Genomic DNA, 60,948 nt, shown 5'->3' with positions numbered 1-60,948 from the left:
GGTTAAGAATGGAAACTACGAACTGTAGCTGTTAGTCAAACACTTGTAAGTCTTTTTTTTAGAAAAATCTACCTTTGAAGCAATGAAAGGGAAATAAAATGAATTCTCCCAGTGGACGTATTGAGGTTTAGCCACTGAACACTGAGGCCGGAATTTTCCAGCACTTCACACCGATGGATCTTCCAGTCTCGCTGATATGAATGGAGATTTCACCGGCCCCACCGTGGGAGGGGAGGGGGGTCCTGTCATGGAGGTGCTGGAAAATTCTGGCCTGAGAGTGCATTATCTGGAGGAAATAAAGGAGTTTAAAATGGAATAATCAGCAAAAAGAGTGGAAAGTGTTTGATAATAGGTCTAGGACCACATTGACATGAAGTATGAACAAAGTGGGTAGAGTTGATATGGCTCTAGAGAATTTCTGGTTTAATGGGAAATGAGTCAGAGGGTAAGCCATCAACTCCAGGAAGGAGTAATTTGAAAATGAAGCAAAAGGCCACGAACACAGATTTTCTAGGAGGCTATTTGATGGTAGCTTGTTATGAATTGTATAACTATGCAAAGACTGGAAATATCCAACGTAAATGATAATTTACAAGTGTTTAAGAACAGGGGTGTAATATCCTTCATGGGCAATAACTCACCAGTGCAACAGCCAAGCTGGGAACAACAGCAATGGAACGATATATGGGCTGAGTTCTGAATGTGCCCTTTCTGTTGTCAAGCAAACTTTGATGGCACTGTCGTGACAGATTAGAAAAATGGCCAGCATTATTTTCTCAGTATTTTGTTTCTACCTTATCCCCTCAAAGAATCTCTCTTCCATGTGCTCGTCATTAGCTACAAAAATAGACAGCCCATTCTGACCCAGGACCTCTGCCCATTTCACTGTCTGTCTCATGTGCACTAGAGTAGGCTGATCTTGCTGTTTATTTTCTCTATCTTTCCTCTCTCTGTGAAAACTCCTCTATTTCTCTTTAACACCTCAACTGAAGCCATGGGTGGATGTTGCAACCTAAAACTATACAGGACAGAATGTTGGTGGCTTTATTTGACACTGCTCTTACAATGCAAGTTTAAAATGGTATGACGTCAATTCATTCAAAATACCCCACAAACATATCCCCTAATTTCCCAGCATTGTATATTCCCATCTACCTTTCATTAATGTCACCATTTTCAAATCGGTAGCACCTTTGATTGTCCGAATCTACATTATTCAGTGATTCATACCTAACCATGTAAATAATTAACAATGACTTCCTTGAGGGGACAAGGTGGCACAATAAGTTGAAACTTCTGTTGTTTCTGCTTTGGAATGATGTCAAATCCACTGAAGACTGAGGCATGTTTCTTTCCCTTGTGGCTATAAGATTTCTAGTTGAAAATGAGCTGGCATTCCAATTCTAATTTCAGGGTTATCTGAAGTGGAAAATAGAAATGTCACGAGTGTAGTTGGAAGTACTTTTTCTGGAATTTTGTTTAAGCCACTGTGGAAAGGAAATGTGTTTTGCATTTGGCCTATGGCTTAAGAACCAGCTTCTGTTTTGCACCAGATCCCTAAAATAAAGAAGTGTTTTGTTCTGCAACAACGACATTTCTCATTTTGACAAAGGCAAAAATATCCTCTGGGCCTCTTTTCCTCCATTGGCAGAAGTTTGGAGCCAATCCCACCAATACTGTCAAAGTTATGGTGGGAGAGGGAAAAACCATGAGCAACTTCACCCCAAGGTCACTTTTAAAAAAAGGCTTAATTTGATGAAGAGCACTTCAAAAGGTTGTTTTGTGCCATGATTTTCTGAAACAGAATGCAACTATCTACAGATCATACGGCTGACAGAAGTTTACAGGCTAAAGCTCTGCCTAGGCTGGCATTTGAAATGCATTGATAAAAACAAAAAAACTGCGGATGCTGGAAATCCAAAACACAAACAGAATTACCTGGAAAAACTCAGTAGGTCTGGCAGCATCGGCGGAGAGGGACACAGTTGACGTTTTGAGTCCTTATGACCCTTCAACAGAACTGAGTAAAATTAGAAGAGGGGTGAAATATAAGCTAGTTTAAGGTGGGGTGGGGGTGGGGGGAGAGAGGTTTGGGGGGGTGGGGTGGTTGTAGGGACAAGCAAGCAGTGATAGGAGCAGATAATCAAAAGATGTCACAGACAAAAGAACAAAGAGGTGTTGAAGGTGGTGATATTATTTAAACAAATGTGCTAATTAAGAATTGATGGCAGGACACTCAAGGTACAGCTTTAGTGGGGGTGGGGTGAAATAAGACTAACAAGGAGTAAAAGGTATAGATTTAAAAATAATGGAAATAGGTGGGAAAAGAAAAATCTACATAAATTATTGGAAAAAACAAAAGGGAGGGGGAAGAAATGGAAAGGGGGTGGGGATGGAGGAGGGAGTTCAAGATCTAAAGTTGTTGAATTCAATATTCAGTCTGGAAGGCTGTAAAGTGCCTAGTCGGAAGATGAGGTGCTGTTCCTCCAGTTTGCATTGAGCTTCACTGGAACAATGCAGCAAACCAAGGACAGACCAGGACAAGGACATTTGAATTGCATTCTTTGTTTTGGTGACTGCATTTTTCAAAGCCCATCCTTACAACCAAGGGGAGTAAATGAACAGTGCTTCTGCCAGTCAACAGCTGTCATTCAGTTGTATAATTGATCTTGGAAGTATTACCTAGTCACTGAAAAATGATTTTGCTGACTGTAATCTGCTTTGAATGATTACTGGGGAACAGAAGACTTGATGAATAAAGGAGCTGATCTTTATATATCTTCCAACTCATTGTACAGTTCACCAACACAAGTACTTGAATTAGGGTGATTTGTTTTTACTGCTGTTACAAATTCAAATTAGAAGTCTTGATTATATATATGGATACAACAATTAGTCATATGTCATAGCATTGGATCGTTTGGGCTCTTAAGATACAAGCCGCATATTCACAACACATTTGTTAGATAGTTTAAGTGTAACACCACAAATAATCTCTCTGGAATGTCTGTTGCATTTCAAACATCACACTTCAAAGTATCAATGTGGTACTAAAATTGTTATCCTGTTTTTGTTTCTAACCTGAAGCCAGAGATTTCCAAACCCCTTCAAATTGGCAAATTGCCCTCACCAAGTAACATTTCAATCCTAATATAAAATACTGCAGAGGCTGGTAATCGGAAATAAAAGCAGAAAATGCTGGAAATACCCAGCAGGTCTGGTAGCAGCTATGGAGTTGGAACTGAGTTAATGTTTCAGGCCAAGACTTGCTGGGTATTTTCAGCATTTGCTTCAAGGGAGCATGTAGACATGCTGAACTTGGATTTCCAGAAGGCATTTGATAAGGTGCCACATCAAAGATTATTACAGAAAATAAAAGTGCATGATGTAGGGGTAACATATTAGCTCAGATAGAAGATTGGCTGGCTGACAGAAAGCAGAGAGTATGCATAAATGGGTCTTTTTCGGATTTGCAGGATGTGACGAGTGGAGGGGTCTGCAGGGGTCTGTACTGGGACCTCAACTTTTTATAATTTACATCAATGTCTTAGATGAGAGGAGTGAAGACATGGTAGCTAAATTTGCAGATGACCCAAAGATAGGTAGGAAAGCATGTTGCAAAGAGGACATGAGGAGGTTACAGATGGATATAGATTGGTTGAGTGAGTGGACAAAGATCTGGCAAATGGAGTTTATTGTGGGAAAATGTAAAGTTGTTTGGCAGGAAGAACAAAAAAGCAGAGTATTACTTAAATGGAGCACAGCTGCATAATTCTGAGGTGCCAAGGGATCTAGGTGTTCTAGTACATGAGTCACAAAAAGTTAGTATGCAGGTATAGCAACTAATTAAGAAGGCTAATAGAATGCTATCCTTTATTATGAGAGGGATTGAACATAAAAAGTAAGGATGTTATGCTTCAGTTACACAGGGCATTGGTGAGACCGCACCTTGAATACTGTGTGCAGTTTTGGTCTCCTTATTTAAGGAAGGATGTAAATGCATTAGAGGCGGTTCACTATCTCATTCAAAGGAGGTTCACTAGATTGATACCTGGAGTGAGTGGGTTGTTTAATGAGAAAGGTTTGGACAGACTGGGCTTGTTTCCACTGGAGTTTAGAAGAGTGAGGGGTGATTTGATTGATGCAGGATCCTGATCGGCTTTGACAAGGTGGACCTCAGTCTTTGTTTAGTTAATTATATTGAGCAATTACATTTAGTGACTTTAAAAGGGCAGACAAGTTTAGCAACAGCAGAATAATACATTATGCATTATATGGTTTAAAGCTCCCATCATTTTAAAGTAGCATATGATCGGTCATGAGCAACCCAAGGCATTCCTTGAGTTTTGACTGAATGCAGATGAAGAAAAGATCTAAATCAATTGATTGATAAATTTCTACTTAATATTGAAGACCAACTTTTCTGAGTTATGGATGCATTACCTAAAATTATAATAGAAACAGTTTCAATAGTAATTTTCAAAAGGGAATTGCATATAGTAAAAAAGCAGAGAAGTGGAACTGATTATTAGCTCTTTCAAAATCTTACCAAAAACAACTGGTCACAGGTCCTTCTTCTATGCCCTACAATTCTACTATTTTTGACAATTCATTACAAACCAAATATCCAGTGAATGAATGTGCCTGATTACATGTAGGGCATCCTTCATGTGAATATCACACCCTCAAGAGCCATCTAACCCACTGTAAATTTGGGGATCTGATATAGGTGTTTATTTTAGTTTCCTCACTTTCATAAACTACTATTCCACCTCTGGGAGAGAAGAGAAAATTCTTTCATTGGCATATAACATAAACTTGTGTTAAACTCAATGGCTCACAATACTCTTGCGCACTTCAAATTGCACGTTTGCTTTTGAAAAGCTGCAAGTGTTAATGATGAGGAGTCAATCAGGTCAGATCTGCTGGGCCCAGGGCCGGGATTTTCCAGCCGTCTTGTGGTGGGATCCACCGCGGGGAGCATGGCGACACAGCCAAAAGCCCATTGACTTTCAGCAGTACTGGACGTTCCTGGTGACAGGCGGGGCTAGAAGATCCCGCCCCATATTCCCTGCCACAAAAGTGCTTAGAAATACTGGAAATCTGAAGTAAGTACAGAAAATGCTATAATTATGCAGCAAGTCAGTCAACTGCTGAAAGAGACAAGTTAACTTAACTTTTCTGGGACCCAGCGATTACATTTTTTGCTTTTATTTCTGACCTGATCTGTCAATCCTCTGGGTGAACCATGTGATGTAATTTTTGGGATGTTACCTAGCTGTGTCAGAAGGTGCAGTGCAAGGATCAGGCCAATTATATGCAAACATTCACAATATCAGAGAATACAGTAACAAGAGGCTCTTACAATACTCCATATTACATATAGACAGTTACGTTTCCAGCCAAGTCCGTGGTGTTTTGCAGTCAGCCTACACAATAATTTTAGTGATGGCTCTTAAACACCACATCCAGTCACTGGGAATTTGGCTGTAGGTTAGTTTGTTCCCATCCAACCGGAGAATCCTCAACTGAGAATAATCCATCGGGCTTCCTTTGCGACAGAAACTGGTCATGTTAAACTCTGCATGAAAGAACATAGGAGAGATTACTATGAACAGCAAAGAACCGATTTGTCAAACCTGATTCTTACAGAAATCCATAAGGATGATGTTACCAATAGATGAGAGAGAAACTGAACTTGTTTATCCTCTTCCTGTCTGCCCATAAGCAGAGGTGTCTTTGAATTATTTTTAAAGTAAGCTTTGTCCCACTGTGTAGGACAAGTATTCAAGAGAAAATATTGTGTGCTTGTGATAAAGGGACAGCAATAATCGTGGGTGATTTTAATCTACACATAAACTGGAAAAATCAGATTGGCAGTAAAAGCCTGGATGAGGAATTCTTAGAATGCTTTTGAGGTAGTTTCTTAAAGCAACATGTTCTGGAACCAACCAGAGAGCAGGTTATATTAGGCTTGGTATTGTGTAACGTGACAGGATTAATTAATGATCTCAGACTAGGTAGCAGCGACCACAATATGATTGAATTTTACATCTATTTGAAAGGGAGAAGAGTGGGTCTAAGACTAGTATCTTAAACTTAAATAAGGGCAACTTAGTGGGGATGAAAGCTGAGCTAGCTGAAGTGAACTGGGAAACTAGGCCAGAGGATAGATTAATAGAAAAGCAGTGGCAAACATTTAAGGTGATATTTCAGAGTATTCGGCATAAGTACATTCCTATTTTAAAGAAAAAGTCTAAGGGGAGGACCCACCATCCGTGGTTAACTAAAGAAGCTAAGGAAAGCACCAAACTTAAGGAAAAGGCATACAACATCGCAAAGATGAGTAGCAGGACAAATGACTGGACAGGATATAAAGAACTGCAGAAAGTGACTAAAAGGTTAATCGGAGGCAGCATTTTCCCATCAGTGAGCAGGGGGGAGGGCCCGCTCGCCGACATCTAACATGATGGGCGATGATGTCGGGCGAGTGTCCTGACGTTACCACACGTCATTCAGATATACAGTTCGGAGGGCGTGCAGCTGACCTGTTAAAAAGGCCGGTTAAAATTAATTCAAGTGATTAACTGAGCTGCTGGTCCAACCTTAAGGTTTGCAGGTATTTAAAAAGGAAAATAGCAAGTAACATGAGTGTTGGTCCTCTAGAGAGTGACAGTGGGGAGTTAATATTAGATAAAAAGGAAATGGTGGAAGAAATGAACAAATACTTTACTTCTGCGTTTACTATAGATGATTACAAAAAACATTCCAGTAATAGCTGCAAATCAGCAGGTGAAAGGGAGAGAGGAACTTGGTGAAATTGAAACCACTAGGGAAATAGTACTGAGCAACTTGATGGAGCTGTGGGCTGGCAAGTCTCCGGGTCCCAATGGACTACACCCTAGGGTCTTAACAGAGGTGACTAATGAGGCAGCTGGTGGTAATTTTCCAAAATTGGCTAGATTCTGGAAAGGTTCCATAATTAGCACAAATAACCCCTCTATTCAAGAAGGGAGGGAGGCAGAAAACAGGAAACTATAGGCCAGTTAGCTTGACGTCTGTCGTGGGGAAGGTGTTAGAATCGATCATTAAGGAGGTTATAGCTGGGCACTTAGAGCTCAAGGCAATTGGAAAGAGTCAGCACGGTTTTGTGAAAAGAAAATCATGTTTAACCAATTTATTGGAGTTTTTTGAAAGAGTAACATGCGTAGTGGATAAAGTGGAGGCTGTAGACGTTCTGTAATTGGATTTCCAGAAGGCATTTGATAAGGTGACACACCAAAGAAAATAGAAAGTGCATTGTATAGGGGTAACATATTAGCATGGATAGAAGATTGGCTGGCTGGCAGAAAGCAGAGAGTGTGTATAAATGGGTCTTTTTCGAATTGGCAGGATGTGATGAGTAGAGTCCCATAGGGGTCTTTGCTGGGGCTTCAACCTTTTATGATTTACATCAATGATTTAGAAGAGGGGAGTGAAGATATGGTAGCTAAACAAAGATAGGTAGGAAGGTATGTTTGAAGAGGACATGAGGAGGATGCAGATGGATATAAATAGGTTGGGTGAATGGGCAAAGATCTGGCAAATGGACTGTAAAGTGGGAAAACGTGAAGCTGTTCACTTTGGCAGGAAGTAAAAAAGCAGAATATTACTTAAATGGGGAACGGCTACATAATTCTGAGGTGCAGAGGGATCTAGGTGTTCTAGTACATGGGGAGAATTTTCACGTCGGTGTGTGGGGGTGGAGCCCACACGCCGAGGCTTAAAACGATGCACGGTGATGTTGGGAATGCAGACCAACATCAATGCGCGTCACTCAGATCTTCCGTTCGGTGAGCAGTGCCGGAGGCAGCTGTGTGCCCGCCGAACTGTCAAAGGCCAGTTACGGCCACTAATAAATCAATTAAACTAACTCTCAATGCTGCCCGTCCATCCTTAAGGTTGGCGGGCAGGTGAAAAGCCCAGGCGGCTTTTGCATTTTTCATGAAACCTCCTCATTAAGCTTTTAGTAAATTAATAAATTTTGCTCATTTCATAAACATGTCCCAACACTGTCACATGTGTAAATGATTTTTAATTTTCCTTATTGAAAATTCTCAATATGAAGTAAATTCCCTGAGGCACGGACGATGCCTGAGGGAGATTTCTGTGCTCTTTCATGCGTTAATTGGCCCGCCCATGTAAAATAGGGGTGCGCAGCCGATCACAGAAGAAGATTCTTCCCCATGAGTCACAAAAAGTTAGTGTGCAGGTAGAGCAAATAATAAAGACGTCTAATGGAATGCTATCCTTTATTACGAGAGGAATTGAACATGAAAGTGTGAGTGTTATGCTTCAGTTATACAGGGCATTGGTGAGACCGCATCTCGAATACTGTGGGCAGTTTTGGTCTCCTTATTTACGGAAGGATGTAAATGTATTGGAGACAGTTCAGAGGAGGTTTACTAGATTGATACCTGGAATGAGTGGTTGTCTTATGAGGAAAGTTTGGACAGTCTGGGCTTGTTCCCACTGGAGTTTTGAAGGGTAAGGGATGATTTGATTGAAGTATACAAGACCCTGAACGGCCTTGACAAGGTGGATGTGGAAAGGATGTTTCCTCTTGTGGGTGAGTCCAGAACTAGGGGGCATGGTTTAAAATAAGGGGCCGTCCTCTTAGGACAGAGTTGAGGAGAAATTATTTCTCTCAGAGGGTTGTGTGACTTTGGAACGCTCTGCCTCAGAAGGTGGTGAAGCCGGGGCCATTGAATATTTTTAAGGCAGAGGTAGATAGATTCTTGTTAGGCAAAAGAATCAAAGGTTATCAGGGTTAGATGGGAATGTGGAAATCGAAACACAAGAAGATCAGTCATGATCTTATTGAATGGTGGACCAGGCTCGAGGGGCTGAATGGTCTACTCCTGTCCCTATTTCTTATGTTCTTATGTGGCATGCTTCCCCCAAACCCTCAGTTTGTGTGATCCAGTTTAATAATAACTCTCAACAAACCTGTGATGTGATTAACTCAGAAGGTTAGCTTATTCACATTTAAACCTGGGGGTTAGTGTTTTCAACCTCACATACACACACACACACACACACACACACATACAGTCATGAAGAGATATTAATGTCTCTAAATGTTATTGGAAATTATTTTTTAAAGTAGCGTTCTAGTGGGGTCCATGCCTATGTGGTGTCAGTGTGTGTCTTAATTGGATTAAAGCCAGCTAATCTGGGTGCTTTGATGTATAGTAGTTTTGAGATGTTAATTAGATAAATATAAGGAGGGTAGAAGGTAAAGTGTAAATTTGCATTTGTTAAAAGAAACCATTCAAGACTATGGGTGAAATCTTACACCTAGCTAGAAGATACCAAGCAAAGTGTTTTTTTTTTCAGTTTACTAATAAAATTGGTGTGATGGAAGGGTGTCATTGTTAGAAGAGGTAAAGTTAAAAGCCCAGTGATCCAATGGAAAATTTACATTCAAAGAGAAAGATATACATAAAGGAGAAAGGAGATTGTGTGTAAGGCAGAGGCGTTTTAACCAGAGCTGAAAGGAACTCACTTTGAATGCAACTGTCCAGGGTGGGGAAAGGGGTCTCTTTAAATCTATGAGATTTATTGTTGCCTTAACGGGGGTATAATTGAGAGTCAGATTAATTAGGGGATTTTTGTAGTTATTATAGTAGTAATTTTTTAGTCATATGTATGTGCTTGCAATCTTTCTTGTATTAATACATGTTTAATTTAGTTTTATAAAAAAACATCTTGGGACTCGGTGGTCTTATTACTGAATTCAAAGGCTGGATCTCAAAACATACAAATTGAAAAAATGGGTTATGACAGTTGTTTCAAGTTTCCCTCCAGGATTTGAGCAACTCAGTCCTTCCCATCAGCTGTGTCATAATACACTCAAACACACACACAGATAGTAAGGGAACATAGAAAAGAGGAAGATTTACAATTGTGTGTAACAATAATAAAAACCACAGAAATGCATATTAGTTCATGTGATTTCCAGGGTCCAAGAGGTCAAAGTCCAGAGGTCATTTCCCTTGTGGTGGAGTTCAGTCCAGGTGAGTTTCTGGTTGGAGACAGTAATATGAGGGTCCTTGGAATTAATAACAATGCATCATAAAGGAGTTTCTGTGCTTAGACTGCTTGGCAGGCGATAATCAGAGACTTTTAAAATCAAACAGGCTTGAAGGAGTTGGGAGATGATGGCCAGCTGCTTGGTCAACCGGAAGCTGTTGGAATTCTTTCCAGTTGGTGTTAAAGCAGCAGTCTGAGCTGTGAGGCTAGAAATGTAATATCAAAATGATCCAAAAGGTTAGAAGCATAGGGTCATGAGATGTGGCCCATTAATGAGTTAATTGCAGCCTCGCAAGCAGTTTCTGTGCTTCTGGCCAAAATCTATTGTTTTCCTTAGGAATGAAATGGTGGCAGTTAACACTTTTCCAGTAGAATGAGTTTCTCTGTTTTTGTTATCACCCTGGCTGGGGGAGTCAGTTCATCTGTTGGTCATCTAGTCATTAGTAGGCAGATTCAGTTAAGAGTGAAGGAAGCGAGAGGAATATTGTGATGGGAGGACCCTGTTTGCCCTGATTTTTATCAGCAAATATTGTCCTGACTGTCTGTCAGCCTGTAAATGGCATTGATCCAGTTCTGCAACTTCTGCAGCTGGGACCTGCTGTTCTTGTGAGAGTTTCTATTCATTGTATGCAATGGATAGCATTAGTGCCGGGGGGGCACTGGGGATCGGAAAGATATCTAAACTGAGATAAAATCAACCCTTTCAGAACCAAGTAAAAGATTCCATGGCACTATTCAAAGGAGAGCCTGGTGCCCCAACTAATATTTATCCCTCACCAAAGCTAAAAAACATCTAAGTTATAACGACATTGCCGCTTGTGGGGTATTGCTGTCCACGTGTTGGCTGTTTCCTACTTCACAACAGTGACTACACCTCAAATATACTTCATTGGCTGTAAAGCTCTCTGTGATTTCCTGAGGTTGTAAAAGGTGTTATATAAATGCAAGTTATTTCTCCTTGCCCATTAGCAGCTGAACTTTGACAGCAACAGTATTGAGGGACCAGAGGAGACAGGATGTGACGGGAGAGAGATGAGTGGCGCAGGTAGTGAGAAAGGGCCTAGGCTGGAATCATTTTGTCAGTGAATTCTAACCAAGTGTTTACCTCCCAAAATGCTGTCAGCATAAAAACTGGCAATCAACGCCTCTGCAGCATGAGTCAGTTCAGGAGAGAGGGACAGATACTTTGTCGAAAGATAAAATTGAACACCCTTTTGTAAAGTTTCTGAGAAAGGGATCTTCAGGCATAATTCTCAGCAAACAAACAAATTCTCTGCATATAGAAATAAATCATTACGATTTGATAGCCATTATGGAGACTGGCTGCAGGAGGACATGGATTGGGACCTGGATATTGAAAAGTACAGAATATTTAAGAAGGACAGGAAGTGATAAAGGTGAAGGGGTGGCTCTGTTAGTTAATGGTGGTATTAGCACAATAGAGAGGGATGACCTAAGTTCAGGAAACCAGGGTGTGGAAATGATTTAGGCAGAGATGAGAAATGGTAAAGGCAAAAAGTCACTTGTGGGAGTTGTGTACAGACCCCCTAATAGTAACCATGTGATAGGGTTGAGCATAAAGGAAGAAATAACTGGAGCTTGTCAGGAAGTCATGGTGATAATCATGGGAGATTTTAATATACATATAGACTGGAAAAGTCAGATGGCAAAGGTAGTCTGGATGAGGAGTACACTGAATGTTTTTGGGATAGTTTCTTAGAACAGCATGTTCTGGAGGTACCCAGAGAGCAGGCTATACTGGACCTGGTATTGTGCAATGAGATGGGAGTAATTAATGATCTCATAGTGAAGATGCCCCTAGGAAGCAGTGACCATAATATGATTAAATTTTACATTCAGTTTGAGGGAGAGAAGAGTGGGTATGAGACTAAGTTTTTAAACTTAAATAAGGGTAATTATGAGGGCATGAAAGCTAAGCTGGCTAAAGTGAATTGGAAAACTAGGTTAAGGGATGGGTCAATAGAGATGCATTGGCTAACATTTAAGGGGATATTTCAGAATACACAGAATACATACATTCCAACAAATAGGAAAATGTCCAAGGGACAGACACACCATTCGTGGTTAACTAGAAAGGTTAAAGGTAGTATCAATCTTAAAGATAAAGGGGAGAGTTTTCTCCTGTCGGGGATGCTGGGCATGAGCGGATGTGCAGCCAATCACCACCCACGATCAGCTGGGCGCTGCCATTTTACCTGGGAGGGCCAATTAAGGCCCGCCCAGTGTGACGCACACCCGGAAGTGCTGAGCCCTCCCTGTGCGTTGGGGGGAGGAGGCTGAGTGGGGGCCTACATGCAGAAAAGTGCAGAAATCTCCCTGAGGCACAGAGCTGCCTCGGTGGGGGAGGGGTGGTGGGTGGTGGGGGGGGGGGGGGGTTAATTTTATTATTAAAAATTTAAATACAGAAAGAAAAAAAATTTTAAGACATGTATCCTTATGTGACAGTGTCACATGAACTGGGACATCCCTATGAATTTTATTAAAAATTTTGATTGAAGTTTAAAAACCTTCATGAAACCTCAGCCTGCCTGTGGCCCTGCCACCATTTTAAGTGGGCGGTCCAATTAAGGCCCGCTCAGCGGCCTGCCCAATGGGGAGCGCTGTGAGCTTCCTGTGCAGGGATGGGGGAGGGAATCCCCGTCTATCAAAGTGCACTTTTTTGGACATGTGCGCACTGCTCCCTGAGACGAAGTGCTGCCTCAGGGAGATTAGTGACAGGTTAAAAAACTCTAAAAATAGAAAAATAAAAACATTATCAACATGTTCCCCTCAAGTAACAATGTCACAATGAGATGGGACATGTTAATAAGAAGCACTGAAACTTTATTACGGTTTTTAAACACGGACATGAAACCTCATCCCACCCGAGGATGAGGTTTGATGTATCATCAGAAGCCGCTGGGGCTCCTGGCCTGCCCGCCAGCCTTCAGCTTGGACGGGCAGGTCTTTAATGATCTTAATTATCCTGATTCCGCTGATTTTGCTGTCCGCCCGCCTTCCTGAAGATTTAACTGGACCAGGATGACCTCAGGGGTTCCTCCCAACATCATCCCGTGTCATTTTCCCCTCAGTGAGCGGGCCCCGCCCCCAAATCACCGACGGGAAAATTCTGGTCACGATAAACGTGAAGGCCGCCAACATTAAGGTTGGACAGGCAGCTTTGTCAATTATTTAAATTGTTATTTAAATGGCCTTAATCGGCCTTTGACAATTCGGTGGGCGAGCGGCTGACTCCAGTGTGCGCCTGCCAAACTGAAGACCTGAATGACACGCGGTGATGTGGGGACACATGCCCAGCGTCACCGTGTGTAAATTTATGAGCCGGTGGGTGGGGCCAGCCCCCGGACACCAACCCGAAAATTTTGGCCAAAGAATATAATTGTACAAAGACAGGTGGCAGGTCAATAGATTGGACAGAATATCAGGAACAGCAAAGAATGACTAAAAGACTAATAAGGAGGGAAAAATTAGAGTGAAAGAAAAAGCTAGCCAGAAATATAAAAACAGATATTAAGGGTTTCTATAAACATTTTAGAAAGAAGAGTTAACAAAGTGAGCGTTGGTCCTAAAGAAAGTGGGTCTGGAGAATTGACAATGGAAAACAAGGAGATGGCAGATGAATTGAACAGGTATTTTGCATCAGTTTTCACTACTGGGGATATAAGTAACATCCCAGAAGCAGCTATAAACCAGGAAATGGAAGTGGGGAAGGAAGTCAGGAATCTTACAGTCACCAGGGAAGTGGTACCGAGTAAATTGTTGGAGCTGTGGCTGACAAGAGTTGGGGTCCTGATGGACTTCATCCTAGGGTCCTAAAGGAAGTGTCTAGTGAGATAGTTGATGCATTGGCTTTAATTTTCCAAACTTCCTTAGATTCAGGGGAAGGTCCCATGAGATTGGGAATTAGCAAATGTAACTCCATTATTCAAAAAGGGAGGGAGACAGAAAGCGGGAAACCACAGGCAAGTTAGCTTAACGTTTGTCATAGGGAAAATGTTAGAAGTTGCTATTAAAGAAGTTACAGCAGGGCACTTGGATAAGCCCAAGGTCATCAAACAGAGTCAACATAGTTTTGTGAAAGGGAAATCATGGGCTGCATTTTCCAGTCGGCGAGCAGGGCTGGAGCTTACATCCCGAAGTCACCCCGCGTCATTTAGGTTTTCAGTTCGGTGGGCACACAGCTGAATCGGCTGCGCATCCGCCGAACTGTCAAAGGCCTATTAAGGCCAGTTAACGAGCAATTAAAACAATTAATTGAGTTGCCCATCCAACCTTAAGGTTGGCAGCCTTCAGATAAAACATGAAACCTCATCCACGGGTGGGATGAGATTTCATGAGGGTTTTAAAATTTGTATAAAATATTTAGATAAAAGAAATCGACATGTCCCAGCTCTTGTGACAGTGTCACATGAGGGGAGATGTCAGGAATATTTTTTTCTGCCTTTGATGAACTTTTGAATCTTGAGCTGATCTCCCTGAGGCAGCGCTTTGCCATGTGTGAAAGAGCGCACTCCCAACTCAGGGAACCCCACCCCCTCCCACCGCCCGCACAGGGGGTGCACAGCGCTCACGCTGGGTGGGCCTTAATTAGCCTGCCCATGTAAAACAGCGGTGCGCCCCCAACCGGGGGCACCGATTGGGAAACCTCCCACTTGCACCCGCTCTCGTACAACCCCCGCCCCCCCCACCCCCTGACAGGGGGAGAATCCTGCCACATGTTTAACGAACTTATTGGAGTTCTTTGAGGAAGTAACATGTGCTGTGGGTAACATGTGCTGTACTTACATTTCCAGAAGGCATTTGATAAAGTGCCATGTCAAAGGCCATTGCAGAATATAAAAGCTTATAGTATAACATGAAACATATTCACATGGATAGAAGATTGGCTGGCTAACAGGAAGCCAAGAGTGGGCATAAATGGGTAATTTTCAAGTTGGCAAGATGTAACGGGTGGTGTGCCATGGGGATTAGTGCTGGGTCCTCAACTGTTTACAATTTATATAAATGGATGAAGAGATTGAAGGGATGGTTGCCAAATTTGCTCATGACACAAAAATAAGTAGGAAAGTAAGTTGTGAAGAGGTCATGAGGAGGCTATGAAAAGATATAGATAGGTTAAGGGAGTGGGCAAAGATCTAGCAAATGGAGTATAATGTGGGAAAATGTGAAATTGTCCATTTTGGTAGGAAGAATAAAAGAGAAGCATATTATCTAAATGGTGAGAGATTGCAGAACTCTGAGACGCAGAGAGATCTGGGGTCCTAGTGTATGAATCTCAAAAGGCTAGCATGCAGGTACAGCTGGTAATTAGGAAAGATGATAGAATGGTATCCTTTATTGCGAGGGGGATTGAATGCAAAAATAGGGAGGTTATGCTTCAATTGTATAGGGCACTAGTGAGACCACATCAGGAGTATTGTTACAGTATTGGTTACCTTATTTAAGGAAGGATGTAAATGTGTTGGAAGCAGTTCAGAGAAGGTTTACTAGATTAATACCTGGAATGGGCAGGTTGTCTTGTAAGGAAAGGCTGGAGAGGCTAGGGTTGTATCTGCTGGAGTTTAGAAGAGCAGGAGGTGATTTGATTGAAACATATAAGATTCTGAGGGGTCTTGACAGGGTGGATGTGGTTAGGATGTTTCCATTTGTGGTAGAATCTAGAACTAGGGGTCACTGTTTACAAACACGTGGTCATCCATTTAAAACAGAGATGAGCTGAAATTTTCTCACTCAGAGGGTTGTGAGTCTTTGGAATTCACTTCCTGAAAAGATGGGAAAGCAGAGTCTTTGAATATTTTTAAGGCAGAGGTGGATAGATTCTTGGTAAGCAAGTGGGTGATAGGTTACCGGCAGTACGTGGGATATAGATTTCAGGTTACTATCAGATCAGCCACAATCTTATTAAATAGCAGAGCAGACTCGAGGGGCTGAATGGCCTACTCCTGCTCCTTGTTCATATGTTCATAAAAGCATATCTTGGCAATTTGTGGGCATCATTGCTTGAGCATAGATCAATTTACTTCAAGGAAGCATCTGTATACTCTGCAATGCGAGGTTTATCAGTGACATCATGAAGAGTCTAACAATCCTGGAGAGTCTGCACATTGTTAGCTTTAGTTCTGGATTTTGTCTTTAACATTTTATTATGTTTACACTTAGTGCTTTTATAGAATTGAATCTAAATAGTTTACTCTTGTGAAACATTTGCTTTAAATGACTGGAGGATCAACATGTAATTCCATCCTTGTTCTTGACCCTTATCCAAGGAGCTTTGGTAATGAGGGCTTCAGTGTATTTGTTTTATGCCAACTACCTTGTGTCAAGTTATAACATCAAAATCAGGCAGCATTTGCTTAGTTGTATTAAACTCTTAGAAAGAAAAAACCTTCCATTTGTGAGGTAATAAATCTAAGATAGTCACTACTCAATCCAGTAAAGAATTCAAAAGAAACAACTTTACCATTCTTGGTTAGTATGCAGAACCTGTCACCATGGAGTAGATAAGGTGAATAACATAGATGCCCTTCAGACAAAGCTAGAAAAGAAATGAGGGAGAAAGGAATAAATGGTATTTGTTGATGGGTTGAGTTAAATTAGGTTGGGAGGAAACTTGTGTAGAACATAGACCAGTTGGGCTGGATGGTCTGTATCTGTGCTATGAGCACTCTCACCTCTGAGTCACAAGGTTGTGGGTTCAAGTCCCACTCTCTGCCATAATCTAGGCTAGTACTTCAGTGTAGTGCTGAAAGAGTGCTGTATTGTCAGAGGTGCCATCTTTTGGATGAAATATTAACCAAGGCCCTGTCTGTTTTTTAAGGTTTATTTGAAGGATTTCAGGGTACTATTTTGAAAGAGAGCAAGAGTGTTAGCCCTCGTATGCTGGACAATATTTATCTCTCAATCAACATCACAAAAATGGATTATCTGGTCATTATCAGTTTGCTGTGTGCAAATTGGCTGTGTTTCCTAAATTACATAAGTGACAACACTTCAAAAGCATTTAATTAACTGTAAAGTACTTTGAGACATCCTGAGAGCATGAAAGGTGCTATATAAATGCAAGACTTTTTCAATGTAGGAAAAAATGGCAAGTAATTTGCACATGGCAAGGTCCCATAAACAGAAATGAAATAAATGCCCAGATGACCTGTTTTAGTGATGTTTAGGGATAACTGTGGACCTGAACACTCCTGCTCTTCCCTCTATCACACCACAGGATTTTTCCTACACACATCTGTTTCTACATAAACTGTAAAATATTTCTATTGTTTTGTTTACAAGAAAGTTATCACCTGCGATAAATTAAATCCCTACAGTACACCAGTGACTAGAGTTCAAAGGTACTTTGTTGGCTGTAAAGCACTTTGAGACAACACAAGGTCACCAGGTGCTATAGAAATGCAAGTCCATCTTTCTTTGGTTGTGATGGAAATAACTGCAGTAATGCAGGAATAATCCAATCTCAGGAGTATGGCAATAAAATGGAATGGGCCTTTTAGCAGATAGACGAGAGCCTTAGGTGTATGGTAGTATCCCTCTATGCATAGAAAAAAAAACAAATAGAATACAATTAATGAGAGAAACATAATGCAGTTCTTGCTACATTCATATTGAGCTGTGGATCTCTCAGACTGCTGGATGCAATATGGGTTTCAGTCAGGTATTACCTCTGTCTCAAAATACAAATTTTCCCACCCAGGAGAGTGAATATATGCATGATAGGGACTAAAATGTAAATATTTAGAGAGAGAGAGACCACTGGTAAGTCATTTTACAGTGGGCAGAATTTTCTGCCTGTCAGCCTGACCCAATCTCCAGCGGGTGGGGAGACGATCCCCGCTGGAGAAGCGGGCCCCACCGCCATTTTAAGTGGGTGGGCCAATTAAGGCCCACCCAATGTGATGTCCGGCGGGAAGTGCTATGCGGGTGGGAGGGGGTGTTCCCCAAAAGCGAGAGTGTGCTCTTTAGCACATGCACACGATAGAGCGCACATTCTCCTGAGGCTAAGTGCAGTCTCAGGGAGATCGCTGACAGTTTTAAAAATATTAAAAATAGAAAAAAAAAATCCTTAACATGTCCCCCTCATGTGACAATGTCACATGAGATGGGACATGTTCACAATTTACATAATAAGTTTATTAAATATTTTTAAACCCTACATGAAACCTCATCCCGCCGCTGGATGAGGTTTGATGTGATTTATATTACCCGCCGGGGCTCCTGGCCTTCCCGCCAACCTCCTTTAATTGTATAATTGATCCTGTCAACGGCCTCAATTGGCCATTGACAGGTCGGCGGGCCCGCAGCTGATTTGGCTGTGCCCCCACCTTCCTGAAAATTTAAATGGGGTGCAGTGACTTCGGGGGTTCCCCCCAACATCATCCCATGAGCGGGCCCTGCCCCCTGCTCACTGACGGCAAAATTCAGCCCCGTGTCTTGGACAACAGGTTCAATGGATCTTGAAAAAGAAAGTCGAGGGATGACCTAATAGAGGTGTTTAAAATTATGAATGGTTTTGATAGAGTGAACGCAGGGAAAATATTTCCCCTTGAGGGGAAGAGCATAACTAGAGGCCATCAATATTACATAGTCACCAAGAAATCCATTAGGGAACTCTGAAGTAAATTCTTTAACCAAAGCGTGGTGAGATTGTGGCACTCGCTACCACAGGGAGTGGTTGAAGAGAATAGTATAGAATAATCTAAGGGGAAATTAGGAAAACACACCAGGGAGAAGGGAAATGAGAGTTAGCACAATAAAGTAGGATGAAGAAAATGGAAGGAAGCCTGAGTGGAGCATGAACACCGACATGGACCGGTTGGGCCAAATGGCTGGTTTCTGCATCGTAATATGTAATGTGATCCTATAAAACCCTATATAATGGATTATGTGATCCCATATAAACTTGTGGGCATTGTTAAAATTTGGTATGATTTTACAATAGAGTTAAATGCCTCAAGTTCAAACCCAAATTGAAAGAATGTCCCAGACTGCTTATCTACAGAACGAGGAAGAAAACCCACCCAGTCTGTATTCAATAAAGATAATAAAAGACCATTGTGCAGTTTAACAAGTCAAACATAGCTTTGACTTGTGGAAACCTGTCAGAGAATTGGAAAGTTGGAATTATAGAGTTCCACTCTGCAGTTACTGGAATATTAATCCTACAGAACTGAAATATGCATTAAGACTTCAATTTTATTTTATATGCCTGGTTTTTTTCTGTACTATTTTCCCACGAATGGATATATTTTAAATATTTTATTTACCTTGTTTCTTCTCCTTGCTTTAGATATGGGAGCACATTTAGAGAAAAAACGTGTTTCATTACCTAAAAAAGACAATTTCAAAGACCTGGCTTAGTGACTTGGTCACAGCTGCAATAACTTCAGTTCAATACCCGAACCCTTTGTTTCAGCATTAACTCAGGAAAAAGAAATTTAAAGGGTGGTGGAAGCAAATTACTTTCAAAAGGGAATTGGATAAATACTTGATGTGGAGACAATTGCAGGGTTATGGAGCAGGGGAATGAGATGAATTGGCTAAATCTTCCAAAGAGCCAGCACAGGCATGATGGGACAAATAGTCTCCTGCGTGATGAGATTCTACCCACTTCTGCACATCCAACCCATTGGCAATACTTATCGGTAAAATGGGTGGGTACAGCCTGTCTAGACAGAAGACTAAGGGCCATAGTAGGACCAAGGCCCAAGTAAATGCTCATTTTAGATGAAACCCTATGCTGGGTGCAAGCAGCACAAATGCACCCCTATGCGCCCTATACACTTCAGAGCCTAGAGAGCAGACAAATTGTTTACTGCTTGTAGGATTAACACAGTCTGTATCACAAGGCCTGTTGAGTAATTTCAAGGCTTTAATCTAGGCAGAGGAAGCAGATTTACATAGCTCCAACATTAGAGGTCATTATGCCATCTGAATCCCTTCCCCCTGCTCTGATTTAAATTACTGTCTTGAACTTAATCTCACATAATCTTTATTTGTGTGAGCACAGAAAGTGCCAGACACTCTATGCAAATTGATTTCAAACCTGTCCGTGCAATGTTGGAAAAGTCAATTTGATCAATTCCAATTCTTTTATATTGATCCAGACGTCTGTAAAACTGGTGTCTAAAGTTGGGTAGCAAAGATCTTGAGCTTGGGAGACAAGTGCCTGAGGGGGGGAATCGGGTCAGATTTGCACCAAGTGCAGTACCGGGCAGAAAAAATGAGGTTTTACCCACGGGCTGCAATGGCGGCTTCTCGCACTGTATTGTCCCAGACCCGCTGTATTAATTGCGCATTCCCAGGAAACACGCCGTTTCCATGGCGAGCAGGCTCTCATTTACCCGCCATCACTTCACCACTTCATCACACTTGGCGCCACATTTAAAGTCCAACCGCGTGTGCAGCTCTCAGTGCTTCCAGCTCAGGGTTGGTGCTTGAGGACAGGATGGCCCCAAAAAATAAAAAGACTGAAGCCTCCTGGTTAAGTGAAGGGTCCCTCGAGCACCTTCTGAACGCCATGGAGGCTCGACATGATGTCCTCTGCCCTCTCTTTGGCCGCAAGATGGGCAGCAACATCACCAATATAGCTTGGGAGACAGTGGCAGCAGTGGTTAGCGCCAATGCCCTGCAAAAGAGGACAGCCACCCAGTGCCACAGGAGGATAAATGATCTCCTTCGTTCTGCCAGGGTAAGTCAATCTTCTCATCACCTTCAACTCACACACTCACAAACCCATCACACACCCACAGGGCCCTCACTCACTGTCAGTTCAAGGGACATCACCACTCACTCTCTCACACACACCTTCATTGTCCTCATCCCATCCATGGGACCACTCACCCACACACACACAGGCCACTTATCATCTGGCCTGACAGGCATCCTGCTTGCACTCTCTCCAGCTCTATTCATGCAGGACAAGCTGGCACACAACAAGAGGGAGAGGTCACAGACCAGTGGAGGAATGCCTGAAACCAAGGCCCTCACGGACTTTGAAAACAGAGCATCCAGTTGGCCGGTGAGGATCTGGATTGTTCCTGTGCTGATGGTGAGGTCAGCACTGCTCTACCAAGTGAGGGTCCAGCAGTGCAACATCCATCAGACAACCAGGCTGTGAGTGATGTGTCCTGTTCCATAGGCCACTGCCATACACTAATTATCTCTCCTTGCTTTCACAGGCATATCAGCTAAACAGCCGACAGAGTCTATGACCCAGGGCCTCCAATCAAGTCCCAGAGAAACCTCCGAAGAGGAATCTGGAGGCACCCTCCCTGAAGTCCCATCACAGCCTCACCCACACCCTCCACCAGCGCAGAGACACAAACTTCGGTGTGACCGAGCTTTAGAGTAGCCTCGGGATCACAATCTGGTGAGCATATCGTACTGTCTGATCCACTGCAGGCGGCTGCAGTGAATTCCCAGGTGTCCGGCACTCGGAGGACTGCTGGAGGCCAGAAATCTGCTGAGTCCGAGTCAGATGAGGAGCTTCTGGACTCGGTCATGTCACAGTTGCTGGAGCTTCATAGACAAGCTCGGGAACATCAGGAAGGGATGTTGACTGCACTCCCCAGATTGCAAGGCACGATGGAGGAGTCCGTCTGCCTTCAGGCTGAGGTGATAGCACTGGCATTGCAACTCACCAAGGTCAACACTGGTAAGATGGCGGCCGCCATGGAGACCTTAGTCCAGGAAGTTGCTCCTGCAATGCTGTGCTCTAGCTGGCTCAACTCTATCGCTGATGCCATAGTTGGCCTCCAGTAGTGTGTAAACATGAGGGGTGTGGGACAGCTCGATCTCATTCTAGCTACCCCTTCTGCCCAATAGGTCAGCCAGGGTCCATCAAGCACCCATAGGGAGGAGGATCAGCAGGTTCCCCTCCTGGGGTGATAGATCTAGGTGACTCCGGGTGTGTCTGGCCTATCCAAATCTCCTCTTCCTGTGACCTCAGCAGCTCCAGCTTCACAGGCTGAGGGGGCGCCACTGACACACAGCAGGACCCCGGAAGCAGACCAGAGGCTTTGGCCTTCCAGAGGACGCCCATCAAGGTCATCACATAGCAGTCAGCAGGCTGTCTCCACCTCCACTGTGGATATCCAGGCAGCACCAAGATGTAGTGGCAGGGTTAGGAAGGTTAAGAAGCTGTAGTTGCACAGCCTGGGCACGGGTGTTAATCACTTGTACACAATGTTCACTATTGTCAATAAACTCCCAAGAATGTCTCTCTGCCTGTGGCTCCTTGTTCTGATGAGCAGTGTTCATGTCACTCAGATGTGAAACCTTTCTGCACAAGATAGAGACAGGTGTCTCAGTCCAGGGCCTCTTCCCTGTGTCTGTGCAGCCTTCAGACCACAGTGATGGTCCAGCCTCACACTCCCTGGACACATTACTGATGCCTGCATCTCGATGGTGCTGGTCATTGCTGCCAGAATGTAGTGGGCAGGCGTCAGGGGGTTCCATCATTCTCTCTGTGTGCTCTCAGCACCTTTAAGGTGGGGCTGGCCCCCATCTCTTCAGCATCTGTGACCTGTGATGCTGTGTTCCAGCTCCTGAAGGGCTCAGGTGCTGAAGGCTGACATAAGATCAGGTGCTTCTAAAGTTTCATGGCTGCGTCTCTATGATATGACCCTGATCACATAGAGCAAGCAAGCTGCCCTCAGCCAGACAGGAGTCAGACATTCTCAGAGACTATGTGCAGATTTGTGGAGTGTCCTTACTGCAGGTTATCATCACCCTCCTGCAACCGAGCGATGATTAGTCAATATCGAGTGATATTGACAGGAGCATTATCACAGAGGGTATGTGCGCCAGACTGAAGTCAAATGTTCACAGATGCAATGTGAGGATCTATGATGTCTCCTCACTGCATCTTGTCATCATCCTCCACAAATCTAGCAGCTGTGAGGGCTTCCTGAGTACGCTTGCCTTGTCTGGCCAGTGCGAGGGCCTCATCACCATCATCACCGTTAACATCCTCCACATTGGAGGAGACCTCCAGCTCCTGCATCTCCCCCTCAGCCAGCTCCTCTCCCCATCGCAGCGCCAGGTTGTAAAGGGGCAGCAGACAATGACGATGTGTGACACCTTCTGCGGACTGTATTGCTGGGCTCCACCAGACAAGTCCAGGCACCGGAACCTCATCTTCAGCATCCTGATGGTCTGTCCCACCAAGTTGTGAGTTGCAGCATGAGCCTCATTATAGCGTCGCTCTGCTGCAGTCTGAGGCTGCTGCACAGGTGTCATCAGCCACGGCCTCTGTGGGTGGCCCTTGTCCCTGAGAAGCTCTCCCTGCAGCCTCTGTGGACCCTGGAAGATGTCAGGGATCTGTGACCGACTGAGAATGTAGGAGTCAGAGACACTCCCTGGAAACTGAGCGCAGACCTACAGGAGCGTTTGTGGGGGTCGAACACCAGCTGCACACTCAACGAATGGAAGTCCTTCCAGAATACATAGTTGGCCAAGTGTTGCGATGGAGATCTGAGCGCCTCATGAGTGCAGTTGATCGAACCTTGCACCTGTGAGAAACCCGAGATCTGGGGGAATCCTGTCGCCCTTGCATCCTGGCTCTTTTGGTCCCAGGCGAAATGCACAAAGTTGTGCTGCCATGGAGAAGATGGCTTCCGTGACCTCATGGATGCATTTGTGGGCGGAGGCTTGTGGTATCCCACAGAGGTCACCTATGGAGTCCTGGAAGGAGCCACTGGTGTAAAAATAATGCATCGTTGTCACTTTCACAGCCACTGGCAGTGGATGCCCTCCACGTCCCTGTGGTGCCAAGTCTTGCAGCAGATGGCAGATGTGACTGACCAGTTCCCTAGACAGGCGCAGACTTCGGCAATACTGGTTCTCGGTCATCTGCAGGAATGAAAGGCGGTGTCGATAGACCATGGGTTTAGCTAGGTGACGGCCTGCTGCTGCTCTTGGGTGGGAGCCCCAGCTGCCTCTTCTTCCTAAGTTTGCTGCTCCTCCCTCTGCGCAGCCAGGAGCCTCAGTCACTCTCTTCTCTATTGTCTTCGCTCTCTGTAGGTCACGAGGCAAACAGCTTGTTCCCCAGGCTCCATGAAGTACTCCTCCTGCAGGATGAAAGACAAAGATGCATGTGTTAGCATGGGTATACTGAGAACCTCCATTGGTTAAGCCTGAAGGCCCTGAACACATCCTGGAGAGTGTTGACCACCACTTGGGTGGCCAGAGTTTAGTGCGCTGCATGGCTGCCCGAAAACCCACCCACCTCTGCCCCACTCCACCCGACCGATTGGCAGCAGCTTTGCCCATTGGACTGCATGTTGTGCTCTCAGCTCAGGCACAGGTATTCTCCTAACCAGCACTGCAAGGCTGCACTGTTAGCTTCAACCATGGGGGAGACTGGTCCAAATGAGATGAAGACATTGCAGAGGGACTGTGAGCGCCTCCAGCAGTGACTGCTCCATGGTCAGCTTTAGCAAGGAGATTGTACAACATGCACAGTCATCCGATAGTGCTGCAGTCCACTAAAATGCTCATTAGTTTGTGGTCTGTGTCAGAGAGGTGAAAAGCTCTGGAGCACTTGGTGGCATTTTGATGCCTCTGCCTTGCTTGAGAGGGCAGATGAGCTAGAGACATGTCAATGTGGCTGCATCTGAACTGTCTCAGCTGCAGAGGAATGGTCACTTTATACAAGGTTTCCCTAATGTGTCTCACCTCTCCTCACCCCACACATACTTCAACCACAGGACAGCACTTGCCCCCACCCCCAATTCACTTCAACTGCAGGGCAGCCCTCCCCCCCCCACCTCGCCCCTCCAGCAATGCACCTCAACCTTGAAGTCCAACAGGTGACGCAACGTTCCTGTGCACTCACCTCCGAGTTCCCTTCAAAGTGCAGCCCACCCAGTGCATGCCGTTTACATGCTGTTGTGAAACACATTGGCTGTGCAATCACACTGATGTGAGCAGACGATCCTGTGTGTGGGGGGGATGATTCCAGTGGGATGGCCTTACAATGATATACAAACGTATTACAATGAGGTTCCTGGTTGGCAGAAACACAGCCCACCATTGACGGACTGAACGGACGATCGCCAACTGGTTTTGTGATGCCACGAAACCAACTTCTGGCCTTCTCGCCATACTGTCTGTTCACGCCACCAAACATGCCTGATGCCAGTGGGCACAGAAAATTCCACCCTGGGGAAGTGGTCAACGGTAGGGGAAAGGTACAACTAGCATGTGTATGAATTTTAAATTGCTGAATGCAGAGATAATTTTATAAAATAACCTTCTGACAAAAGTGTGGTTGAAGAAATATTTTGTGTCTTGGTACCTTTCTCCTTCTCTGTTTTACTTTTATTTTTGTCATTTTACATTTTCTCTTTATATTTTTGTCTAAATTTTCAGAGTTTGTGTCAACTTTCAGGTAACTTGCCTGCTGTTGGCTGGTCCAAGAAAATTGATGCTCTGTTACCTTCCATTTATCATCCAAATGGATGGCAGAGCATGAGTAGAACCCCTGCGATTTTCTGGCATGTGCCAACTGTGGGCGAGGTGCCTCACAAATGGCCAAGATTGGAAAACTCACCCCCTTGTATTCACTTCAAAATTTCAAAGCAATCCATTCTCAATTGGAATTAGAAGCAGAGCATGCTGGAATGAAATTTATCTTTGATTACTTCAAGACTTTGAATCAGAAGTTTTCACACTCCAGAGACTAAGCTTCAGTGCAATACTGAAGGAGTGTAGCACACTCTGAGATGCCATCTGTTGGATGAGATGCTAAACCAACATGTCAATCCCTCAAATGGAATTATTAAACAGATTACCTGAATATTTATCTAACTGATGCTTATGGGGCTCTGTTCTATGAAAATTGGCTTTATCCTTATTGCAAAGTGATGAGATATCAGAAGTGATTCATTGTCTGTGAAGCAATTTGGAACATCCTGAAGTAGTGAAAATGTCGTATAAATGCAAGATGTTCTTCTTCCATATACTAACTGACAAACTTCACATTGTCAGCATCTTCAGTCTTCACTTCAGATTTCCAACATAAGGTTTCTCTTTTATTTCTATTAGAATCAAATTGGAAGAGTTACTGCTGCCTGAAGAGACTTAGTGCTGTGCTGATTTTTTACTGATCTGTTTGAAATGATTCTGGATTATATCCTAAAGGCTGCACGACACAATACAGCTCAACTCCAGATTAATGGTTTGTGACTTTATCTTGTACTGATCAGATCTTCACTTGGGACAGCTGAAGGGTCACTCGGGCCAGTGATTATACAAAGTCCATCACTGGTTGCTACAATCTGGCTGACTGACCAGACAAAGAGACAGCCGGCTTTAGCAGAACCAAAAACAGGATATTTGCCTCGCTGCAGTGCCTTGGCAATCAAGCTGTCTTCAATGACAATTTCCATGCCATGTTAGTTGTACTGGCCTGAGCTCACTTCTGATAATGTTCCCAATATATCATATTCCAAGCCAGGTCTTTTGTTCTTCATTGGTTTTAAAATGGCTTGGAATGCCTTGCATTCATAAAATATTTCATGTCAAGTTTTTTTTTATTATTTAGCTAAGTGGATACCAAATATAACTTGGTGAAACTCTTTGGACATAGATGTGATCTTGTATGAGGGAGTGCCACCTCATACTTAGGGATAAATCACTAATATATTCAGCATGACCTAGATGTGTGTAAGTAACCTTAGCTTGCAATTTGCTATGATGCATTAGCCCAGTTTGCCTGAGTTAAGTCCAATCGCCTTTGCCAATGGGGAAAGTTATAACTAATTTAACTCTCTTCGATGAATATTAATATTTAATGACTCTGTGCTGTTCAGTACTGTTACTGCATCATTTAATGACTCTGCGCTGTTCAGTACTGTTACTGCACCATTTAATGACTCTGTGCTGTTCAGTACTGTTACTGCATCATTTAATGACTCTGTGCTGTTAAGTACTGTTACTGCATCATTTAATGACGCTGTGCTGTTCAGTACTGTTACTGCATCATTATATGTAAGATTTTCAGTTTCTCATTTTCTGTTTTATTTTTACTCCTCGACTATGGACACACAGCAGCCACGTTACAGGATGTTACTTTTGAATGAATCTAATGTTGATTTCTTGTTCACCACACAAATATTAAGACAAAAACACAGATGCTGGAAATCTGAAGTAAAAACTGAAAATACTGAAAACACTAAGTGAGACTGGCAGCATCTGTGGAGCAAGAGATAAAGTTAACTTTTCAGGTCTATGGCTTATTATCAAACTCCCACCCACTGATTGGAAGATAGGTTGGGGCAAAGTAAACAAAATAACATGGACTTGTGCTCATTGTCAGCCCCTAATCAGCCATAAATCAGACAATATAGTGAGGAAACTCTGGGCATCTGTCTCCTCACAGAAGCTGGCTTTGCTGAGAACACAGGTTAATGGGTTGGTAGAGAGTCCAAAGTGTAACATCCAGAGTAAAGTTGACAGCTGTTGCACATCAGAATATCCTATAAACTGACTTCATTCAGTGCTGACAGGAAACTTCCTTATTGACTGAACTGGAAGCTACAATGGGTGAATATTTGTATGATTTTGCTCAAAACAATGGGCTGAATTTTCTGGCTGACACATGGGTGACAGAGCCCACACACCAGCCCTTAAAATGTCGTGTGAGTGTCCCAATGTCAGCGTGAGGCATCGCGATGTTTAGGTGGGTGGGTGGGCGTATGCAGTGCGATGCACACCCGCCTTTAATTAAAGGCCTTGTTAAGGCCATTAACTCAGCGACTGAGGCCGATTTTGAGGACCCCGTGTGATCCTTGCCTTGGTGCATGGGCCCAATGGGCAGGCAGGTAAGTGACTTTGTAACAAACCTCATCCACGGGCAGGATGTGTGGGCTCAGAGGGGTTGTTAATGTTTTATCTGAAGTATTTATTGCAGAAAGTGTTTTAAACTTGCCTGTGTGATTGTTACTAGTTCAGATCGATTTCCAATAGCTTTCTCTGTACTTTGAAGCTTCAGCTCAGCTCTCTGCAGTCAGGAATCTTTCTCGGGCCTGCAGCTTTCCAGAGGCCTCCATTTAGCCTGGGTATGGGTTCTGACATCTCCACTGGAGGCAGCTCCTCCTCCGAGGAAGGGAGGGATAGAATAAGGAGGAAGCCAGGAGTGCACAATCAGCCTCCAGGGGAGCCACCTTTGGGAGGCCAGGCGCAGGCACAAGGGGTGAAGGGTCAAGAGGTTGTCCAAGGCAGAAGGGGCTGCAGAAGCTGCCACAATCCTGCTGCCAGGGTTTACAGGCAGCGAAGCAGCTACCTCAGTATGACTGAGGTGCAGTGTCGAAGGAGGCTCCGTCTGTCAAGGGAGACAGTCAACTATATCTGTCAGATGATTGGCCCTGAGATTTCCCCTGTGTGGGTGGACACCCCATGCCAGCGGCTCTGAAGGTCACAATTGCCCTCAACTTCTATGCCTCTGGCTCCTTCCAGGGCTCATTGGGTGATCTTTGCAGTGTCTCCCGATCAGTTGTCCACACTTGTGTCAAGCAGGTCATAGACGCTCTGTTCAGACGAGCATTGATCTTTATCCACTTCCATTGGGACCAGGCCAGCCAGACACAGTGAGCCAGAGGCTTCGCGGCCATTGCTGGCTTCCCCCATGTCCAGGGTGCTATAGACTGTACACATGTGGCCATCAAGGCGTCAGCAGGTGAGCCCGGTGCCTTCGTCAACAGGAAGGGCTTCCACTCCATGAACGTGCAGATAGTGTGTGACCACAGGATGCTGATTCTACAAGTCTGTACAAGGTACCCAGGCAGCTCCCACAACACCTACATCCTCAGACACTCCCAGGTGCCGGGGCTCTTCAGTGCTCCAGCCCGGCTGGATGGATGGCTGCTGGGTGACAAGGGCTATCCCCTCAGAAGGTGGCTCATGACCCCTCTCCACCATCCAAGAACAGAAGCTGAGCAGCGGTATAATAGGAGCCAGGGCTCCACAAGGGCTGTGGTGGAGAGAGCCATTGGTCTTCTCAAGATGTGCTTCCATTGCCTGGACCGCTCAGGGGTGGCACTCCAGTACCCCCTAGATCGTGTCTCCCTGATAGTGGTAGCATGCTGCGCTCTGCACAATCTTGCACTGGAAAGGGGGGATACAGTTGACGATGAAGACCTTGACGCCCTGGATGAGGCTGCACATGATGAATCCAGCAGTGCCTCAGAGGGTGAGGGAGCACAGGGCAATGATGAGGGGCAGCACGTCAACCCGCTACTACACCAAGGAAGCAGGGAGACTTTAATCCAATGAACCTTCAGCTAGCTCCACACACATGGATCAGCAGGAGCAGCATTGCCTGGAACTACCACATGTGGCACTTGGTGCTACATCTCCCACCTCATCAGCTGCAACTAAGGGCTTAGCACAGAAACATCAATGTCCACTCAAACACTCCTGATATGTCTGTGAAACACAGAAATGCAGCACCAAGGAAACACCCTCAGCCATGGTCACAAAAGTGGACTTTATTCCATCCAAAAAAACTACAAACATCACTCAGACGTACATAACTATTTTGTTCCCTATTCTAAGGCCAACTCAAAATCACCAGTGACAAACCCGTGGAGTGCCTAACGTGCCTTATGCTTACATTTCCGGGTGCTACGTCTTGGTGCTGCCCCATCGCTGGGAGTGGTATCTGAGCCAGCCTGCTGACCCTGCTGTCCTGTTGGCCTCGATGACCTTGGCAGGTGTCCTCTGGCCTGTGGAGCCTGTGCTGGCCCCGCCTGGGAGGGAGCTGCCAGTTCCAGAACTGGCACCTCCCCAGTTGTCGCAGCCTCACCGGATGATACAGTCACTGGGAGAAGGGCGGAGGGGCTGCTGCCCTCATCCGGAGCGCCCTGAGAGGAGCTCACAGCGACAACAGGCAGCTGCTGCGCCAACGTGAGGTCACATTGGGACCTCCCTGCTCACCGCAGATGGATGGGCACCGAACGGTGATACTTGGTGCCCAGAACATCTCCAATATTGGGAATGACCACCTGTGGCCATTAGCGCTGTGAGGGCTGCAGGTCAGAGCGTAAATCAATCAGATGATGATCAATCTGTTGGAAACCCCTCTCCATGAGAGTCGCCAATCTCTCAGTAGGGGAAGCCTGAAGCTCTGTCCTGAGGTTCATGCCATCACTGACACTCTGCCTGGACTCTTCCACCACAGAGACCAACTGAAGCACACCCTCATGCAACCCTGCCAGATGCTCCCACGCATCCTGCCGCTTGTCCTGCAGCTGCTGCATGGCTGACATCTCCAGAGGCACATCATCACTGTCCGACTCAGCATGTGCCTGGTCCCCTGCAGTCCTCCGGCTACTGGCACCATCGGCACTCTCTGTCCATGTCATCTCCTCCAGCGATTGTGAAGTGCCCTCTCCGCTGTGCCCTGGGACACTAGTCAACATTACATTCCCCGAAGTGTTTGTCGCTGCACTGGTGCCTGGCTGGCTGAAATGATGTGACGCAAGTTGCAAGTCTTTGCCCTCAGGTGTGGAGAGGGGTCTCTGGACTTGTTGCTGGCCATGCAGTGGTGATGCTGAAATTAACAACAAGGACAGTGCATCAGTTAGTGTTCAGTCAGTAATACCTTTCATCCCTTTCACCCCCAGCCTCATAATGCACTCAACCTTCCAGAACCTGAGGAGACGAACATTGGTGGGGTTGTAAATAGTCAAGAGGAGGCCCAAACATTACAGGCAAATACAGACAGGCTGGTCAGATGGTCTCAGGATTGCCACATGGAATGTTATGTGGATAAGTGTGAGGTTAAGCACTTGGGCAATACAAACAAGGTACGGGAATACATGAGTAATGGTGGGACCATGGGAAGTCACGACGATTACAGGAACCTTGATGGGCAGACCCGTTAAGATAGCAGAACAGGAACATAAGGCGTTTAACAAGGTCGAAGCCAGACTTGCTTTTATTAGCTGAAGAATAGAATGTAGGAAAAGGGAGGTCATGTTGCAAGTGCAGAAAACGCTGCGTTCAGTTGTGACCTGTGCTTCATGGGAGGGATGGCATTGGAGTGGGGAGAGTGCAAAGGTTCCTGACCTGGATACATCCTGGCCTGGAGAGTTGGATTGATGAGGAAACATTGCAAACACTTGTGACATTTGTTGTGGAGCACAGGAGATTGACGGGTCACCTTATTGACCTTCATACCGTTATGAGGGGTATAGAGTGGGTGGACAGAAGGCAACATTTCCCCTTGGCACAGGGATGACTAATGTGGTGGCATTTATTTAAGTTGAGTGTCATGAGGTTGACAGGTGAGGTACTGAGGACCTTTTGGACAGAGTAATGTGGGACACACTGGCTGAAAGGGTGGTGGAGGTACAAACCCTCCTAAGATGCAATAAGGCTTTGGATGTGCAGCAGCGATGCCCTGGTATGTTAGACCATGGGGATAGTGGTCACAAATGGGATAAGGCGACTTTGGAAGGTGCTAGAGACGCACATCCTCAAGGGGCCGAGTGACCTTTGTGTATGACCCACACGTCTGACTGTATCAGTCAGTGAATGAGCAGTGTTGCTGCATTAACAATTGCAGCAACCATCAGTGCTTTGGATGGTGGGGAGACAGAGTGGATGGGACTGTGGGCCTCAAATACCTGGCCACTGCACCCCAGCCTCCCCGACACCTGCTGACCTGTCCGCCTGCCTCGTCCCCAGCTCCATTGCCTGTTCCTCATAGGTGGTGAGGTGCTGCAGCACAGCGTGCCCACCACCAGTCCGCTGACACTCCCAGCTGTTGTTCTCTGTTTTTGCCTGCAGAACAGAGAAGAGCATTTTTTGGGGCTGATCGCTCATGTACTCTGCACACGCACACATCGCACCCCAACCACAGTGGCCCATCTGAGGCCTCCAGCAGCTCCTGTCCACACTACTGGTGATCAGTCACCAGAAGTTAGTACAGCTGCTCCCAACCCCCTCCCCCAACAGACACCTTGGACACATTCGGCGTCCATCACTTTGAATAACACACGGGTCTTAGCGCCCATGACAAGGAGGCACAACTAGGTGCGGTCCTGAGAGCCAGCAGACGGCTCTTGGCCACGACACCTTGAGGCTCCCCTTCCACCATCTCATCACCATCAATAAGACATGTGTTGGGGTTATAAGTATGTGTCTAGCGGCCTCCCCTGCAGGTTGCCCCCCGACTACTCAAATGCGACAAACACCAACATATGCTGCAGGGAGAACAAATCTTCTCCTCACCCACTAAGGCTGATGTGAGCATGGTCTCTATCTGTTTGCCCACCCAACGTGTGCCAAATGCCCGATGAGGTAACAACACGAAGAAATGGGGGAGGGTGTGTCAAAGGCTAAGGCTACCTGCTGGGTCAAATGGCCAAGGCCAACATGGACCTCACCCTTCCAGAGCGCCACAAATCATTGAAGCATTTGCACCACTGGGTCCCTGTGCACCGCACAGCATCATGGGAGTTCACGGCCTCCGCCACCTCCTGCTACACCTGCCTGGTCATGTTGGGGGGTGTGGGGAGGTTGGGGGCCTCCTCCTCCCATCCTCTGGATGCAAAATATCCCAACGGTTGGACACCTCTTGGAGGAGGATAGCAAGGCAGGCATCTGAGAACCGAGGGGCACAGTGGCCCCCCCTGTTGGCCTATCTTGCAGCCTGCTCCCCCCAACTCCTCCTCCTCTGCCCTCAAACCAGCATGTCGCTCTCCGTCAGTGATCATGGTGCACTGCTTCCAGGAGGCTGCCTGGTCACTCTTTATACGGCCTGCTGGTTCCCCCATTGGAACCGGGGGCCTGAACACGCCCACCGCCGATTCGATTTTCCCGTCGTACACGGGAGTCGCAAACCCGCTGGGTGGGCCTTACTTGGCCAGAGCAGAATGGCACTGCAGCCCGTTTTGGTAGTGGCGATCGGCTGCTCGCCCATCGCCGAGTCGGTCAGGCCCACCTGCCCATTAAGGGCAAAATTCAGCCCAAAGTGTCCCCGTAGTGACTGTGGACAGATGGAGACAGGCTCAGATTTTTAACTGGTCAGTCGATGTGTGATAATGGGTTCTCTGGGTTTTGATTATCCTTTTTGTAGCATGAAATCACTGTGACTGAGCCATAATTATAGAAAGCGAGGAGGTTTATAAGCCCACATATCCTGAGAAAGCCTCTTCCACTGAAAACATCATAACCCCTTAGTGTCTGCAATTCTATATCAGGCAGCTTAGCATCTTTTTAAGTTTTTAAGACTTACTTCATATGGGCAAATTATTTTAATCCTTGATAAAAGTAATTTAAATTAGAATTCTAGATCTAGTATTATCATATCATTGTTGAATGGTTACAGCACACAAGGAGGCCATTCAGCCCATCATGTCCTGTCCAGTTTTCTGCAAGATCAACTTGTCTAGCCCCACTCTCCTGCCTTTTCCCTGCAGTCCTGCAACCTTTTTCTCTTCAGATAATTATCCAACTCTCTTTTGAAAAAACCTCGATTGAACCTGCCTCCACCATGCACTCAGGCAGAGCATTCCAGATCCTAGCCACTTGCTCTGTAAACAAGGTTTTCCTCACATCACTGTTATTTTTTTCTGCTAATCACCTTGAATCGGTATCCTCTGCTTCTCGATCTGTCAGGCAAGAGGGACAGTTTCTCCCTATCTACTCTGTCCAGACCCCTCATGATTTTGGATACCTCTATCAAATCTTCACAATGCTGTCCATGGTGAACAGCCCTAGCTTCTCCAATCTATTCTCATAACTAAAGTTCCTCATTCCTGGAATGATATATTATATTTATATATATTATATGTATGTGTGTATATGCATATATATAGATTATATAGATATGTGTGTGTATTATATATACATATATATACATACATATGTATGTATAATTTATTTGGATCTCACACAAGTATTTTGGGCATTGAGAACATGTGTGTTATGTATGGAGAACATGTGTTACCCAGGATTTTTTTCTCTTTGACGTCTTCTACCTTTGTTGAAGGGTTCGCTTATCTGTAGAAATTGGCATTGGGACCAGGAGCACTCAGGAAAGAACCAAGGTAATACACATCATTTACAAGAAAGTAACAAGCCGTTTGGCCTAATATGTCTTTGCCAGTGTTTATGCTCCACACAAGCCTCCTAACACCCTTCTTCATCTAACCCTTATACTTCTATTCTTTTCTCCTTTTTGCATTTATCTAGTTTCCCCTTAAATTCATCTATACTATTCACCTCAAATATGCCTTATGGTAGCAAGCTCCACTGTTTAACCACTCCCTGGATAAAGAGGTTTCTCGTGAATTCCCATTTGGGTGCTTAATAGGGAACAAGACAATAGGCACTGAGCTATGGAGGGGGAGATTTGAAAGGGGCACTGCAACGCTTATTCAGAAACGGTGGTTGAGGATATTTTTAAAGGTCAAGATTAGAAATGGAAAGGTGGAGGAATATGGGGAGCATTCCAGACAATAGATCAAGGTCGCAAATATCTTGCTACGTTGACCAGATCAAGAGGCAGAATATGGTTGCAAAAATAAATTGGGACCAGGTTGTGCAGAAACTGAAAAGCAGGGTAAAGGATTTTTACATTTAATTTACTGGAAACAGGCAACAGTGCTTTTGCTGAATTTCTTCCAAAATGAGGGCGGTGGTGCAAGGAAATGTAAAGGAATTTTGCAACATGCAAAGGTTTCTTACCATTAATTTGATTGGCTTCCACGTAGAGATATTGAAGGTTTTTATGGACGTGTGGAATGGAGATGAAGTTGTTATGGGACAGTCCCAGTTCAATCAGGGTGGAGATGTTGAAACTATTTGGGGCTAGGCCCTCGGTGGTAAACTTGTTATGACTCAGCCGCAAGTAAAGGAGTTGTTGAAACTGTGAAAAGCAATCTTCTGCAAGGGTTTCGAGAAAATTGTTGGTGCAGTAGAGTTGCTGGATTGTAATTGGAAAATTCTTGGGGAACACAGGCAGCCGATTATAACTCAAATCCAGGTGAATAATAGACTTCAATCCTGTGATGGTACAAAAGGAAATATATTAATTACTATTTAAATCTGAACATATTGCTCCATAAATCTTACTTCACTCGTCCGATGGATTGTGATAACATAATGGAATCTAGACAATTGTGCATAACTGTAATGGCTAAAGATTTGGCAGACAGGCACTGAATTTCAGCAGGTAACCAAATGAGGCAGTTAAAGGCCTATTAAGGCCTATCAATGGAGGCCAACAGGAATTTTACAGTTGGTCTCCAGGTAGCCACAGGTAGTAGGGCTAGCTTAGCTGCGGGGCCAGGGAGAGAAATCATGAGCCCTGGTGCTTCTCCTGTAATGGGCCCCCTAATCCTTCCCCCCTCCACCCATACCCCACCCCCCGTAAACTTCCCTTTCACATCCTTTGGGTGCCCAGAATTGGGGACCATAGTCACAGTGGGGTCAAATTGTCTTATATAGGTTTACCAAAACTTCTAGGCTTTTGTACTCTATGCCTCCATTATAAAGCACACCAAAAGCTTAGGTTTCAGTATGATACATTTTACAACCATGACTTTGTCAGACAATTACATACAACTTGGCCCTGCATGCTTTGCAACCAGATCTGCATCTCTGACCCTGGCCCTATACAAGATCTGGATAGCAACATTCAAAAGACTTGAACCTCACAAGCGCCTCAAACAACAATCCTATGTACAAATAAGAATATCTTGGCCTAACAGTGACATATTCTATTGGTGCATGACTCCTGCTTTCACTTCCAGGTTTAAAAATGGTCAAATCCTCCAGTAGATTAGCGCCAACTAATTCACCTGCAATATTGTGCCATTTCTATCCACACAAATGGGCTTTTGTTATCAGAAAAATGACACTTTGTATTGAGAGATACATATTTTCTCATCTGAAACTGAAACTAACCAAACTTACAAATGCCCAGCATTTTGCACGCAGTAAGAAAGCAAAGAACTGCAGATGCTGGAAATCTGAAATGTAAACAGAAAACGCTGGAAATACTCAACAGGCCAGGCAGCGACTCCGGAGAGAGAAACAGAGTCAATGCTTCAAGCCCACGATCTTCACAAGTTCTGACCAAGGATCACTGATCTCTGTTTTTTTCTGCACAGATGCCACCAGATCTGCTGAGCATTTTGAACACTTCCTGTTTCTAATGAAGCAAAAATAACCCCTTTTGCCACCCCTCCAAGAATCAATCAGATGCTGCTGAGCCTCTCATTCCCCCTTCAGCAAGTAACCCAGCAGCAGCTGCTTGAGATTATACATGAATTTCAAAAAAAAAAGATAAGGTATGAAAAAAACATCAACGATTTGCTGAGCAAAATAGAATTAATGTCAAAGCAATAACTTATGAAAATGATTAATGAATAAAAATGAACATTAAAAAGTGCCAAGCAGCTGGGCTAACTAATAAAAGCTTTTTTGCCTTTTGCTTAAGAAACAGGGCTAGACGGAGAGAGAGAGAGAGAGAGAGACTAGGCCCCAAGTTCTGGTCACCAGGGAAGGGGAGGGTTCTGAGGCCGAGTGAAGGGGCTGAACTCTCCGGTCGGCGTGTGGGGGAGGGGCCTGCTCGCCAATGTGTAAAATGACGAGTGCTGACATCACCGCGCGTCATTTGGATTTTCAGTTCAGCCGGCGAATAGCTGACTCGGCTGCTTACCCGCCGATCTGTCAAAGGCCTGTTAAAAATTAATTTAAACAATGAAATGAGCCGCCTGTCCAGCCAAAAGGCAAAGAGCCCAGGCAGCCTCAGCGTTTTTCATGGAACCTCATCCACGGGCGGGCGGGATGAGGCTTCATGAGGGGTTCATTAATTAAATAAAATGTTTTGAAAAAGTTAACGGACATGTCCCAGCTCATGTGACAGTTTCACACGAGGGGACACATTTTAAAAGTTTTCAAATACTTTATTTAGAAATTTTAAACTTAAACAAATCTCCCCGAGGCACCTGTGTCGTGTGCATGTGTGAGAGAGCACACTCCCAACTCAGGGAATCCTCCCCACCCACACAGGGAGCGCACAGCATTTCCAGGCGAGCGTCACGCTGGGCGGGACTTAATTGGCCCATCCACATAAGATAGCAGCGCCCACGTAAAATGGCGGCGTGCACCTGATCGGGGGCACCAATCGGGTTTGTGTTGCTCCCACCTGATCCCGCACAACCCCCCCTGACAGGGGCCAAAATTCAGCCCAAGGTGTTGGGTTTAACTAACACTGACCTTGTATTCACCTCTGGTGGCACACACTCACACTCACACTCACTCACACTCACACTCACTCACACTCACTCACACTCACACTCACACTCACACTCACTCACACTCACACTCACTCACACTCACACTCACACTCACTCACACTGGCACTCATTCACACTCACACTCACTCACACTCAAACTCACTCACACCGGCACTCATTCACACTCACACTCACTCACACTCACACTCACTCACACCGGCACTCATTCACACTCACACTCACTCACACCGGCACTCATTCACACTCACAATCATTCACACTCACACTCACTCACACCGGCACTCATTCACAATCGCAATCATTCACACTCACACTCACTCACACCGGCACTCATTCACACTCACACTCACTCAAACTCACACTCACTCACACCAGCACTCATTCACACTCACACTCACTCACATTCACACTCATTCACACCGGCATTCATTCACACTCACACTCACTCAAACTCACACTCACTCACACTCACACTCACTCAAACTCACACTCACTCACACTCACACTCACTCACACCGGCACTCATTCACACTCACACTCACTCACACCGGCACTCATTCACACTCACACTCACACTCACTCACACACACGCTCACTCACACCTGCACTCGTTCACACTCACACTCACTCACACTCACACTCACTCAAGCTCATTCACATTCAAAGTCATGCCACAGCATTGAGAGGGAGGAGGATGGAATGTGACAGGTCTGGCTCAGGACCACACCATCGACAGGCAATTTATTTTTGATTTTGGTTTTGGTGTTATTTTGTTTTGAAATGAAGTGTGCAAATGGGCAGTTCGAATTAAAAAGTAATTTAGAGAGGAGTTAAATTGAACTGGAAATATAGTTGCTAAGAGCATTCCATGTATATCAGATGTATATAGCAATGGTTTTTGACTTCAGTAGTCAAAGCAGAGAAAATTATTTTAAAATCATATAGAAAGCTAGTAATTAAGAAATGTACGGACATAATGATGAAATTCATAGCACAGTAATTTTTACATGACTTATGGCAGTAATCATGGTTTTAGCCAAACAGCAATTCATAAAATGAGAGCAGGAGAGTAATAAAAGATCACTGATTGAATGGTAATCGTCATTAGTCATGTGTAACCTGTTAAGCATGAGTAAAACAACTCGGATAGAGCTAAAAATATTGGAATAAATCAGAGGAAATTGTACAGAAGAGAAATAGGAAACTTAAAAGCTTACAAGACTTCCCCACATCTTCACTTTGCAAGCATGGGTGAAGAGAGTTCAGTCGCCCATGGGGGGGGGTGGGGGCAGCATGTTCTGGAAATAGCACATGGAGTCCTTCAGAGGGCTGGTGCCTGCAAAAGGGTGTGGCGGGGGGTTAGGGGGGGAGGTGGGGGTGAAGCGCGGATAAGTGTGGTCCCGGACTACATTGCCCAGAATGCACCCTGGCTGTCAAAACATAAAGCTGCACGGACTCGGGCTCTCACTTCAGGGCAATCTGATATCGAGCGCTGGAGCTTTATCACGGAGCTGAGCACCCACCGCTTCTTTGTGAGCACATTGAGGTGTGAGGCGGCCACTTGAGAGAGGGTGCTGTCGTCCGAGCCCAGCCCCCTGGAAGGTACAGACCCTGGTGATTCGCACTGTGTGCACCCCTCTCTCTTGAGCGGTGGTTAGTGCCAAATTTTGAGGTGCAGGAGCTCTACGAAAATGTGTTGGCCATATCATTTCTAAATCTACTATTTCATTGTTTTCCTATGTATTACTCATTTGAGTGCCCAAATCTCAGTAAATCTATGCTTTGTAAGTGAAAACTATTTGTACCGCTGGACCTTTTATTTCGAACCAAGTGGTGTTTTGAATCATTAGCCATTTAGCTTAGCTAGAATTTCATTATGCAACAGTTTAATTATTTAATTCAAGCCTATTAAAAACAGGAATTACTTCTGAGTAGGGGATGGTATATAGAGGGACCACTGCTTTACATGATTTGTAACCTAGACCTGGGTGTACAAGGCACAATTTCAAAATTTGAAGATGATGCAAGACCCTGAAGTATTGTGAACTGTGAGGAGGATAGTGATAGACTTCAAATGGATATAGACAAGCTGGTGGAATTGGCAGACATGTGGCAGATGAAATTTAATGCACAGAAGTGTGAAGTGATCCATTTTGGCCAGAGGAACAAGAAGAGGTGACATAAAATAAAGGGCACAATTCTAAAGGAAATACTGGATCAGAGAGACTTGGGTGTAAATGTGCATAAATTATTGAACGTGAAAGGGCAGGTCGAGAAAGCAGTTAATAAAATATACTGAATCCTCGGTTTTATAAATAGGGGCACAGAGTACAAAAGCAAGTAAGTTATGAACCTTCATAAAACATTGGTTCAGTCTCAATGGGAAGGATGTGAAGGTTTTAGAGAGGGTGCAGAAAAGGTTTACGAGAACGGTTCTGAGGCTGAGAAACTTCAGTTATGTGGGATTTATCAGCGAAGCTGAGGCTGTTCTCCTTGGAGAAGAGAAAGTTGAGAGATTTGTTAAATGTGTTCAAAATCATAAGGGGTCTGGATAGAGTAAATGGGGAGAAACCGTTCCCATTGACAGAGGGTCAAGAACCTTAAGGTGAATAACAAAAGAGGAAGAGGCGACATGAGGAAAAGCTTCTTTATGCAACAACTGGTTTGGATCTGGAATGCGCTGCCTGAGCGGAGACAGATTCAATTACAGTTTTCAAAAGGAAACTGGATAATTATCTGAAGAGAAAAGATTTTACAGAGCCACAGGGAAAAGGTCGGGGTGTGGGACTAGCTGATTTGCTGTTGCAGAAAACTGACACAGAGACAATGTGTTGAATGACCTTCTTCTGTGTTGTAGCTATTCCATGATTCTAGTATCCATTCAAGGAGCTTGATAAACACATGAGGATGAAAGAAGCTGAAGGTTACCCTGATAGTCTGATCAAGAAGGGTGGGAGGAGGCTTGTGTGGAACATAAACACCAATGCCGGTGGGTCCCAATACTCCAGCTGCCTCACGTTCTGCTCAGATTCCCTTGGGCCCCACTGACCTGACTGCCTTATACTCCATTTGGCCTCCCCTAGGTCCTGCTGCTCCAGCTGCCTCGTGCTCTGCACCCTGGAACTCACCTTCAAAACTTATCTTCCCACTCTTTGCTGTTCATCCAATCACAGGCTGGCTTCTCTCTGCATTTGCTGCTGATAGGCTCATTTGAACCTATCAGCAGCAAATGTAGGGATGAGCCAGCGCCTGTGATTGGATGAGCAGCTTCACAGCATTTTTCGGCTGTAAGTCATTTGAATGTCCAGCAAGTTTGGCAGGCCACGTTGAGCTGGACAAGTCTGCTTTAAATAGAAGGTGCCAAAATGGCATTCCAGTATGCCCTGGCAACAATGCACCACTGCTCTTGAGCCCTGCTTAGCTGCCTGGTGGTGGACTATCAGCAGCAGAATTGAGGGCCAGCGTTCCAGCTAGGCTCTCTGCCTGCCTGGTTTCAGAAACAGACAAAGGCCACCCTGTGGAGAGGCTCTCCCCCCCAACCCCCATACCACCACCATAATGATGGTCAGGCTGCTGAATCTATTTTTAACTTTAACTTTGAAAGTATTGGAGAGAGGGCATCTCCGTTTTGCAGTTCCCTCTCTCTCTCTCACTTCCGTGCTGTGGCATAACACTGCTGCCTTCAAACAGGAAGGCCATTGGATGCCCTCTAGCTTCGAGAGCCCACCAACCAACTTCAATTGGACAATGTGCTCACCCTCTGACCAATAATTGGCCAATTCAGGGAAGCTCATGGGTTTCCCACACAGTGCGGGCTTCTGACCCCCATTTAAACCTGATGGTGAGGTTCAGAAGTCCATAGAAAAATCCTGCCCATAACTGGACTTACTTCTCTGGAGCTTTTAACACTTATTCACCTTTATGAAAGCTACATATGTTGAAACTGAATATTTTTGAACTCTTATGAACAAAGCATCTCATTCTCTTTTCTTATTGGCTCTCCTCTACCCCTAACCTGAAGATGTTGTCTCTTTGTTCGGTACAGTCCCATGAAACATTGATTTGCTTGTACTTCTTTTAACTTAGTCTACTATATTCGCTGCTCAAAAATTCCATCTCGTCTACATTGGGGAGACCAAATGCAGACTGGGTGCCTGCTTTTCAGAGTGCTTTCGCTTGGTCCACAGGCATGATCCTGACCCTCCGGTTGCTTGTCATTTCAATTCACCACCTTGCTCTAAGGCTCATATTTCTGTCCTCGGCTTGCTGCAATGTTCCAGTGCAAACTGGAGGAACAGCACTGCATCTTCCGACTAGACACTCTGCAGCCTTCCAGACTTTGGGTTCAACAACTTCCGACCATGACCTCTGTCCACCATTTTGTATTTCTTTCCCCGGTACCAGTGTTCTCACACTTTCCTTCCACACAGTTCTGAAATTCATTCTGCTATTAACACCTACTCTGAACCAATACTTTGTTCCTTCTCTTCTACCATTCCCACTCTCTTTGCATTTTGTTCCATGACATCTTTGTAATTTAATCCCTCCTGCCCTCTAACCTATCCCTGATCTTCCCTTTTGCTCCACCTGACCCTCCCCTCTTATTCGGGGTAAAACCCATTACATTTCTGCCTCTCTTCAGTTCTGAAGAAGAGTCATATTGGATTTGAAACACTAGCTCTGGCTGGGATTTCCTGTGTTTGGTGGCGTGAGTGGACAATAAGGTGAGAAGGCCAAAAATCGGTTTCATGACATCATGAAACCAGTTAGCGATTGCCCGCTCCACCCGCCAATGGCGGGCTGTGTTCCCCACCATCGGACATCAGGAACCTCATTGTAACACATCAGCACATCATTATAAGGCCAGCCTGCCGGACTCATCCCCTCCCCCATGCTGGATCTTCCATCCAGTCAGTGGGAAAACATGCCAGAGCAGAACACATCTTGACAACTGTGACATGCAAAAGTTGAGAATTACCGCCAGGGCCTTGCTCACATCGCGGACATCCAAGGAGCAGAAGATGCTGGAGTCTGACAGCAACAGGATCCTAGAGGAATGTCCATGCCATGCTGGGTGGGTTCTTATGGACATGGCTCTGCTGCGAAGCAGCTCATGGAAGTTGGAAAGTCAATGTTGATGGTCACAACGGATCATGGTCGAGGGGGTGGGAGAGAAAGGTCCAGGATTGACTGGGAGAGGAAGAGGTGTCAGTGGTTGCGGGGTAAAGCTGGGAGGGGGGAATGAAGGTGTCAGTGGGGTGAGGTTGGAGATGGAGGGAGTAAGGGGTTGTGGAGCGGGTAGCTGGGGAGAAAATGGCAACTGGGGATGTTGGTGGAAGGGAGGTGGAATATATAAAGAAAGGAGGTCGGAGGGGGGAAAGAATGTGGAGAGAAGAAGGAGTCCAGAGGGAGGAAGGTTTGCATAGAGGAGAGGGAGTTCAGGGGGAGGAAGGAGTAAGGGTGAACTAAGGAGTCGGGAAAGGGCAAGGAGTAAAGATGGAGGAAGGAGTGAGGGTGTCTGAGGGAGTCAGGAAAGGGGGAGGGACTGAGCCAGGAGGGGGAAGGGGTCCAAAGTGGTGTATGTCCAGGTGAATGTGCAAGGGAGGGGTCTGATTGGTTCATGACTGCCTCCTGTGGAGCAAACTGAGGGTGGGTGTGGTATGAGGGTATGATGAGAATGACCGAGGGCAGAGTGAGGCAGTAGGGTGGGAGGGCGAGGATTCGATGGTAGCTGTAGAAAGGGTGGTGAGGGTGGTTGGTGGGGGCTCGGAGGCAGACACGGACCCTGAGGGTGGGAAGGAGGAGGTCGGGGTCGGGTGTGTGGTTGGGGGGGGGGGTGCAGTGAGTTGTGATGGGGTGAGATTTTCTGGAAGGAAGGGAATGTGCACATTCACCTGGACGTCCCTGAAGGAAAAAGGATTGTGGCTGGTAGGTCATGATGGGGAGGTGGAAGGTGATGCCGGGTGGGGGGCGATCAGTCATGGAGGGGAGGGGGAAGGTGATGCCGGGGGGCGGGGGGGCGTCAGCCATGGAGGGGAGGTGGAAGGTGATGCCGGGGGCGGGGGGGGGGTGGTCAGCCATGATGGGGGAAAGGAAATGGGTGACTGAGGAGGGGAAAAGTTGGGGGAGCTGACAAAAAAGCAGCTCCAGACCATGGTGTCCAAATCGAAAATGAAGCGACGGTTGTGGTGGGTGAGATCAGGTGCTGTATGGGGGTGGGATCAGTGGGTGGGCAGAGACGCAGGTCAGCTCAGATGGACAACTGAAAGCGAACCCCAGCAGGCAGCATTGAAAATGCTCAGGACATTGAGGTGAGTGTGAGACGTGAAGAATCCGTTTGTGTGGGAGGGAGCTTGCACAAGGCTACATAAGGCCCTGCCACACACACTTCTCCCTCCAGAATCACTCGTTGGCCAGTTGTTCCATTTGTGGTGATGAGGGTGAGGGGCTCAGAGGCTGCCGACTCTAGCACGCGCCCGCTGAGCGAAATATTGTGCGAGTGCACAATGACGCTGGGATGCTCGCCCGACATCATCACACCCTATTTTACACCCGATCGGGTCAGGTGCCCGCCCGCCTGTGGGCTGTAAAATTCTACCCTTGATGTTTTGTGCATTTCCATCATGGTTTGTTGGATAATTATCTGAAGTGGGAATCCTGGACAAGGTCCCACTTCCAGTCCTGTTGCTCTGATGCCAGTTAGTTTCCTTACCATTGCCATGGAGATTAGCCTACCCAGCACAAACCAGTACTCGGAACTGGGACTTTCTTTCCTTGTAAGGCTCATCCATTCAATAGATAAACCCTCTGAGCTGTGGAGGAGGCTCCAACCTAATTACCTTTCAAAAAGGAAACAATTCTACAGTTGAATTTAAAGTTAATTTTTAAAAATTCATTCATGGGGTGTGGGATGTCATTGGTAAATACCAAGTAATGATGGGGTTTCCCTGTACAGTTATCTTGCTTCAAAGTACTGAAATCATGTGCTTTGCTTTTAGAAATGTCAATCAAATATCTAGTCCCCTGGGGCTGAAAGTGTGACATTAAACTATGCAGACCAAGGAGATCTTAGATTCTACTCCTTGGTTACCCAAAATCATTCAGGCAGCCACTGCAATGCTGCAAGCCTCAGTACCACTAGAGTAGGAAGAAATGAAAGATAAAGCTTGCTTTAATGGTGCGTCTTATCAAGCTTATGCACATCCCAAAGCTCTTTAAAAATCAATGGTTTAATAATTTTCTTTCAAGTGTAGCCACCATTGTTATGTCGATATTTGAGCAGCCAATTTGTACACCAAAAGGCCTGATAAACAGCAGTGCTAATAAAAAGCAAAGTTAAGCTATTTTACTGATAGAGGAATAAATGTTGGATTGAACATCAGTAGATAATCCTCTGCCTTTCATCGGATAATGCTGTTGGATTTGAAGCAAAAACAGAAAATGCTGGAAAAACTCAACAGGTCTAACAGCATCTGTGAAGAGAAAAACAGAGTTAACGTTTTGAGTCCGTGTGACTCTTCTTCAGAGCAGCTCTGAAGAATCACACAGACTTGGAATTAAGATTTAGCATAAGTCACTCCCTTTAAAAAGGATAGGAAGAAAATGAATATAGGAAAATTGAAATGGAAACTAGTTGTAAATGAACAGATCTAACATTGTTTGGCTCGCAGACTCCATTCGGACAATGACCTGTAATCCTAGTTATATTAATGTGCTGAAAAAGCCATCTAATTCTAAACATTAATTTTCTTTAGCTCCATGTATGTTCCCAGTAGCCTGAAGTGATTTTCTTGCCTGTAACCTGCCTCGTTGTTCAATAATCAACTCAGAGTCACATCATCGAAGTTTCTCAGAACTTAACAAAACTAAGAATAAATAGCATATCAACTTCATTATTAACATCTATTTTTTAGCACTCTTTCATAACCTGGAAGGCTTACACTATAGTAATTCTACACTACTATAGATTTCCTCAGAAAGGAAAGTGTCATTTGGAACTCTATATTGGAGTGGAATAATTTGTTAAGGTGGAAAAAAGGGGTTATTAAAAGTGAAGTAGTGATGTGTCTCATGAGTCTGACATTTCAAGTGGCCAGAGACCAGATGATGTGAGTAAGCAGAGAAATGATGGAACAAGAACTGGGTGTTACAGATTTTGTGGTTGGTATAGCACAATTGCCAGATATGTATCAAAACAAATTGGGTAACAAGTTGAACTAAAAATATCTCAGGAGAAAGAAAGTCATGACAGTTGGAGCGGATGCTACTAATTTTAACAGTAAGCTTAGAGGGATAGAACATAGACCTCTGTCTATGGTGTACCATATGTAGCAATGTAATACTGGAAGAGAGTCAACAGCTAAAGTTGGCAAAACGGTACCACTTTTGACAAACTAAATAATGTTTGCAGAAATAGCAAACTGTACCACAAAATAAAGATCAAATTATATAATATCAACATTTTATCCACTTGGCTATATGGCACTGAATTCTGGAGAATGATAAAGTCTATGTAGAAAATCTTCACATTTTTGGCAACAGTTATCTCTTCAAAATACTCAACATCAGCTGTATGGATAATCTGTGGGAGCGAGAAGTCAGGAAAAGAACAAAGCTGCTATTAGTAAGCCAAGCTGTGAACCAAAAACTCCTTGGCTGGTAGTCACTTGTCAAGAATGCAGAATATCCTAGTATGCACTGAATTGGTTCTCTGATGAAATGGAAAGCCAAGAATAACCTAGTCAAGTACAGTACAGCAAAGAAGAACCTTCTAGAATGTACTACTGATTGGAAAGAGGCAAAGCAGCAAACCTTAAACAGGTAGAATGGAAGAGACTGATGTTGATTCAAAATGCACAAGATTCACAGGCAGAGAATTAGTTACAGTGTCAGTTGAATTCACCGACACATGCAAGAAGAACATCGAAGAAATCCAAAACTGTTGTGTGCTCCAGAAAATGTAACGGTAGTATAGTTGGATCATGATGAACTATGTCATCAAGGTCTTACAGCATTTCAGAATGTCACAGATTGATGTTCAGCTGAATTCAGCCATCTTGTACTTTTGCCTTTGCTGTTACAATTCCATCCCTCTGTCTGTGTTATAGAAGATTTGCTAGGGTCTCTCACTACAGCTGCAATACTATTCTGTCCTTTCCCACTCTACTTAATCAGCTCACCTTGTTCCAAGCTGCTATGCTGTCATTTTTAAAAATGTATTTGGTTTGCGTGTGAAGTGATGGTGACAAATGTTAAATTTGTGTGCCATTCAGATCCTGTAAGGTTGTTTGGTGCTTGATTATAGCATTTTTGCAATTAGTTTACCTCTTAGATGCCTAAACGATGTTTGATTTACGAATGCCTGTATTTTACAGGACACTCCTGGCGGGCTTTCCACACTCTACCCTCTCTAAATTTGAGGTAATCTAAAACACTGCACCAAGTCCTGATCACCCATTAACCCTGTGCTCGCTGACCTACACTGGCCCCTGGTTAAGCGATGCCTCAATTTCTAAAAAAAAATCCTCATCCTTGTTTTCAAATTCCTAAATGGTCTTGCCCCTCCCTACCTCTTTAATCTGCTCTGTTCCCACAATCCTCCGAGATGTCTGAGCTCCTCTAAATCCGGCCTTTTCAGTGTCCCTGATTTTAATTGCTCCACCCATGGAGCAGCTGCTAAAGCACTTAGCCCGGCAATTCCGTGGCCAAACCTCTCTGCCTCTTTACCTCTCTTCCTTCCTTCAAGAAGTACCTTAAAATGTACCTCTTCAACCAACCAAGCTTTTTGTCATACTGTCCTGACATCTCCTTGTGTAGCTCGGTCACCTATCTTGTTCTAAATGCCCCATGTACTGTGCTTTCAGATGTTTTAATCTGGTAAAGATGCTACAAGCTGTTTTTGTTGTATTCTATTTAAAATTTATTGCTTGACTAATTCACTTTAATTAATCAACAGCAATAAGAGAATCACTTTTTGATGAGAGCAATTTTAAGAGCAATTTTTGTTGGAAAAATCCATTTGCTGGTGAATACAACCTCTCACATTTTATTAAGCATGAAGTAAGCTCTGTGATAAATTAATGTTAAGCAAATTAACTTCACCTTTCATATCCCCTCCATTGATTGTTGTCAGTCGACTGCCACGAAGCAGCAACTTCACTAAGTTCTCCAGGTTTTCGAATGGTTCTTGGGAGAGTTTTGTAATTCTGTTGTGTGCCAGTCTCAGCTGCTTTAAACTGCTAGGCAATGGTGCAGGTATGTCTATCAAGTTATTGTAATTCATGTACAGATTTTCAAGTTGGTTAAGACTGCTAAACACGCCTTTTCCAATATTCTTACTTTTAATTTTGTTTCTGTCCAAGATCATCCATTTTAGGGCAGTTGTGTTCTTGAACATCCCTGCAGGGAGGCGTTGGATGCAATTGCCTTGGATGTACAGGTGTTGGGTTCTAAATGGCAACATCAATGGTACATGCAGCAGTGCCCTGTTATCACAATACAATGCAGTGGGCCAATGGATCAGGCAGTCACACTCTGAAGGACAATCTTCAAAACCAAAGTATCTGAAGTAGTCAGAAGTAATTCTTCCACTGAGTGACAACACCGTGGGATCGCCCTCATCATCGCTAAACAAAACTGGCATCCCACCATAGTCAAGACCTGCACAATGTACAGTGAAGACTAAAGCTATGAGGGTGTGAACAAATCTGATGTCCATTTCTATAAAAGGCATGTGTTCAACAGGTCCTTGAAAGAGGTGGTTGGAGATATTATAATTCTGCAAAGGAGAAATGCTGTTTACTTTTATGCAACTATTATAAAAATATTTTGCGACGTAGAATCAGAGAATTATGCAGCATAGAAGGAAACCATTCGGCCCATTGTGCTGATGTTAGTTTTATGAAAGATCTATCAAATTAAGTCTATTCCTCTGTTCATTCCCTCCAGCCCTGTAAACGTTTCCCCTTTAGGTATTTATCCAATTTCCTTTATGAAAATTGTTATTGAATCTGATCTCACCACTCTCTCAGGCAGTGCATTCCAGATTGTAACAACTCACTGTGCACATTATTTTATGCTTCATATCACCTCTAGTTCTATTGCCAGTCACTTTAACCCTCTGCCTTCTGCCACTGGAATTACGTTTCTCCTAATTTACTCTTATCAAAACCAATCACGATTTTGAAGACCCCTATTAAATGCCCCCTTTAACCTTCACTGCTGCCCTAAAGAGATCAAGCCTTGTTGCTCCAGTCTCTCCACGTACCTGAAATCTTTCACCTGCGGCACCATTATAGTAAATTTCTTCTGAACCCTCTCCAAGTTCTTGACACCCTTACGAAAGTGTGGTGCCCAAATTTGAACTCAATACCCCAGCTGGGATGTAACCAGTGTTTTGTAAATGTTTAGAACAACTTCTTTGCTTTCGTACTCTGTGTCTTTATTTAGAAAGCCAAGGCTAAATCACAACTATATTTATTTTTCCCATTCCCTCCTGGGTTATGGATTCTGAGACTGTTGGTTACTGTGCAGCAACTGTCTCAAGTCGCCTTTGTTTATCTGGGAGCTTTCATTGGGCGTATCAGTAGATTGCTTTGGTCATATGGGTCACAAGAGGCTGTTGTCCTCAAGTGACATCCACATAATTATCATTACAGCATTGGGTCACTGGATATCAATCCAGAACAATTTTCCCCTCACTCGTCCAAACCAATTGAAACATCTCTGTCATCACATGAGCTGACAAAACTCAGTGCCGACTTGGTATGGAACCAAAGGTTTTCTTGCTTGTTTATAGGTCAGCTACTCACTGGATAAACTGACTGAACCATCAGTGGAGCCCCCAGGATTGTACAGAATATATTGCAACATGAAGAAAGACTTTTTTTTATGCAGTGAGTGGTTAGGGTTTGGAATGTTCTGCCTGAGAGTGTGGTGGAAGCAGGTTCACTTCAGAAAGGAACTGGACAAGCCCCTGAAAAGAGCAAATTTGCAGGGCTATGGGGAAAGAGTGTCAGAGTGGGACTTGCTAAATTATTCTTGCAGAGAGATGGCACAGACTCAATGGGCCAGATAATTTCCTTCTATGTACAATAGTGCAACAAACTGAATTGAAGGGTTCTAATAGCATTGTAAACATGAAGATAATTGGCAGGAGAAATTTGGACATTGTATATGCAAATGTTTATGTTCCTTTTATATACTAGAGTTACTCATTAACTTTCTGTCAACAACCATAATCCCAATATCTATCTGGCCTGGATTTATTGATAATAATGGTGGCAAGTCGGCCAGCATCCACCATCATTACTCCTCTGATAGTGGCAACAACTTCTGGAGTTCACACGTATGCAATTAAACACAGAATTCCAGAAGTTGCTGTCGGTGATTCTACCCTTGTCCAGAGGGTCCACTTTTGAGATCCATCCCTGGATGCAATCAATTAGAAATCACTGAGCTGATGAGAATCTCCACGCTTACTCTATTAGTCTCGCTGTAATAACCCTGGAAAAAGCTACACCCCAATGAGTTGTGACTGGGCTTTTAACAGCGGACTAAGCTCGCACTGACCCCAAAAAGAGTGATTTTATATTTTTTGAATGTCAAATTCCTTCGATATTTTGAATTTCACATTTTAAAACTATTTTTAAAGTTCATGATATTTTAATTTCTACCTTAATGTGTACATTCCAACCACTTATTCATAAAATTGTTATCTGTAAAATTTAAAATGCAAAGAGAAGGGATTCCATGCTTTTTACTTTTAGGTTTGCTGTTTATGAGAATATGTCATGTAATTGGCTGCTAACACTGTGTCAGATACCTGGGCCGGTATTTTATGGCCCCACAATGGCAGGACCGGGGCCATAAAATGTGGCGAGCAATTCTAAACTCCATTGGCTTCAATGGGACCGTAAAATCCTGCTGGCGTAAAATTCCAACCAAGGGATCCCCTTGACTTGGAGCAGAGTTTTGGATTGGTACCCCTACATCAGCATCAAATGGGGGTCAGGACGCTGTACTGTGTGGGATCGTTATCCAGTTAAGCATAGTGGATGGGGTCCTGAAGCTGGCGTGCCAATAGAAGGCCCTTTAGCTCAGAAGAAGCAGTTTTCAGTTTAGCTGAAGGACAGAGGGTGTCTCCAAATTCAGGCACTCTCTGCCACTTTCAAGTTACAAAATGACCTCAGCAGCCAGGCCACTGTTGTGGTGGGAACCCCTCCACAGGTCAGTCTGTGGCTGCAGCTACAGTCAGGCAGGTGGGGAGGGCCTCAAAGCCTGCCTGGAGTGCTTGCACCCTGGTTAGCGGGAGGACTGCCACCTTAAGGCAGCTGGCCTAGTCCCTGATGGTGTGAGGGGGTGGGGGGTATAGTCGGTCTCTGGAAACGGCCAATTGAGATCAATTAAGTTACCTCAACTGGCTGCCTGCCAACTGTGGGAAGGTAGCCCTTCTGACTGTCCTGCCCCCACCCCCATAAATCCCACCTCTGGGAAAATGACCCGAGGAGAGGATGGGGGATGGGAGATGGGGGATGGGGGATGGGGGATGGGGGGTGCGGGGCAGGATGGTGCCAGCCTAATGACCGGCAGTGCAAAATTTCATGCCTGCCTCTATGCTCTCCCCCTTATTGGGGCAAAAGTTGAGCTCTTGGTGCCAAATCAAATGTTGACAGCAAAGGCTCAAGTGGAGCCTAAACATTGGGATGGGCTGGTTGAGTCGAATGGCCTTCTGCCTTATATTATATGTAATCCTTTGTATTTAAAGGGAAATCCACATAGACCGCTAGACCTTTGTGGGTGACTGTCTCTGAGTCCAGTGGTGAATCCTGTACCTTCACCAGGCTGTGAAACCTCGATCATATATATATGTACATCCAGCAACATCTCAAATCCAAAGAGTTTGGGTTTGAGAAATATATGAGAAAGCTTAGCTGCCTGAGGGCCTGGAACAGGTGGACCACAATAGCCAGATTCTGAAACTACTTCTGGGTTTAAGTTGCTGGTTGCAGTCCAAGTTTTCAGGTGACGTTGACCTGATGTGTCAGACAGTAAACCTGATCTTTAATTGATGGGCTATTGTGGACAGCAATGACTGGGATTATGTAACTGGTAACATTGTTATGCCAGGATCCCTTTTACTAATAGAGTGCAGTGCAATGTTAAATATACCTAAAGCCTTTAATATTGATGCGTTCCTTTGAGCACTTTTCCAAAGCTTCCTCCCTTGTACTGCACTTCCTCAGTACCACAATGCAGCTTAAACCTCTGACTGAGTAGGTCTAAAGACTTGTTAAAGGTTTCCCTAGGCAAACAAGTTACAGGTACCTGAAGTTTTTGAAGGACTTTAGCCCTTGGTTCTTTAAGGAACTAGCCTTTGTCTTAAAGCCAGCAGAAAAAATTTAATCCAGACACAGTTTGTGTGGATAAAGTCAAGGGCACAAATGATAGGCCTGAGGAGAGATGACTCTGCCCAATATGAATCCATGTACTTGCACAAACATGTACTAGCCGGGTGTATCTCTCTCCAGCAGCAGAAGAAAGCAGAAAACCTCCCAAGCACCACGTAAGTGGATCCCTCAGTCTAAAGTTCTGGGTCCCCTCAGAAATTCCTGCCCCTTTTCTGCCAATCCTCTTCATGTAAATTTAAGAGCCTACATCATTTTCAGTTTCTCTCTTGACAACGGGGCTACTCACTTCCTGCAACTCCAGTTACAAAAATGCAATCAACGTCTTTTTATTAAAGGACATTGAGACACAATTAATTTAGCATCTCAAAGCAGAACCTGTGGCTTTAGAATTCCTCTGGTGTCTGAACCTGGCAGATACCATTCCGTTTCAGTCTTACAGGGTCAATTAAGATACCTGGGCATTGAGTAAAATCACATCCCAGGCCTATGGCTGTTGGCTGATCTCCGAGTACATTTTTAAGTTGCCTTCAGAAGCCAGAACTCCTGTATTTACACAACCTTGCCACAATATGGAACTTATAATTTTGAGTTATTTTGAATTTAATATCACGCCAGATTTAATAGTGACGTTTTTGTGTTTTTTTACAAGCAATTTAAAAATAATCTTCAAAGAGTTGTGACTAATTCAAAACATTGCTACCTTCAAGATCTCACACATGTTTTCAATAGTACAGCTGTGTGAGAATAGAGGTAGGATTTAACACAAACCTTTTTGTGTTTACAGTATTGGGATGTTATAAGTAATAACACTATTATTCATATCTTTATCTTAATGGAAATAAGCATACTCACCGCTTCATAAACTTTACAGAGTACATGTTAAATGAGCAGGGATTAATTCAGAAATCTGTCTATAATTATCAGAGATCAATTCTATCTGAAATCTAAAACAGTGCGGGTAAAAAGGTTACACGTACTGTTTCAAATTGGAACAATTTAATCAGGTTCCTGAGTAAACAGAGGCTGCTTTAACCAATCACTGCAGAAGTGCTGGGCACCAATGTAATTTATTTGGTGCCCTCCACTGAAGATAATAGTGGATTATAGAGTTTTATTGAGCCAGTCTTTAGCTTTTCTCCCACTTTTCTTTCTACTGTATAAGATGCTTCACCTCAGGATTCAATATTAAAATAAGAAATGTTATTTAAAACAGGTTTTTCTCAAGTGTACCTGCATGCCAAGGGTTACAATCTACACATAAAAGCTCTCCAGTATGAGGGACCATAATCTGACTTACATTTTCCATCAAACTAATGAGGAGGTTCTGTAATGATGTATTATATTTTGCAAAAAAACAAAGCATTATTCATCCCGTTGGCATTTTCAGACTTTGAATTTCAGACTACAAAGTCAAACTCTACTCTGTGCAATTTCTTATTTGCCATGATCTTTGATAGTATTCCAACTAATTATTTCAAAGATAGATTAATTAGCAAATAAGCATAACCTTCTGATTTGAATTCAACAAATGCAACAAATCTCAGCAAAATCTTTTAAATTGTAGACGATAAAGGAGATAAAAGGTACTTACTTGCAGGCGAAAGAATATCTCGAGTTAAATGTGATATTCATTGGGAGCAATGTTGTGGAGAGTTTTCTGAGTGGTCAGCAAGTTTTGGAACTGTGTGTTTTAAAGCAAGCTCAAACCCTGAGTTTAATCATACTGCAATATAAAACTTCCTCAACAGGTTTCAATGCATAATCGGTAAAGCATGTGTATTAAAGGAGATGGAACAAATGACAGTATTGAGTTTAACCCCTCTGAATGCACTTTTGTTTCCAGTTTAAGGGATGACCTTAAATAACTACCACTGTCTCAAATTTCCCCCAGAAGAGGGTCCAACATTGTTTTACTACCACCTGATCAGAACTATAAAAGGCTGTGGTCAGATCATAAAATGTCATTGATAGACAGCTCCAAATATTAATTCTGTTTTAATGAGAAAACTTTACTCATGTAGACGTTACTAAATACCTTGTTATAACTATGATGTGAATGCACTAAATTGCCAAAATATAATATTAAGAATGTGTTTCAAGGCAGCTACATAGCAAAGGCTCTGTTGGTGCTATGAACTCTATGCAAAGCTAAAGCAGAATTTTAAATTTGATTGAATTTGAAACCCTTGATATAAATTACTACTGCTTAGATAATATACAGTTTGAACAGCAAAGAATAGCAGTGAGGCAGAAGCAGAGGCTCTGCCTCAAACTGATTTTGTTTATGTTTTTTAAGAATGATGGAGTAATAGGAATAAAAAGAACCAATGCACTGATGGTCAATGCCTTCAGCTTTAAGGCCCTGATCTCTGGAATTGCATCCCTAAACCTTTCTCTTTCTCTTTCTCTCTCTTAAGACATTCCTTAAAATCTACTTCTTTGACCAAACTGTCCTAATGCCTCCTTCTCTGTCCCAGTGTCAACTTTAATCTGATTATCTTGACGTGAAGCACCTTGGGACGCTTTGCAACAATGAAAGGCACTATGTAAATGCAAACAGTTGCAGTTGTTTTTTTGGCTAAATGTGACTCAGATTAAAAGGGTAGTACTTTCTAAGGCCCCATGCTCTCTGTTGCCAATGCCATGCACTCAGCAGGAAGCTTGTGTGAATATCTTTGAGATTACATGGGTATCTTTTATGACTGCTTCTGCTCGACCCCCCTGCAGTAGTTTTAAGAGCCCACAAAAGTAGAAAAGTTATATTTAAGCTTTATAAAGCTCTGGTTAAGCCACAATTGGGCATTGTATCCAGATCCGGGGTGGGGGGTGGGGAATGGTGGAGAATTGTTAGAGGATTACAAGAATTTGACAGATTTGGATAAAATTGGCAAACAAAAGCTGTTCCTGAAGGTAGAAAGACGAGGGGGCACAGATTTAAGGTTTTGAACAAGAGATGTAGAGGTGATGCGAGGAAGAACTTTTTTATGCAGTGAATGGAATTCGCTGCCTAGGAGGATGGTGAAAGCGGAGAGGATCAATGATTCAGAAAGGAAATTGGAAGGGAACTTGCGGGAAATAACCTTGCAGGGCTACAGGGATAGAATTGGGGAATGGGACTGACTGGATTGTTCTAAAGAGAGCCGACATGGACTCAGTGGCCCACATGGTATCCTCCTGTGTTACTATGACTCTATGATTCTATGGCTTCTCAATCTGGCTGGCTGCCAAGCAGGAAACAGCATGAAAGAAATTCTAATGAATACTGGCCGTCCTCCTTACCCATAGGATTTCAGGTTTCCACCTCACTACCACGTGTCCCAACGCCTGAGCACAAACGTTGGGGCTGTCTAGTCTGCAAACAGGGGCATACAATGTTGTTGTGGGGTGGTCGAGTTGTATTATTAATGTTAGTGTTGATCTGCAGATGCTTCTTAAGTGGAAACATTAAGTTTATTTACAATATGCTCAGCAGCAACTACACGTGTGCTTTCAAATCCAGCTCCATGGGCAGAATTTTCAGGGTGACGTGGGGCTGGGTGGGGGTGGGTGGGGGTGGGTGGGTGGGTGGGCGCTATGCAGTGCGATGCACACCCGCCTTTAATTAAAGGCCTTGTTAAGGCCGCTAACTCTGCAACTGAAGCCGATTTTGAGGAGCCCGTGTGGTCCTTGCCTTGGTGCATGGGCCCAATGGGCAGGCGGGTAAGTGACTTTGTAACAAACCTCATCCACGGGCAGGATGTGTGGACTCAGAGGGGTTGTTCATGTTTTATCTGAAGTATTTAATGCAGAAAGCGTTTTAAACTTGCCTGTGTGATTGTTACTAGCTCAGATCGATTTCCAATAGCTTTCTCTGTACTTTGAAGCTTCAGCTCAGCTCTCTGCAGTCAGGAATCTTTCTCGGGCCTGCAGCTTTCCAGAGGCCTCCATTTAGCCTGGGTATGGGTTCTGACATCTCCACTGGAGGCAGCTCCCCTGAGGAGGAAGGGAGGGATAGAATAAGGAGGAGGCCAGGAGTGGACAATCAGCCTCCAGGGGAGCCACCTTTTGGTGGCCAGGCTCAGGCACAAGGGGCGCAGGGTCAAGAGGTTGTCCAAGGCAGAAGGGGCTGCAGAAGATGCCACAATCCTGCTGCCAGGGTTTACAGGCAGTGAAGCAGCTACCTCAGTATGACTGAGGTGCAGTGCCGAAGGAGGATCCGTCTGTCAAGGGAGACAGTCAACTATATCTGTCAGATGATTGGCCCTGAGATCTCCCCTAACTGTGTGTTTGGACACCCCATGCCAACGGCTCTGAAGCTCACAGTTGCCCTCAAGTTCTATGCCTCTGGCTCCTTCCAGGGCTCGGTGGGTGATCTTTGCGGTGTCTCCCAATCAGCTGTCCACACTTGTGTCAAGCAGGTCACAGACGCTCTGTTCAGACGGGCATTGACCTTTATCCACTTCCGCTGGGACCAGGCCAACCAGACACCGTGAGCCAGAGGCTTCACGGCCATTGCTGGCTTCCCCCGTGTCCAGGGTGCTATAGGCTGTACACATGTGTCCATCAAGGCTCCAGCAGGTGAGCCCGATGCCTTCATCAACAGGAAGGGCTTCCACTCCATGAACGTGTAGATAGTGTGTGACCACAGGATGCTGATTTTACAAGTCTGTGCAAGGTACCCAGGCAGCTCCCACGACACCTACATCCTCAGACACTCTCAGGTGCCGGGGCTCTTCAGTGCTCCAGCCCGGCTGGATGGATGGCTGCTGGGTGACAAGAGCTGTCCCCTCAGAAGGTGGCTCATGACCCCTCTCCACCATCCAAGAACAGAAGCTGAGCAGCGGTACAATAGGAGCCACAGCTCCACAAGGGCTGTGGTGGAGAGAGCCATTGGTCTTCTCAAAATGTGCTTCCGATGCCTGGACCGCTCAGGGGGCGCACTCCAGTACCCCCTAGATTGTGTCTCTGTGATAGTGGTTGCATGCTGCGCTCTCCACAATCTTACACTGGAAAGGGGGGGATGCAGTTGACGATGAAGACCTTGACACAGTGGATGAGGCTGCACATGATGAGTCCAGCAGTGCCTCAGAGGATGAGGAAGTACAGGGCGATGATGAGGGGCAGCACGTCAACCCGCTACTACACCAAGGAGGCAGGGACACCCGGGAGACTTTAATCCAATGAACCTTCAGCTAACTCCACACACATGGATCAGCAGGAGCAGCACTGCCTGGAACTACCACATGTGGCACTTGGTGCTACATCTCCCACCTCATCAGCTGCAACTAAGGGCTTAGTACAGAAACATCAATGTCCACTCAAACACTCATGAGATGTCTGTGAAACATACAAATGCAGCACAAAGGAAACACCCTCAGCCATGGTAACTCGTGTGGATTTTATTTTCATCCATCATATGGTGCAGCAAAATTAATTCCTAATGTCATTACAACGTCAAAAAATATAAATTCCCTAATCTCAGGCCAACACTAAAGCACCAGTGAGAAACCCGTGCTGTGCCTTATGCTTACATTTCTGGGTGCTACGTCTAGGTACCACCCCATCGCTGGGAGTGGCTTGTGAGCCAGCTGCTGACTCTGCTGTCCTGTTGGCCTCGATAACCTTGGCGGACGTCCTCTGGCCCATGGAGCCTGTGCTGACCCCGCCTGGCATCTCCTCAGCCGTCGCAGCCTCAAAGGATGCAAAGGTCACTGGCAGAGGGGCGGAGGAGCTGCTGCCCTCATCCGGAGCGCCTTGAGAGGTGCACGCAGAGACGACAGGCAGCTGGTGCGCCAACGTGAGGTCGCTTTGGACCTCCCTGCTCACCGTAGATGGATGAGCACCGAGCTGTGACACTTGGTGCCCAGACCATCTCCCACATTACCAATGACCAATGGTGGCCACTGGCACTGTGAGGGCTTGCAGGTCCGAGTGTAACCCCAGGAGAAGTTGGTTATTCTGCTGGAAGCCCCTCTCCAGGAGAGTTGCCAATCGCTCCATGGAGGAAGCCTGATGCTCTAACGTGAGGTTCATGGCATCACTCACGCTCCGCGTGGACTCCTCCATCACGGAGACCAAGCGGAACATACTCTCATGCAACACTCCCAGATGCTCCCGCGCACCCGGCCGCATTTCCTGTAGCTGTTCTGTGGTGGAGGACTCCAGAGGCACATCATCACACCCCGACTGAGCGTGTGCCTGGTCCCCTGCAGTCCTCTGGACTGCACCATCGGCACTCTATGTCCATGTCATCTCCTCCAGCGATTGTGAAATACCCTCTCCACTGTGCCCCGGGACACTAGCCGACATCATAATCCCCACCGATGTGCTAGTATTTGCGCTGGTGCCTGCCTCGCTGAAATGGTGTGACGCAGGTGACAGTTCAGGCCCCTCAGGTGTGAGAGGGGGTATATGTAATTCCTCCTGGTTGACAGGCTCTGATGCTGCTAAAATGAATACCAAGGACAGTGGATCAGTTAGTGTGCACACACTGACACACTTCATCCCTTTCCCCCAGGTTCATAATGCGCTCAACCTTCCAGAACCTAAGGAGATGAACATTGGTGGGTGGCAAATAGTCAGGAGGAGGCCCAAACATTACAGGCGGATACAGACAGGCTGGTCAGATGGCCTCAGGAATGCCACATGGAATGTTACATGGATACGTCTGAGGTGATGCACTTGGGCAAGACAAACAAGGTACGGGAATACATGAGAAATGGTGGGACCGTGGGGAGTCACGACGATTACAGGGACCTTGCTGGGCAGACCCGTTAAGGTAGCAGAACAGGAACATAAGGCGTTTAACAAGGCAGAAGCCAGACTTGCCTGTATTAGACGAGGAATAGAATGTAGGAAAAGGGAGGTCATGTTGCAAATGCAGAAAACGCTGTCGAGGCCACATCTACACTTCTGCGTTCAGTTGTGACCTGTGCTTCATGGGAGGGATGGGATTGGAGTGGGGAGAGTGCAAAGGTTCCTGACCTGGATACATCCTGGCCTGGAGAGTTGGAGTGATGAGGAAACATTGCAAACACTTGTGACATTTGTTGTGGAGCACAGGAGATTGACGGGTCACCTTATTGAGTTTCATAACATTATGAGGGGCATAGAATGGGTGGGCAGAAAGCAACATTTCCCCTTGGCACAGGGATGACTAACCTGGTGCCATTCGTTAAGGTAAGGGGCATGAGGTTAACAGGTGAAGTGATGAGGACCTTTTGGACAGAGTAATGTAGGATGCACTGGCTGAAAGGGCACATTGGCCTGCCACTGGCCTATACCCTGCAGCCTGCCCTCCTCTGGCCTACACCCTGCAGCCTGCCCTCCTCCTCTGGCCTACACCCTGCAGCCTGCCCTCCTCCTCTGGCCTATACCCAGCAGCCTGCCCTCCTCCTCTGGTCTTCCCTCCACAATGGCCTGCTGTACAGACCCCCTGCGGTGCCACCTGTAGTTGGCCATTGTGAACAGCCTAAAGGAGACTGCCTGACTTTTTTTTTATACAGACCGCCGGTCGCTATTGAATCCCGTGTTCTGTACACGCCTGCTACAAATTTAAGACTCCCGCTGTCCACGGGAGTGGGAAATGCGCTGGGCCGGCCTTAATTGGCCCACCCACGCAAAATGTGGCACATCCCATGTCAGCTTCAGCTCTGCCAACCCACCTAATGGAAAATTTCAGCCCATCTCGGCACTGACTCTGAGGTAGCCCACACTACTCTCCTATTGGTTACTACAGATCATGTGATCTTCCTTAACAAGTATTATTCTTAAAGGTACATTACACACCAAATAAAACCATAATTACTACATTCCTCCCCCTTTGACTCAGTTATGCATATTATATTTACAAGTACATATTTTTTGGGCCAACATACTATTTACACTGGGTAAGGAATTTACAAGTTCAGTCTTTCAGGTGGTTTCCTGCTACGTGTGGAACGTCACAGCTCCACAACCTCAGATTCTTTGTCAGAAACATCATTTTCTACAGTTGCCTGAACATCAGGTGCTTCAGTGATCACTTGCACTTCTGTATCCTCAACTCTTACAGGGTCACCAGACTTGTCTGTCCTGGATTGAACATCCTCAACAGGAAACGCAAACCCGGTCATGATCACTGGTGAAACTAAATCTTGCTGATTTGTCTCTCTCTTCCTTAAATGGTCCACCTGGTTACCGATGATCCGGTTTTCCATCTCCACATGGTAAGATAGAGGTCCAGTTACCGCACTTATTTCACTTGGTAACCACTTTGGTCCTTCCCCAAAGTTTTACACGGATACCCGCTCTCCCACGGTAAATTTCCTCTTGCGACTATGCCAGTTGTGACTAGTTTTCTGGTTTCCCTGATTCCTTTCCACCTTCCCCTCTAAATTCAGCATTAATAACCTCAACCTCATCCTGAGACGGTGTTTCAACAATAACTCCGCTGGTGTGGCACCTGTTCTTGTGTGAGGCGTGGTCCTGTAATGATAAAAGAAAGCATGCTGGCTTGGTTGCCAAGGAATCTCCAGTTAGCTTTTTCATGCCTGCCCTGAATGTTTGAACTGCCCTTCTGGCCAGTCCATTTGAGGAAGGGTGGTACGGTGCAGTTTTCACATGAGTGATAGAATAGAGGCTGATAAACAGTTAAAAGTCAGCACTTGTAAATGCTGTGCTGTTATCAGAAATGACTACTTCTGGTAGTCCGTGAACAGCAAGACTCTGACATAGTTTCTCCATCGTAGTGGCCGACATTGGTGACTTCACCTCATATACGTCCAATCATTTTGAATGGGCATTGACAATGAGCAGAAACATTGTTCCCAGGAAAGATCTAACGTAGTCAATGTGTAACCACACCCAGGGTCTGCCTGGCCACTCCCAAGGGTGTAATGGAGCTGTTACTGGCAATGTTTGCAGTTGCTGATATTCCACACTGTGCTTCAGTAAACTCTTTATTTCACCATCCATCTCAGGCCACCCTAGATATCTGCGTGCTATGGTCTTCATTCAGGAAATTCCTGGATGAGCACTGTGTAGTTCAATTAAAAGTGGCTCCTTTCCCTTTGAAGGAACTATCACTGATACACAAGGAGATGCTATCCTGGCTGGTTATTTCATGTCCTCTGTTGAAGTATGGTTTCATTTAGTCAAATACCGGCTCCTGTGACCAACCATGTAGCACTTGATCTCGTACT

At 45.0% G+C, this 60,948-nt stretch overlaps 1 protein-coding gene across 1 annotated transcript; it reads right to left on the bottom strand.

The window, feature by feature from the left end:
• Positions 1–5,429: 5,429 nt before the first annotated feature.
• On the bottom strand, positions 5,430–57,853 carry zgc:113307 (uncharacterized protein LOC553753 homolog). Its single transcript, XM_041195294.1, has 6 exons — positions 57,651–57,853; positions 51,212–51,378; positions 48,646–48,713; positions 47,481–48,156; positions 34,801–35,118; positions 5,430–5,581 (listed from the first exon to the last, which is right to left on the bottom strand). The coding sequence occupies exons 1-6, from the start codon at positions 57,851–57,853 to the stop codon at positions 5,430–5,432; spliced, it is 1,584 nt and encodes a 527-aa protein (XP_041051228.1).
• Positions 57,854–60,948: the final 3,095 nt, after the last annotated feature.

This window comes from Carcharodon carcharias, chromosome 9 (genome assembly GCF_017639515.1).
Source record: "Carcharodon carcharias isolate sCarCar2 chromosome 9, sCarCar2.pri, whole genome shotgun sequence".
Classification (NCBI taxonomy): domain Eukaryota; kingdom Metazoa; phylum Chordata; class Chondrichthyes; order Lamniformes; family Lamnidae; genus Carcharodon; species Carcharodon carcharias.
This window is presented reverse-complemented; position numbering and strand designations above follow the sequence as displayed.

Excerpts from the sequence above, each read along its gene's own strand:
- zgc:113307 (XM_041195294.1), bottom strand. The coding sequence starts at position 57,853 with ATGTTCCGCTTGGTCTCCGTGATGGAGGAGTCCACGCGGAGCGTGAGT. Across the intron at positions 48,714-51,211 it reads GGTTTCACAGCCTGGTGAAG|GGTGTCAAGAACTTGGAGAG; the intron begins GTACAGGATTCA and ends CACTTTCGTAAG. Across the intron at positions 35,119-47,480 it reads CAATGGAGGGGATATGAAAG|GATTGAAGTCTATTATTCAC; the intron begins GTGAAGTTAATT and ends GTACCATCACAG.